General features: G+C 36.7%; 4 protein-coding genes across 4 annotated transcripts in view; all 4 read right to left on the minus strand.

Moving 5' to 3' along the window:
* Nucleotides 1-32,132: 32,132 nt before the first annotated feature.
* Nucleotides 32,133-40,879, minus strand: emx3 (empty spiracles homeobox 3). Its single transcript, XM_063000613.1, has 3 exons — nucleotides 40,534-40,879; nucleotides 33,627-33,811; nucleotides 32,133-32,300 (listed from the first exon to the last, which is right to left on the minus strand). The coding sequence occupies exons 1-3, from the start codon at nucleotides 40,877-40,879 to the stop codon at nucleotides 32,133-32,135; spliced, it is 699 nt and encodes a 232-aa protein (XP_062856683.1).
* An 8,410-nt stretch (nucleotides 40,880-49,289) lies between these two features.
* On the minus strand, nucleotides 49,290-55,077 carry LOC134318710 (brain-specific homeobox protein homolog). The gene is made up of 3 exons (XM_062999643.1): nucleotides 54,991-55,077; nucleotides 49,742-50,074; nucleotides 49,290-49,613 (listed from the first exon to the last, which is right to left on the minus strand). Exons 1-3 carry the CDS (start codon nucleotides 55,075-55,077, stop codon nucleotides 49,290-49,292), a joined length of 744 nt encoding a protein of 247 aa, XP_062855713.1.
* Nucleotides 55,078-57,367: 2,290 nt separating this feature from the next.
* Nucleotides 57,368-66,215, minus strand: b4galt7 (xylosylprotein beta 1,4-galactosyltransferase, polypeptide 7 (galactosyltransferase I)). The gene is made up of 6 exons (XM_062999967.1): nucleotides 65,843-66,215; nucleotides 63,800-64,129; nucleotides 62,418-62,643; nucleotides 62,251-62,334; nucleotides 59,277-59,381; nucleotides 57,368-58,257 (listed from the first exon to the last, which is right to left on the minus strand). Exons 1-6 carry the CDS (start codon nucleotides 65,893-65,895, stop codon nucleotides 58,102-58,104), a joined length of 954 nt encoding a protein of 317 aa, XP_062856037.1. The 5' UTR covers nucleotides 65,896-66,215; the 3' UTR covers nucleotides 57,368-58,101.
* A 3,643-nt stretch (nucleotides 66,216-69,858) lies between these two features.
* Nucleotides 69,859-72,089, minus strand: part of tmed9 (transmembrane p24 trafficking protein 9) — a 7,427-nt gene continuing 5,196 nt past the window's right edge. Inside the window, exon 5 of the mRNA XM_063000614.1 lies at nucleotides 69,859-71,498. Coding sequence (XP_062856684.1) covers nucleotides 71,349-71,498 — 150 coding nt within the window. The 3' untranslated portion in view covers nucleotides 69,859-71,348. The remainder of the gene's footprint in view (nucleotides 71,499-72,089) is intronic.

Below are 72,089 nucleotides of genomic sequence, written 5' to 3' on the forward strand. Positions count from 1 at the left end.
CATCATCTGAGAAAGCACAAAACATTTTATTAGTTCCTAATATTTAGCAATCATTGTAGGTTTCTTCATGCATGAGACTTTCAACAACATCAGAACGATTTATAATCTTCTTATCTCTCAGTAGTTCACGAGAAGACCTCTGCAACTTCCGTTCTGGCAGATTATCCCATGTTCCCAATAAAATACCTGGTATAGTATAGTAAAGCTCTGCCATATTACCCCATCACTGCGCTTCTTTTGCTGGCGTACTGTAGCTGCCCTCAGCTACCCCCCCCCCCCCCCCCCCCACTACAAGGTACCTATTAGAGACCGCTATGTATCATTAAGAACCTCTAAAATGTTATGAGCCTTCCCAGACGAGTGAATGTTGCCATAGCTACAGAGTATTGGGGAACTCTGTATTAATTAATGCATATGGTTTTGTAATGACATGTCTAACAAATCACTATATCGTTTAGTTTTTGTGTCACTTGGTTACATTTTGTTATGTAGGAGTGTAAATATGAATTTTCATGTCTCAGGTGTACATTTGAAAATATCTCCTATGACAGTGGTTCTCAACTAAAGTGGCACAGCTCACTAGGGGGCCTCAGTGAGCCCAGAGAGGAGTAGTGTTGCATTTTTATTGAGAAGAATAAAAAATAATACAAGATGGGACAGGAAAATCAATAGACTATTAACATACATAAGATCTCTTCTGTTGTCATTTAAATCTGTTTTAGATAACTTATAGCCCATGTTGGGTCTTTGGGAATGGACAAATATTTGATTCATCCACCTCAGAAGTGCAAAGGTCAACAGATGCGCACTACAATTAATTTTGATTTAGTTGTTGATGCTGATCACACAGACGTAGAAGGTGTGTGGAAATGGTGTAGATTCTCCCACCACTAGTTACACAAGCTGTGCAGTAGTAAACCCACTACATAAATCAAAATTAGAATGTACCAAGATTTAAACCTTTTTTGATTCATTGAATATCATTGAGCAAGAAGACAATACCTTTTGTCAACCTTGCGGAATGCAAAGAAAAAATATCGTAACACGTGTCAGTAGGGTCTGATATTTTCTTTTTTTTTTTAAACATGGGGGTCTAAGAGAAAAAAATTTTTAAAGAACCACTGTCCTATGATATTGACTTATAGTGCATTTGTGCAACAGCATTAAAACTGTTTATAGAGACACAATGTAAATAAAAATCCTCTATTTTATTTTTGGAGTCCTACCTACAGTCCTATCTTTAGCCGTATTAAGGTGGAAAATGTCGATTTAAGGTGAGTTCTTACACCTTTATGAGGTGGCAGAGATTTGTCATGTTTGTCTAATAACTCAACACTTTGTGACCTTCAGCTAAGCCGTTCAAGTCTAAGTGTTCCTCATTTCCTCTGTGTAGTTGTGGGGGTGCAAGTTCTGGGCCATGGCCTTCCGCCTCGGGCACTGCAGGTGTGTGTGTGTGAGAGACAGACAGTGCTGGGGCAGCACCAGCATAAAGGAAAAAAAAATAAACAAAATGCTAGGCAAGAATGTGACATTAGAGCACCGTGAAAGACGAGGCTGTTTGCCCTGCTTTGAGAACCAAGGGCCTTTTAAGCACTTGTCGTGCTGATTCAGGTGGTTTAGCTGAAGTGAGAGATGAAGGAGTAGTGTTTGGAGTGTTGGGAAGCTATGTGAGAATCACAGAGAATCCCCTAAAGCCCGGTTTTGGGTGTATGTCTGGGCCTCACTCAGTAAAGTGCCCAGGTTTGTCAAGCCCCTGCAACACCTTTTCATCCAGAATCTGAATTGACAGCTATATCCGATAGAAGGGACAGGGGGAGTGAGGACCAGGTGTGCGGCTCTGGTGCAGGTATTTCGTGCCTGATCCCAACTGAAACCACTCAGCAGTTTTATGATAACATGTTCAGATATTTGTCGGTGTGTTTTGCACTTGAATGTAATTAAGTTTGTGTGTGTGCATGTGTTTATAATCCCTGAACACACAGTGCACATCACTAAGTGTTTGTCATACGAGGCTCATTTACATTCTGCGACTTCGCCTGAAACCACAGCTAGATGTTGATGGGGCTGTCATCGACTTAGCATAATTTTTGCCACGATTCCGTACAGCCTAATTAGAGACTCAAATGTGCCATCGACAAATGCAGAACACATTGCAATATTTGACTACATGAACAATAAATTACCATAAACAATACACTAATAAAACACATTACATGATGACATAGTCCCAACCTAATTATGTACAGTCAAAACTTAACTATCACATTCTGTGTGAATGCAGAGGTATGAATTATTTTCCATAATTGGGAATCTTTTTTTTTGCCAGGAAATTTAAAATAAGGACCATTAAATGTGTTTGGCGACATCTCAGTGTGTGCATCTTATTAAGATGGAGAAGGTAGAGCAACCTAATCCATGGCCATTTCTTTAAGCCTGCCTATGTATGTGACATTCATTAGGCTTTACATTTAAAAATTATTATTTGTTTATATATTTCCTGACAATGTACTTATTGGTATTTTAATTGACAATAATATTGAGGGAGTTTTCCTTTGCCAAAATTGCCATAGGATTCGTATTAGAGATTTCTGACCTGGAATTTTGTAAGCTGCTCTATGGTGGAAAAAAAGCCCTAAACAAATAAATCTGACTTGACTTGATCTATTAGTAAACTCCCTGATATCAACCCATTGTATTTAAGGTAATACTTCAAACGTATTAAGCCTTAAAAAGTAAACTGTTTTGTAATTAGTGTATAAGAAGTATGAAGAGCCTGAATGAAAGCTGTATGCCTTGACATCCCTTGAAGGAGTGGGACAATAAGTAGGAAGGAAAAAGACTTGTCTTTGCATGCCATCTGTCCTCCTCTCTGACGCTTGGTCTAATTACTGCTTCTCCCTTGGCTAATGCTCCCTCATTAGGCACTGGGAGCATGTGCAATCTACACAAGCGCTGAGAAATTTGCACTAAAAACGCTAGCTGGAGCCATAATGGGATCAGAAAATCTGTCTGGTGCGAAAGGCAATTCACACTCACAGCTAAACGCTCATTTTGCTTTTCTTTTCTGTCTGAAATTTGTGCATCATCCACCACAACAACACTGTACTGGTGTCAGGACTTTTTCTCCAAGATGGAAGTCAGAAAACATCCACCAGGGCAATATTGCGGTAGCATTAGGCATGATAAAATAAAAATAAAAGCATGAGCAAAAAATAAACAGTCACCTGAATGGGGGCACTATGAAAAGCAAGTCTGATGGCAAAAACATGTTAGTTAAAATTTTCTTTGTAGCCCATAGCAATATAGGTTTGTACATTTGTAGCATACACCAAGAGAACAGTACTAACCTTAACACTACAGTGAGGGGCAGCGGCTCTGTCATGATGGTGGAAAAGGAGGCATTTGCTGGAATGGTTTGGATCTACTTTTAACAGTAAGGAGATCTGATGAAATATTATGTTACATTTTATCCTGGCGGATGTGGTCTCTTCTAGGATGAAAATTCTCCAATTTAATGCATAAGGGCTCATGAAACTGTTTGATGATTATAGAAATTATGAAAACACATGCTGTAGCCCATAAAGTCTTAAAATTTTAACCCAACAAGTTTGAGCCGCTGTGTTGGATTAGATAGCACATATTACCACAATATTATTAAAAACACAATTAAGGTTGTTGGTATTTGTTGGAAGAATAGTAATTCAGTTCTACAGTGTATTTACAGTATGCTAAGGTTCATTAGTCAAGACAATAAAAGTCCTCTACCTTTACCACTGATTAAGAAGATGTCACAGTGTTGGACACCGCCTACTTGGATTAATTATTAACAGCAAAGGATCCAGCAGTCAGGTTGTGGTGGATGATGAAAAGATCTTCAGATAAAAAATTGTCTCTACAAACAACTTTGGTCCTCTCTGTGGTCTCTTATGGATGTGAAAGCTGGACAATAAAAATGTGGGACAGGAAGAATATCAATGCCTTCGAACTTTGTTGCTGGCAAAGACCTTTGAGAGCACACTGGCTGGTAAAGAGGACAAAAAGATGGTTTCTGGACAAAATCAAACATAACCTCTCATTTAAAGCCTAGATTATCAAACTGAGGTTCTGTTATGACACATGAAAAGAACCAATTTATTGTAAAAGGCAATAATGCTTAAAAGAATTGGAGGTAAAAGAGGAAGAGGATGGCCAGCAACCAAAGATACATCCCAAACATGGAAGGATACAATTAGAGGAACAATGAATGTGCCACTAAGACACCCTTAAGACATAAACAGAAGACAGGTTGTTTTGGAGAAACACTATCCATATGCTCACTAGAAGTTGGAATTGACTTGACCTCAGTTAATAATATGGCAAATAATGATGGGCCAACACCTTATGCCTAGTTTACTTTACACGATTTTTGGTCACCACTAGATGAGCCAACTCGGAGACAAACCGGCATTCGCTCTGGGCTTGAAAATTGCTCGCTATGTGTAAACTGGGAAACGACTTGATTTCAAGTGGCTTGCTGATTGCTCGCCGATCCTGTAGCGTGTAAAGTGTTGCGATAAGGTTGTGATTGGCAGTGGGTGCAGTGTCAAGCTACAGCCAATGAGAACACAAGATACGGGGTGAGGGTAAACCAGGGGGAGGAGTTGTAAATGTGAGCATAATATAGTTTTTAGCAGAATATGGCACACACACAAGTTTTACAGTATTTGTGACCTTATCGCTAATGCCAAACCATAATACCAACGTTGCATTGCAAAAAATATTTATTTACCTCCAACACTTTCTGCAGAACAGAGAATTCCTGCTGGCCACAGAGCCCAATCCAAATCAGGCACCAAATAGACTAGCCTCTGTCCTACTGTTTCCTATATATATATTGCTCCCACTGGATCTGTAAAAGTGGCACTAAAAGTTCATATTGGAGGGTGTTATAGTATTCCATAACATTCTTTTATTCAATAATTACAGTGCAGTATGATTGACTTCAATTGTGCAGCAAACATGAGTGAAGCAATTTAAGGATGCCTGCATTGAGAGGACTGTATAGTGTGCATGGGGTGTATATGTGCTCCATCTGCTGGTATAGATTCTGTGCATTGCAGAGCCAATACATTATATAACAGCCATATTTGAGGACTGGGGCTTTGAACAATAGACAACTGTGAAGAAATATTCAGTATAAGCTTACTAACTCGCCTAAAAATTCTCTCTGTACATTTTGATTTGCTTTGTTTATTTATATTGTTTTAGGTGGTTTGAGCTCCAGTCAGCGGCCCACAAAAAGATGAAGTGGCAAGCTTTGAAATGGCCTTCAAGCTTAGTGCAGATCCTGGATCATCTCTCTCCCACACGAAGCTCGAGTCCCAGCCCTGGTCCATCTGCACCAGCAGGCACCTCAACCGGGAGTGCTGCAAGCCCCAGCATCCTTCTGTTCAGGTCAGTCTCTCTCCCACACTGACATCAGCTCTGCCTGTCACTCAAAGAATCTGGGTCATCAATCTCAACGTAGTTGACTGGCAAAAGACGTCTTGTACAGGATTCATGTTCTATAAATGGCTTTCCAGACAGACCCAATTTCAGATTTATAACACTGACTGCCTACCAGCAATGCCTAGTTCCCCAACACCGCACTTACAAAATCTCTTTGTTTTTAAGATGGTTCAGTTTGTTTTTGTGGAGGTTCTGATGTGCTGAGGTGCTGGCTATCTTTATTGTGTGCAGACGGTGATGGAAAGTAGTGAGCCAATCCAGCCATCTTGTGCTGCAGATTCAGGGCTGAGCAAGTGCCTGCCATCTGTAGCGGTGGCCAGCGATGAACCTTTAGCCAGCCCACACTGCGTCAGCAGCAGCCCTGGTACTCAGCTTTACTGCTTCAAACCGTTCTGGCACTCATAGCATTCTTTTAGCTCGTGCTAAATGTCCCCATCATGCGCTGCGGACAGAGTGTTGTGGGCGGTAGTGGAGGAAGTGGGGTCAGCTGTTGAGGCCAGCTAAATCAGGAGCTTTTAGGGACAAATGATTGATAATTAGCGCAGTAGTTAAACTGGGAAAGGGGTCATTAGCTTGTAAATTATGGCTTTAGCTTAGAGAAACAAGTTGTATATGTTAAATATGGTGAAACCTTTTAGAAAGATTTTGATGAGCCTTTTAACAAGTTTTCTTAGTGATAAAACTTTTATTTGTACAGCAAGAAAACACTGCAGGTTGAGTTTAATACCACATTGCTTTACTTGAACCTTTGTTAAGGTTACCATATGGAACTTAAACTTAATTAATGCACAAATTAAAATAAAACCTACAGAAGACAAGTAAAGCTTGTGGTACAATCTGTTTATTTTTGCATAGATAGACAGATATACAGATAGACAGACAGACAGGCAGATAGATAGATAGATTTTTTTTATTTATGCCTTTAATGGTGTAAGTAATACACTGATCAGCCATAACATTAAAACCACCTTGTTGTTTCTACACACATTGCCCTTTTATCAGCTCCACTTACCATATAGGAGCACTTGGTATTTCTACAATTACTGACTGTAGTCAATCTGTTTCTCTTCATGCTTTGTTAGCCCCCTTTCATGCTGTTCTTCAATGGTCAGGACTCTCCCTGGACCACTACAGAGTAGGTATTACTTGGGTAGTGGGTCATTCTCAGCACTGCAGTGACAATGACATAGTGGTGGTGTGTTAGTGTGTGTTGTGCTGGTATGAGTGGATAAGACACAGCAGCGCTGATGGAGTTTTTAAACACCTCACTGTCACTGCTGGACTGAGAATGGTCCACCAACCAAAAATATATCCAGCCAACATCACCTCGTGGGCAGCGTCCTGTGACAACTGATGAAGGTCTAGAAGATGACTAACTCAAACAGCAGTAATAGATGAGTGATTGTCTCTGACTTCACATCTACAAGGTGGACCAAATAGGTAAGAGTGTCTAATAGAGTGGACAGTGAGTGGACACAGTATTTAAAAACTCCAGCAGCGCTGCTGTGTCTGATCCACTTATACCAGCACAACACAAACTATCACACCACCACCATGTCAGTGTCACTGCAGTGCTGAGAATTATCCACCACCTAAATAATACCTGCTTTGTGGGGGTCCTGTGAGGGTCCTGATAATTGAAGAACAGGGTGAAAGCAGGTCTAAAAAAGCATGCAAAGAAACAGATGGACTACAGTCAGTAATTGTAGAACTACAAAGTGCTTCTATATGGTAAGTGGAGCTGATAAAATGGACAGTGAGTGTAGAAACCAGGAGGTGGTTTTAATGTTACGGCTGATCAGTGTATATTGTGACTGAATACAATCCAAGCTATTGAGACTTAGGGGCTCTTCGTCGCAAGTTGGCATTGTTAGGGCTTGAACCAGCAACCTTCTGATTATTACACTTTCATTTACATTTTCAGCATTTAGCAGACGCTTTTATCCAAAGCGACTTACAGTACTGTGACAGTATATTGTTGAAGCAATTGAGGGTTAAGGGCCTTGCTCAAGGGTTCAACAGTGGCAGCCTGGCAATGGTGAGGCTTGAACCAGTGACCTTGTGATTACTAGTCCAGTACCTTTTTGCAATTCCGAACTGCTTATAGATACTCAGGGATGATGAGAAAATGTGACAAGTATGCAAAGTGATGTGTCATACTGAGTGCTTGAGTTGATGGCGACTGAACTTCTTCAAGACTGTGAAAGAATGAATCCGGTCACCTTCAACTCAAACACTCAAGACTACCATGACCTAGATGACTGAGAACCTACACAGACAAGGTGATATGTCCTGTAAAATTGGCACTGACTTGGTGAGGTATATTCTTAAATTACGGGCAAAAGAATGCATACATGGTCTACATACATGGTCAGAAATAATATCACTGAGCATCAGATTTAACGGCTTGACTTACTTCAGATCCTGCTGTAAAAGAAATCCAGTCTGAATCTATATGAAAGGCCTCAATCATCCAGATCATATATGGCGTATATCAGACGTTTTTAGCCAAAGCAACCTAAATTTGTGACTGAAGACAATGCAAGAAGCTGAGAGACTTGCTCAGGGGTCCAGCAGTGACAACTTGGAGGTGGTGGGGCTTGAACAAACAATTTTATATATATATTTTTTTTTATTCTTTTGCCATTCTTGCTGCAGTAAAAATACAAATTTCCCCCTGTGTGATAGTAAAAGGCTGTCTGATCTTTTCTTCTGATCACTAGTCCAGTATGATAACCACGTTAACCACAAGTTACCAGTGCCCAACTGATAATAATAGAAGATAATGTAATAGTTAATGTAATCTTAAAGTCATAGTAAAACTAATAAATGTCTTACATCAGAGGTAGAACTCTTAAGTGGGCAGTGGTAGCTGGAATAGTAATCAAAGTGTTGCCAATTCAAGCCCTGCTATTGCCAAGTTGCCATTGTTGGACCCCTGTGCAAGGCTCTTAACCCAGAATTACTCAAATAGTATTCAGTCATAATTGTAAGTCCCCTTGGATAAAAGTTGCAAATGCTAAATGCTACAAATGTATGCATTCTCCAGGATTTTCACTCTTTCCATCTATCTTACAGTCAGTCCCAGTAGGCCTTGCACACATTGAACCACATGCATAATTAAACTACCATAAGAATGTCTGTGTCTATCTAAGTTTGCAGACTAACAGCCATTAAACACAGATATAACAGAAGTAAATTGACTTCACAGTGGCACTGTATGTTGTATAGATGCTTCATAGCTACATGCTCATGGGAACCTGGGTTTAAGTTACACACCTGGTAACTGTTTGTAAGGTGTTTGGCATGTTCTTTGTTCTTCTAATTTCATGTCTAATTTACTTTGACTTTTGTCACAGCAGGTAGTGTGTGTCCTGAATAGTTCCATGTTCATGCGAACATGGGATTGAATCACACCTTCAGTCTCTGTGTATTTCCTTGTGGTACTCTGGTTTTCTAACTAATCCCAAAAAACATGCAGAATGTGAATTGGCTACTCTAAAATGCCACTATGCAATAGATAAGTAAGTGGATTAGCAATTAATTAGCACCTTGTACACATATGCAAGGTGCGTACAGAAGAAACTGTTACTGGAAATGAATAAATAAGTAATCAGAAGATGTGTAAAAGCTGTGCCTTTATTTTTTGTTTGGTCCTTGAAATCAGTGTGGCCATCAGAGTGGCTGATTTAGCTTCTCGGGGTATTCAGGGTTCTCCAAATACCTTCACTTCCTCCATCCACCTTACACCTAGTCAACCAACGTACCTCTAGGGGTTTTCATCCCTCTGCTTCCTTTGTAAACACAAATTGTGAAAAGTATTCAGTTAAATTTACTTGTCTTTCTAAGTTTGTGTTTTGGGGATTGAGTCAACTCAAAAGGGAAAGTAAAGTGACACAAACACACAAACACTCTCGCACACATACACACAAAAGAAAGGCAACATCCTCTCCACACCTGAGGTGACAAAGCTCTCACCTCCCGAACACAAGCAGGTGTGAAAGCAAAAGCAATAGGTCTTTTATTCCAAAAAGAATCTTCCAGGTCTGTATCACATGAAGCCCTGTCAATACCGAAGCCCTCCAGGCGCCAAAGATTAATAAACATCAGTTTACAGATCATGAGGTCCTTGTGTTTCTCTTCTTCTGTCCAAAAAGTTCCTGTGGAAATAACAACCATTCACTTGTATAGGAATTCAGCACAGGTATGCATCTGTGATGTGTGAACACTTGTCATTACACCAGGGAAATCAATTTAACCCCATTTTACCTTTGGGAGAGCAGAAACATCAGATTCCTGATTAGACAATCTCCTCTCACTTACTCACTCATTCACTCGCTCTCTCACCACTTTCATGCCTGATTTTATGCAGTGCTTTATCATAAGGGAAAAGCAGGAAAGAGTGATGTTTACATGTTCACACCTCTGACGAGAGCAGGAGAATTGAATATGTGCTGAGAGTGGGATAACTGATATGGACGGCTGCCATGACATGAACATCAGGTCTGTCCACCTTTCCATTAATTATAGGAATAAAGATATGATAAGCTGCATTTACACCCATAGTACCACTACTACACACATGGGAAAGAGACTAATGCTATCTGTTTATCATTTACTAAATCTGATTAACAGTTTGTAGTTATGCCAAGTAAGTCTGTATATAGTGTACTACAATAATACACCATTAAGTCAACACAAACCCTTAAAATGCATTAAAACAAGAATCTGTGATTTGTTAATTCGTTTGAACCTTTATTCAATTAACAACAGTACATTCATTCATTTATTTACTGTCTGTTATACCAATGCTTTGTCCTATTCAGGATTGGGATGGGTCCAGTTCACTAGCCGAAAGGTAGGAGAGGAGGTAGAAGGCAGTCCATCACAGGGCAAACAAACTACCACACATTCACACCCACGCTCATACCAATTTTTTTATCTCCAATTAACCTGTCTTTGCACTATGGGAGGAAACCGGAGCACCCGGAAACCCACGAAAACATGGAGAACATGCAACTTCCACACATGCTTTTTGTAACAGACACAATGTCTGTTTTAAAATGTGAAATATGAATATAAATATATATGAATGTTACGCAATGTTCATTTTTGCTTGCAATCATCATACTCTCACCTGTTTCCAATTAATCTGCTTATTGTAGAATGTTTCAAAATGGTGTAACTTGAATATTCTATAACCTTTTCACTCTTATTTGATCCCTGTCCCAACTTTTTTGACTTAAGATAAGATAAGATAATCCTTTATTAGTCCCACAGTGGGGAAATTCACACCTTTATTTTAGGCATCATATTAAAAAAATTTTTATATTTACAAAATATAATCAGGTTGGTCAGCCAAAAGCCATTTGTTTATAATTTTGTCAGTTAAATGAAAGTTCAAGAAAATCAATAGATTAGTGATCAGAACCCAGGGTTTCTGGATGGAATCTAGACCCATCTGATCAAAATCAGGAGGATATTGAAAATAAATTGAAATTAATATGTTTTTAGTTCTCGACAGAGCTCTTCATTTTTTATATTTATCTCCTTTAAACCACACATACTTAAAGTTACAGCTTTATCATGATCAGGATAGCAGTGGGTCCAAAGCCTACCAGGAAACACTGGGCTTAAAGCAGAAATACATCCTGATTCTATTGCATTTTATTTACTCATTCATTCACATTTGAAACAGGATCAATTTAAAATAGCTAGTCCACCCTTTTGATTTTGGAAGATCAGATGGTACCTGGAATAAAATCCATTCCAAGAAGAGGAAGCAGGGTTTAAACACGGTTCTACTGAATTCTAAAGCTGCACAACACCCATTATACTTGCTGTGCCACCATGCAGCCCTATTTCAAAACTCCATCTCAAAAATATCAATAAAATAAACATAGCATTCAATCTTTTTGAGTACAAAACCTGAGTAACAAGAAGAAAATCAGGTAGACACAATGAAAATGTACATGATTCCACAGTGCAGTAATCAGAGGCAACGATCAAACCCAGGACCCTGTGGTTTTGTACTTTTCAATGGAATGGAGGACTAACGTTCAGGCTATTTTTCCAGTATTAGTATTTTAACTCAGGTTCTGTCTGTGAAGATCCCATATATCACCAATTTAACAACTTTAACTGAATTTAAAAGTTGGCACTGGTTTGTTTGATTAAAAACAGACATTCCCCTTGTTTAAATATTATTTTTAAAAGATTGAAATAGATTAAATTTGAATATTTAAACCAGTAAAGTAAATATTAAAAGTCTGACCTATAAAACTTAATATTTTTAGTAACCTGTATGTAAATCCATCAAACACTGTTAATGTAGTGTTTTCTACCTAAATACATCATCAAGTGAATCTGCAGGTGTATAGCTGACTGACTTAATGCGTGGCATGGTGGCACAGCTTGCAGACTTGCTGCAAAATTGACACATGGGTCTTGGGAACTTGGGTTCAGTCTTTTCCTCAAGTTAATACCTGTGAGGAGTTTTGTGTGTTCTCTCTGTGACTGTCTTCCAGTTTCCTTCCACCTTACAAAAGAATATAAAAGGTAATAATAAAAACTTGGGTACTCTGACTGCCAGTGTGTCAGTGAAGTCAAAGTCAGTGTGTTGCCCTGCAATGGCTTGATGCTATCCATGATAAACTGACTAGTAAAATGTGTTTAAAACAATGTGAAATTATTATTCGTGATTTAAGTTCTAGTTAAGTTCTAGTTGAGACTTGGTTCCAATCATGACAAGGTCTAACTCTAATTTTGACTTGTTTTTTACCTAACCCTGGTTTTTAATGGTATTAGACTCATCTCAAACTCAAAAATGGTTTATTGGCAACATCCTTACCATTTGAAAACAAAATGTTATTTTATCTGATTTTCCATTCTAGCTTTTTTTTTTTTTTGCATGACCAATCCACAAACTCCCGGTTCTTTAACATAAATTGTAATTAGTCTGTGTCTTCTCGAGGCTGAGAATATGACCACTAAAATTCAGTGCTTCTACTGGGAATGTTGCCAAATACAATTCCCAACAGATTTCCATTCCTGAGTGTCTATAATGATTACAATGTTGAATGATAATCATTCAAATTACAAAACAAAATATAACCTATAAACCTTTTAAACAATATTGTATTTGCTTTCATTATCACTAAATGAATGTAAAATATTATTTTAAAATGGGAGGGGGGTATTTACTAGCTTTGCAGCTTTGACTAATATACTCCTGTTTGTAGAATCTGGTTTATTTGGTAAATTGGCTGCACAGACACCCTTCCTCTCACTGCACAGCTCTGTGGCACTCCCATTTAAAACGTGAGAAATTATAATTATCAGAATTATGCTTTTAATGATGCGTTAATTAGACTCCTACAGTGAGATTAGCAAGTGCTTATGAATTATTAACTGTGAAGTCTTTCCAGAATTTTAACAGGCAGGACAACTAAATTTGCTTTTCTTGGTGATTAGTGCACTTCAAAATAACACAACAGACGCTGGTGCATATGCTTATGATTACAACTTTAAATGCATTTATTTAACTCTATTACATGCTGGCAGTTTTGTGCCAAGGTTCTTTGAAAAGCAACCCGTTTGGGCAAAGAGCCTCACAGACTTATTTTTTCTCATTAGCAGCAACATCTAATGAGTCATTCGTTATTAACCCTATAAATCCTTTGAACTAAAGTGACCTGTTCATTTTCTTTCCTTCTTCAAACGCCATCAGAAAGATGCTGGGCATTTGATTACTTTTTGCTAGTGAAATACTCCTGTGTCATGCTTCAGTTTGCAGTGTAAAAACAATCGTGTAGGTAACACCATCCAAATGTGTGCGTTATATAAACAAGTCTATGCAAAGCCTGTCCCAAGCTAAAGTGCCATGGGCCAAACTTAACAGAGCATGGTAAAAAGATTTGGGTAATCCCTGACTGCAATAACTCAGTCAGCTGTTTTGAATTGGGAGAGGAGCTTCTGGCTTGGCCACTGCGACATGGCTGTTCTTATTAGACCCTGCTGTTCCGCTCAGCCTGCTGCTGTATAAACTTTTGGATGGAAATTGGCCTACTAATTTGCAGGATGTGGGACCCACCTTCTACTTAACATGCATGAGTGCAGATGAGCCCCAAGGGATTTTGCACAAGAAACAATTTAGGGTTAGAATGAAGCCTGGACTTTGCCCGCAGTCCATTTTAAACAAATACCCCCTAAATAGTCCATGTCCAAAAGGTCAATTTAGACACCACAATGTGATTAGTAGTTTTTATTACACTTATTACCAGTGTCATAATGTAAGTGATTTACAAAGTACGTCATACAGTAGTTGATGGCATTAGTTGGGGAGGTCATTGTTCTAGAGGCTTCTTTGCCGGGGCATAGTGATGTCCACATTATTGTTTGTTGTCAGATTGTTTTATGTTAACAGCTTTGTTCAATACTTTGTTGTTGCCTAAAAGTTTAGGTGAGAGCGTGTGCTCTTTGGTTATTGTTCGTGTTTGTCAAGTTTTCTTATTGCTGTAAGTTTATACTTACACAGTAAACTATATATTCTTATGTATGCCTGCGAATGAAATCGAGATTTAAAATGTTTTAACATTGACAGTACTATAATATAAGTTATCTATTAATTTCTCCAGCTGCCGATTTGTGAAATAAATATTGTATTAATCTAAGTAATTTGAAACAGAGGTGAGCAAAACGTAACAAAAGGCTGAAACATTCAAACCACAGTGAAAACAATACAACAGCCAACAGGAAGGACGACAACTGAACGACAGAAAGAACAATACAGCTCCACAACCACAAAGCAAATACAAAAACTGTAGTCGACAGATTGTAATAAAAACAAACCGTGGTACAAGGCAGTCAACATATTTTGGGAACAATAAAACCACACAATTCCACAGTTCTCAGGAGTTGCTTTACTGTTTACTGAATGCTAAAATATTGGTCTTTGTGTCATGTCTGAACGCACTCAATTTAATAGGAGACAAATATTTTACCTACACAAATTAAACCACTTTATCAGGTACAACTACTATATTGGTGTACTTTGTATACTGTGATTGACTATAGCCCATATTTTGCAATGCAAAATTTCTCAGCCACCTTCTGCCTTGTCAATCAGTGAAAAGACAAAACCTTAGGACCACCACTAACCAGATGTTATTTGGGTGATATACCATTCTCAGCAAAACAGTGACACTAGGAAAAGTCCAAGAATAAGATTCTTTGTTAAAATTTTAAGTTTTTAAGGCAATACCTGAAGGTTGTATTACAGTGGGAGAGAGTGCCAGCCTTAATCAAACACAGACAATTGCTTGTAACCTGTAAATACCCAGTCAAATCTTTTTACAATTGAGTTTGTTTAGGTCTGACCTAAATAAATAATACACTTTAATCAAAAAATTGTAAACATTAAAAACCTTAACCAGTTCAAATTTTTTTTATTAAAGCCATTCCTTTGTGCCCTGGGTATTGCTTTAATGTAGACAGTTGTAACCCCTTTGTGATTTTACCTACCACAGAATCAATAATTATGTTTTTAAAATGGTTTGTTTGGCTTATTGTTTTCAATTTATAATACTTTTACCATTTAAATACAGCTAAAAATCAAAACTTGGATGGGACATGTTTGTTTAATGCAGCTGTTCTTTACTGTGACAATGATTTTGTGGTCTTTCTATTTATTGTGACTTCTGGGTCAAAAATATACATACAACAACATAACTTTGCTTCCAAATTCCTTTTTAGTGATTATGATTGACCACAGCTGGTGGCCTAATTTGATCTATATAAATAGGGCTAGTTTGATTGCACATATTACAAAGTACAAGGAAAAGGTATTATTGCCAAGGTTGTTATAATTCAGCTAGAAAATTTTTTCAGGTAGGTCAAATTATCCGGGTAATTAAATATGAGAACAAACATTTTCATTAATTAGAAGTTGCAGGAATCATTTGTAAGTGATACTGTGCATAGTCAAGTAAGCATAACATTGCTCTGCTCCTGCTTTTTTGTCCATGTAATTAATAACAAACTTCAGTCAATCTTTTTAGGTGCTGATTTTGGAACAGGGATGAGGATAGCATTGTTAATTATTTAGTGTGTTTTTGGTTTTGTTTGGCTTTGTCATGTATTGCTGTAAGTTTATATTTATACAGTATTCTTATGTTTGACCTGCGAATGAAATCAAGCTTGTTAACCATTTATCACTTTATTTATTGCAGACATCAGTATAGTGCATTGGGAAAAAAAAGTATTTGCCCCTCACAAATTTCTTCTATTTTGCCTATCTTTAAGCTCATCAAACTACTTTTAATATTAGACCTAATAAAACAAACGTGAACACAATGTTTTTTTATAAAATAATGATTTTAGCCCTACCTGGCCCCTTGTGAAAACATAATTGCCTCTTTAGCTACTATATAAGCCAGTTAACCAAATTCAGTTGACAGTTGGGCTCAATTTCACTAGCCACACCCAGGCATGATTACTGCCAGACCTACTACATCACAACATCACCTATATAGAACCTGTCACAATTTTAAGCATTTTAAAGAGATTAGAATCGACCAGTCTGAAAAGGGTAACAAAGCCATTGTTAAGGCACTGGGTCTCCAGCGAACCTATATAACCCTTAACCACAAATGGAGAAAACTTAAAACAGTGTTAAACCTTTCCAGGAGTGGCTGGAAAACATATTTCACCAAGAACGAATCAACAACTCATCTATTAGATCACAAAAGAACCCTCTAAAGAACTGCAGGCCGGCATGTCTCAGTTAAGGTCAATGTACACAATTTCACAATAAGAAAGACACTGAGTAAAGCTTGCTGGAGCCAATCCCAGCTTTTCAATGGGCACAAGGCACACAGTAACAGCCTGGACGGGGCGCCAGTCCATTGCAGGGCAGACACATATATACACACACATACACACACCCATTCACCTATAGGGCAATTCAGTGTCTCCAGTTAACCTGACTGCATATCTTTGGACTGTGGGAGGACCGCCCCGCCTAGTTGAAAGATCTAAAACATTTACATTTTTTTAGATTAATAGAAACAAATAGAAGAAATCAGGTGGGGGCAAATACTTTTTTCACAGTAGTGTATATAATGAGTATAATTTTGCAGTCATTTATGTAAGCATAGAAAACTAACAAGCTATAGTCAATTCTATAATTATATAATCAGTATCAAGAAATTAGGAGCCCATGCCACAATGGTATTGAAATTATAGAAATGTTTACACCACCAAATTAATAATCTAAATTACTGAATGTACAAACTCTATTTCCAGAAAAGTTGGGACATTTTGTAAACCGCAAAGGGATTTTTAATGTTTTTATTGACCAGCTTTATTGTAATTTGTAAATATGAAAAAATTTTGAATTTGATGCCTGCAACACACTCAAAAATTAGGGCCGAGGCATAATAAGCACTGTGTTTCATCACCTTTCCTATTAATTACACTTTTTAATTGTTTTGGAACTTCGAGTACTGTACTGTTGCAGTTTTGCAAGTACATTTTTGCGAATACAAGACTTTAGCTCAACAGTCTGTGGCCGCTGTTTTCAGACTCTCTTTTTTTATGAGAATTTTCAATATAGAGCACATGTACTCAGTGTATAAGCCACCCTTATGACAACAGCATATGTTTTTCTAAAATACCAATATATACCTCTGTGTCAGTTGTACTATGACACATATGCAAGTCACCCATGCAGTGCACACTGATGTGCCCGGTACCATACCAGATGTTGGCTTTTGCTGATAACAGTCCTGATGCTTTTTTAGTAGCTGGCTCCAAAAACATGACATCCATTTATTCAAAAACAAATTGAAACATGGATTTACATTTCCACTGTCTTTTGGGTCATCCTAAATTAGCTTGGGTTCAAAGAACCCAGCATTTCTGCATAGAACTGATGTAGAGAATCATGCACAGGTGTATTTAATGCATACTACAGAATAGTTGAAAATTACAAAGTTGCAGCACTATAGAGAATGTATACATTTAATTAGCTTTTTTGCTATTGTGTTAATATGCCCTGATGTATGTTCTCCGTAGTATGCTTTAAATGCTGTTAAAGAGCCGGAGGGGGGAAAACAACACAACACAGCTCACTACAGAGAGCCCTTCCTCAAGGAGATGAAGAACACTCTTCTGCTCTTTGTGTTTTTGCACAGGTTATGCAAATCAGCCCTCGTTGACTCCCAGACTTGTTAAAACATTAATTAACAGAGTGCTACCTTGCTCAATATTTGGCTACAGAGCCACTGTTTGCAGATGCAAAAATTTACAGGATTCCAATTTTAACGAGACAGCAGAGCACAGGTGTGCTAATGAAGAACCTGGCTCATTTAAATAAGACAATGCTGTTTAGGGAAAATTAATTAACAACACTAGAATAAACTACAACACTTCAGCACAGGAAGACTTAAAATTGTGCCACATTGTTTTTCTTGTCTTTGAGCCTGTTACTTAGGATTGTTAATCATCTTTTAATGATTGCACTATTAAAATATTAGAGTGATTTTGCTACACCTGGGATTAATAACTGCAGCAATAATAATACCATATTTAAGCAGCAAGTTTCTGCCTTAAGTGTTGCTTTTTTATTTTGTATCTGAGTATACTTTAATCTTTGGCTTCCTGCATTTTAGCTCTGGATTACTGTATTTAACCTTTTTTTCATCAGACAATTAACACCAACAGCACCATTTTAAAGACCATAGGTTAAAATTTTACACTTTTGTGTAGTAACAATCAAGGGGCACAGACAAGAAAGGGGAAAACCTACATGGTCTCTCTTGTAATGCACTGGAATGTGCTCTTAACCCCAGGCCTGATATTATACTGCTCACGTGTGCTTCTTTAAGCAGCAATTACTGAGTGCTGTGAAGTAAGTGTTAGATACTAAAAAGTGTCTCACACGATAAGTCACCGTTCTGCCCTATGAATATCCACTTGAGGGCAAACCACTTTCTTAACTTCAAAAACGTTTATAAGAAGCATCCTAGTTTATATTCTTTCAGTCTAGTATGGACCACACATTTACTACTTCTTTTACCTTGCAATCCAGAGGCATGTACTTAGTCCATATTTGTCATTCTAGAAGTTGTCTGCCTGAAGCCAAAAGGCACGTTAACATCCTGTGTGGTGTGTATTTGACAGACTGATGACAGAGACACGCCTGCTTTAGTGCTGAAACAGTCTACTAGTCACTTGTCTTCAGACACACCTCTCTTTTCTCTTGAAAGATGGTATAAACTTAAAGCATTTTCCAACAAATATCTAACTTAAGTTAGTTTATGGCTGATCTAGGTTATTACAGAACAGTCCAACCATAAGCATACTGACCTAGCCTTTAACACTTCAATGGCCATGACTTGATTGGCCATAAGTTAAATAAACATGGAAAAATAGTTTGCTGTGTAGCATGTGGAAGTCATAATTTATAACCTATGAAATAAGGAAAGTACTGAAATGAAAGATCATTTTCTTACATAGCCCCACCACCTCTGTGCATGATTCAGACACAATCTCAAGTCCAGATTTAAAACATTTTGATTAATCTTTCCAAACCAGGAGTGTCTGGCTCCGATCCTGGGGATCTGGGCAGTCTGGTGCGCTCTTGTTCCGTCACAGTTGCTGGCCCAGTTATGATATGTTGGCTAATCTGGATGTGCCAGGTTTTAACCCCATGACCTGGATTATGACATTTATTGGAGGTTCCAGGTAATAGAGATTTGTGGTGAACAGGGATGTTGGGCTGTTGTCGTTTACCTCTCTAGTGCGATCACTCAGGTTGGTTAAAAGTAGGGAGGTTGGGAGCTGATGTCATGTGAATGTGCTCATGGCTGTGGTACCTAGGTCTTTCTTTTAGTTATGCTATAACAATTATGATTGTGCCATAATAATAATAATAATGTACTATTAATGATTTTGTTCATATCACATTTTAACTACACATTTTTACCCCAGGTTCATTGGAATTGAATGTTTTTACCCACTTAAGGCTGAAGCCGGCAAGTTTGAGGCTGCCATGCCAACCATGCCACTCCTGCTAGATATGATGGGAATCTGCCATGTGTGCAATAACAATGTCCAGAACTCACTATATATTGGGAATCTTCCATGTCTGCACACACTATTAGACTTTACCACAAACTGGTCTGAATGATGCTTTTTTACTTTTTTTTTGTTAGAAATAATTGTATTTTATATTATTGGTTTGTTAATCTAACTTATTATTTAAAATGATCGTCTAGGCCACCCAAGGAGGATGGGTCCCTGTTAAGTCTGGTTCCTCTCAAGGTTTCTTGCTTGTAATTTAATGGGAGTTTTTTCTTGCCACTGTTGCCCTCGGCTTGCTTAACAGGGAGATAAGACTAAGTCTATGGTAAGTTTGTAGTGCTCTCCGATGGACTGCTGCCATGTCTGGGGTGTATTCCAATTCTTTTTCCAGGTGGTACAGGAGCCAGTGTGACTCTGACCAAGATGAAGCGAATTTATAAATCTGTGGTCACACTGCCAAAGCACATGATTAGGCTACAAATAAATGTTTTTTAAATGATGACAACTACTTTCAATCTTACTAGTAGTATCAAAACTAATCACGTATAATCACAAAGCAAACATAATTAGTAAGTAGTATGCTACTTATTTCAACCACAAAAAGTGGCTTTATTTTTTGCCACAGTAATAAATAAATAAATGTTTTGTATTGAATGAACAAAGTGTAACCTTTTTTAATGTCTATCACAATGCATGTGCAAAATATTGTTTATCATTATCATCAAAGGTTAATTAATAAAAAAGCAGACATAGGTTGACCCCTGGGTCAAAAGTTGGTCAAACCACCTTGCAAGTTTTCTGTGATATCTCTTTATCTATTAACTTTGAAAACCTGGATCCATATATATGGTATTTGACAATTTACTTTTGCAAAATTGTCCAAAATCAAACTGGATTTTTTACAGTGGAGACTGTTGGTGACACAGATAATCAGATTGGCCACTCTTACACATTACGGTTTATGATTTTTATCTACAATGTAGTTAAAAATCTATTGCCTTTAACCCTGACCAGTTTTTCACAACATGATCCTGCTATCAGCAAGCCTCACTGTGGGGATGGTGTTTTCAGGGTGATGAGCAAAGTTGGATCTCCGCAAAACACAGCACTTTACAGCAAGGTCACACAGTTTACTCACATCTTGGGCTTATCAGGCCAATAACATTTTCAGCATTTAGCAGATGCTTTTATCTAAAGCAACTTACAACTGTGAAAGCATACTGTCTAAGCAATTGAGGGTTAAGGGCCTTGCTCAAGGGCCCAACAGTGACAACCTGACAGTGGTGGGGCTTGAATCAGTAACCTTTTGATTACTAGTCCAGTACCTTAACTGCTAGGCTACAACTGCTCATCTTGGCTAGGTCTCAAACAAACATGTTTCACTAGTTTTTACTGCTTCTAGCACTAGCTAGCACTATGCTTGACAATGTTATACTGCAGTAATTTTTTAGCACTTAAGTTTGGAGTAATTTTACTATAATTAGTTACAGTTATAATCAGTCTAGATTCTTGGATACAGTCTTGTGGAAAAAAAATCCTATCAGCTGCCTTCCTTATACAAATGAAATGATCAAAACTGATTTAAAACTGATTCAGTTTTAGTACTTTGTAAAGTCATTACTGTATGGCACAAAAAGGATGGTGGATATACACTCACTTAAAGTACAACTATCTGGTACCTACATGTGTTGATTATTTCATAAGCTACACCTACCATATAGATGAACGTTGTGGGTATACAATTACAAATACTTCTACTGACCAGATGATGGCTGAGGACTTTCTTAGCACTACAATGAGACTAACTCTAACATTAAAGCCAAACAGTCATCTTAAAGTTTCTACATAAATGCTTTGCCCTGAGCTGAGAAGTTCTTCAAATGGCAGTCTAGAATAGGTTACAAAGCCATTTCAAAAGTTCTAGGACTAAGACAATCCACACTGAGAGCCATTTTCCCAAATAACAGACAACTTGTGAAAATGATGAATCTACCCATAAGCTGCCAGCCTGTGAAAATCTCTTTCAATGACTAATTAAAATACCTCTAGCCTCAGACATTCTCAAGCAACTAAATAAATTGTTATTAGAATGTTTTGACTGAAAAAATCCTATTTAACTAATGTTTAGGGAATGCAATTCAAGTGTACAGATAAGAAGCGCAAAAGAGTGGGTACAAACAACAATTGGTACAACTAACAATAATAAATTGTGATAATTATGCATGCTTAACTGTAGCCTGAAGTTACAGTCTTAACAAATTGTAAGTTACATTCTTACAAAATAGATTTTGAAACGTTTTGAACATTACAGAAAATATTCATATTTAATCCCGGAGTCATTCCTACTTCCTAAACATTTAGTATGAGAATCGTTATGGCCTTGTCTTAGTCCCGGCCTGCGGCCCTTTAAATAGTAAAGAAGTAGAACACAAACAGCGGATGTGTGATCACGTTGAAGAAAGCCTGCTGTCGAGTGTTGATTCACACTGTCTGGCAATTGCCCATGGGGACGCGCTTGAGTTTTATAGCTGAGCCTGGAGAAGAGGCGTTGGCAGGCAAAGAAAGCCTTCTCATCAGTGTTTATTAATCATCAGCTTGATGATACTGTAATAGCTGTGGTATTTTTACAGTTGCTAAGCGTGCACAAAGTGGCTTTGGCTAGATTTACTGACTTACAAGTCTTCTTGGAAGCCACTGCACATGTTTCAGATTCAAACAGAATGGCAGGATGATACTGTATGTGTTATCTGTTATATGCAGTTTAAATTTCTAAAGGCCAATTTTTTGTATGTTGGTTTGGAGGAGCACTTGACCTTTGTAATACACACATACACACACACATAATTAGACTGTGAGTTTCCACCAAAAAACAATGAGCAGCAATATTTACTGTCTATGAAACAAATCAACATGATTGAAAAAGACACTTAAACCAGTTTTCTAATCATGAAGAAGCAGTGAACTTAAAAACGATACACAATCATCTCAAATATATTTAACATACCTGAAATCTAAGTCTATAAGTCTAAGTTCAGGAACAAAAAAGATATCATGGGCCATTACAGCAGACTATTCTGACCCCATGCCCTGTGCCCTTCGTGACACAACCCTCATTATTTTATCTGGGCTTGGGACCAGCATTGAAAGCACAGACGCAAGTGCACCTCCCAATGGCTACACTTTGGCCGTTCCCCCTCACACATAGACAATTGAGTTTGTGTAGATGCCCAACCAACAAGAATCAGTGCTGTGCAGTAGCAGTGCTGACCTAATTTATTTTACTACTGCATAGCCCGAGCATTTTCTGTCAATTATAAAGATATAACGAAAATGTAAACTTAAGCTGTACTGTCCAGGTGAGACTGCCGTCTTTATGCTGCAAGACCAATTGTCAGAAGTTATTGGGACCAGGGTGCAAGTAAAGGCAAAGTTTATTATTCAACCTTGTCACAGGTGTTACACAAAAATTGTCTTTATTGAAATGTTACAAAAGAAAGGCTGTTCTTGCTCTGTAGTTAACAAAGACTTGTAGTTTTATAAAACATGGTGGTGATGTGGTGGTGATAGCAGAACGTCATGGCTTTGCTTTTCTGCAGCAAGGACTAGCAATCTGTACTGAATTTATTAGTGGTGCAATGCAGAAAATAAAAGCAAAACAATTAAAAAGCTGGACAAGAGGTGCTTGGGCAGCACAGAAGTAAATTACACATGCCCACTACCCCTGGGATCCAGAGCTTGAATCTCCAGTGGTGCTATTGGCATCTGCATACAGGCTGTTGTATGGTCGAGGCCCTGCGGTGGATTGCCGTATTGTCTGGGTTGTGTTACTGCATTGTGCCAAGAGATTGGGGGGGAAACTAGAAACACTGTTACACTGACATGGATAAAGAAATGGTCAAACATAAAAATAAATGATTGAGTGAAACAAGCCAGACAATTTCAATTAAATTTAAGTCATTTGGCAATGTAATGCCCACTAAAACAATGCTGATATAAAAACTATATGTATATCATAAGGCAACACTCAGAGACATAATAATGACCTGTGGAACCTTAATAATGTGTTCTACATTACCAATCGCCTACTATATTAGCACAGAAATGTATGCTGTAATAGCTAGCAAAGATGGCTCAAAAAGCATTAAACACTGTAGATGGATAGCTTTAAATGTATTTGTAGGTCTTTCTTTTTGGCCTAATGACTGATTTAGGTTTGTGGTTGTATATTTCTTCAAGCTACTGTATGAAGGCCTTAGAGCTGTAATGTGTGCAACAAGTGTAAACAGGCAGTTGTGTGTTTTGATACAAATGACCTCATTTTGTGCAGGATCTTTTAAACTGTTTTTCACATAGAACCAGTTTCGGGTCTTGGCTTTTGGTTCAGACTGTCTAAATAATTGCAGTCTAATCAAAAAAGTAGTTTAGTAATTATGAGTATTCTTGTTTATTTGCCGAGATCTGATGCAATACCTTTTGTTGAACAAGACACTGCTTTGAAAATGTGCCAAGAAATTAAATAATGTGCTTTTTTTATTAGATCTCGCAGACATTCCCTTTAATTGCTAAGTCTGATAGTGCATTAATTAGACCCTTTCTGCTGATTCACAAAAAGCAATCAATTACACATCTAGACGGGACTGGCAGCACCCTGTAATTGCGTGGCTGCTTTCCTTTTTTCAAGTATCCCACAGCCAATCTGAACAGACCAAACAGGTGGCAGCAGAGGAAACAAGCTCTTCCAGGCCATAAAACCGGCTAACTAGCTCCTGAGACTTGCCAGCCTATAATTATCATATCATTTGGGTTGTAAATCACACTGCTTCTTGTCATGGTATCAGACTTACTGCAGTTTTATACAGCCACCACAGAATTGCGGATGATTGATAATTGATTTATTAAGGGTTTTTTTGTATATCTTAACATGAATTATTTTGAGTTATTTCATTATTGATTCTTTCGGTTAACACTAATAATATGGTGGTGAATTATATGTAATTTCAGAAAATTACTGCATGGCATAAGATTTTAAAGTAACCAATAAATCCCGTTTTCTCAGGAGATTGTCCAATGGGCAAAAAGAATGTCTTGTCAGTAACTGTTGCACAAACTTGTGATATACAACTGGAAAGGACTTTCCCTTCCTCAAGTCCAGACACTCCTGATTCCTGCACACCTACGCTTTAAGAAATGCTTTATGTCTCCTGTCAGCAGCCTTCCTATTAGCAGCAATGTGATCAGCATTTATGATGATAATTGTCTGTCAAAACCAAATTGGTCTAACCTTTCTTTCAGCTACACTGCATGTAAAAATTATGGACGTAAAAATGGATTTTTAAAGTTTAAGCTGTTTTACTGTTGTTGTTTTTTTTAATTAAATACATTTCCAACAATCCGTACAACAATTTTTTTTTTAATCTGTTGAAGATTTTTTAATCCTTGGAATTACCTAAATTTCTGTAAGAATTTACACCTAAATTATTTGCAAACCTTCTTTTTGAAAAAAAAATTCGGACACTTATTATTGTAACACTGTACCACCAGCACTTCACTTCAGCTAAGTCTTTATAACACATCTGACTTGCATGAAAAAGTAACGTCAATATATCATTTTGTGCTGTCATTGTGGAAATAACATTTTGCTAAAAAGTGTCAGTAATTGTATAAAGCAGAAACTAATTTTTGGTGAAAATGGGCTGACTTGTGAGTGCTAATCTACAATCCCTAATGTTAATTAACATAGCTAAGTTATTTGAAAGTTAGTTAGCCACACATTCACGCAGTCACAACAGTCACGGGTGTATTCAACTAACTTTAATGTCTTTATAACGTCATTATATTTCTAAGGTAACCCACGCAAAGTCTCATTAAAGTGTCAATCATTGTAGTGATTTATATTTAGTAGCCTGTGTAGCTGGACTTTCTTATAATGAATAGCAGCACTAATGTTTGATTAAAGTGCAAGTAGTTTTATTTTTCACTACAGTCAGCTTTCGTTACACTGAGTCATTATGAGCAAGAGGGAGGGTTGCAGTAACATTCGCCAGTTTTTTGTGCAGCCTCAAAAAAAAAGAAAAGTAAGTTGAGAGCAGTAGGAAAATGAGTACTAGTTAGATAAAAGAAGAATACAGCAGTACAAGAGTCCATGTTTCCTGATATAATAATTGCCAGTAAGATCACATACGGTCAATGTTGCATTCCTGAATATCATGGTAAGAAATAGCTTTTGTTTACTGATAATATTTTTGTTCAAAATGTTCACTCTGGTATGTTCAAAGGGGGAAAGAGAGAGGGCAAGGATGCCGACAGGGCAGTGAAAGCAGGTGACATAAAGGTGAGAGTGAAAATGGAGTTAATATTGAAGAGAAGATTAGAATATAGGACCAGAGGAGAGCAGGAGAGGGGGCTGGAGAAGAGAAGATAGGTCAAGAGGAGAGGAGAACAGAGATACTCCCGCTGCCCATCCAAGTGTACTTTCCTAAACCTTGATCACAACTGGTGCACTTGTCTTTATATAACAATGCATAGATTTCTGTTTATATGATTATGGTTATCTTGTTATTGGTGTTGTTCATCCAAAATATTAAAAATTATTTCTTTGTATGTTTGTCGGTAAAATTAAAGCGAGGAACAAAAAACAACTTTCTCGGAAATGGGGTTTGAGGGGTTTGCATTTTTTCATAAATTCAAAAAACCTGTATCTGTAAATATACATTCATATCTAAACTGTAAATGCTTCACATCCTCAAGTTATCCCAAGTTATCAAGCTGGCCAGCTAACTGTTAATAAAACATAAGGTGGCATTTGTCCTAGGCAGATAACTACAAGTGGAATTTTAATATCAGAATCTTCATTTGTAATCATATTTACAATACAGTTTGGATAGTATAGAAATCCGTCTAAACACATTTACATTAATGATAATAAGCAGCATCTAATCCAGCACGATAAAAGTGGTCTTACATCCAAACCTTTGTTTCTGCCCCAACCACAAACAACTATACTTGATATTATGTTTAGTTGATTAGTGTTCTACCAGCGGTGCCAGAATTCTGGCACTGAATGTACAATGTATGCAATTCAGGACACTACGTTTTTGTTTCTCGCTATCCTAATTTACTTCAAATAATTTCAAGAAAATATTTTACAACCATTACAAAGCACATTTACCCAATAAATATGCTTTAAATAAAGTATATGCATTTTAAAATAGTTAGCTAGAGTTAGCTAGCTGTAAATAATAAAAATACCTATGCTAGTTATTTACCCTTTTGCATGAGGCTTAGATTTTTTAATGTGGCACACAGAATTCAACCACTTTTTGTTAGTTAATACACTCCCAGTGCATATATCCACTTTAACCTGTTATACATTTTGTCTTTTTTAACTTAATACTAAGTAAAAAAAATATATTCATAAGCTTAAATAAATAAAAAGATAAATGAAACTTCCTGCTCAAATTCCATTATGAATTGGTTTCATTATAAATCACATTGTTATTGGTTTGAAAATCTAAAAGTAAGAGGATATTAAAGCAGCCAGAACAACAGTTACACAGAGAACTATGAGGAAAAACTCATGAAAATCATTTCCATTTCCACACCATACTCAAACCAGAAGCATAAATAGGCTAACTTATTAAAGTTGCACATATGTACTTGGACAAATCAAACTATAACACAGAAACACACAAAACAGAAATAAAACTGCCAATAATTCAGTTTATTATTGTGTAGAGAGGGTTGTGCATACGATCCCAAGAACACAAAACTCACAAAAATAACATTTGTTGGGATGTCAAGAATTGCTGTATATTAGTGCCAATTAACCATTGCAAACTAACCATTGTTTTTTGTATTGGTATTGGTAGTTCTGAGTTTAATTGTTAATACCACCTCATCAATCTGGAAAAAGTAACACTCATCCGTACACTGTATGATGCAATTTGTCTCTGTGAATAAGACCCAAGTCCCAAGTTTGTTTGTTTGTTTTATTAGGATATTAACGTCATGTTTTACACCCTTCGGTTACATCCACGACAGAAACGGTAGTTACTCGTTACACAAAATTCATCAGTTCACAGGGTTATATCGAACGCAGTCATGGACAATTTTGTATCTCCACTTCACCTCACTTGCATGTCTTTGGACTGTGGGAGGAAACCGGAGCACCCGGAGTAAACCCACGCAGACACTGGGAGAACATGCAAACTCCACACAGAAAGGACCTGTTTACATAAGCTTAAGCACTGTTTACTTAAATACAACACTTAAATAGTTTTGGAACTGACTATTATCATTAAAATATATATAGTATTTTTTTTGCAATTTTTTCAGGCTCATTATATAAATGTTTTACTGTATGACCACTCTTTTTCCAAATCTGAATTTTGGTTGTAGTGGTCATGAGGTGACAGCCAACTGATTTTTTTTAAACACATGGCCAGAATATCTTGTTGTCAGCCATTTACACATTTAAAAAGGAAGTATGTAGTGGTTTTATACTAAAGACGAAAGTGTAGTGAAAGGCTATTGTCTGAAACAAGAAAGAATGATGTCTATAACAAGAAACAAGCCAGCCTGAAACTGTGTTTTTACAGTGCTGTTTTGTCAGGCTTATACTCATGTTTTGAAGACATTCTCTCAACAATTCATTCTCATTGTGCCCTTCAAAACTGTCTGTCTTATTTTTAATAAGTAGAACATCAAATATTGACCATCATAGCTTCAAAAGATACTTTGTATTATATCAGTGAAGATGACTTGACTGAAGCTTTACAGATAACATTCTGAAATGCTTCCAGGCAAGTAATGGGCTTGTGTAGGAATATAAATATGCATGGTGCATGGCATAAAAATAAAAACCTTGAATGAGTGATTCTTCGCTATCAGTACCAAGTAGCACAACAGACTGACAATAGCTGTTATTGTTTGCTAATGAAATGGAGAACACAAATCAGCAGAGCAGCAATGGATCAAATTAGCATGGTTTAGCGGAAATACTTGACTTAATAGAGCTGGCGAAAGAACACAGACTCGTCTCTACACCTCCAAGATTTCCTACCATCTGTTCCTTTGTTTACACCTCGCCGTTTCTACGGTAACGACAGGAGGCAGGTAGGAGTGGGAAATAGTTCACTACATGGCGGCGCTCCATTACTGAACACTTTTTTAAAATGAACTTAGAGAGCAAAACACTTATTCTGAGACCAGCATTGAAAAAAAAGCCCATGTTTAGTGGGTGTTGTTAAAAATGTGATAGTCGTAGTCATATGTTTTTGTAGGGACTGTGAAAATACACTAATAGCGTCATATCGAATTAAACAATAGTCTCTTTTGGCTCTTGTCATTTATTTAATACTATTGATTTTATCAGCAGTTTGCCTGAAATGATGTGATCTGTTGTACTTTAAGGTCTCCGCACTACTCATGTATGCACCTGAACGGAAGTGCTATATTGTCACCAGTTATACAGACTATGAATAATTGTTCTTAGATTTCCTTTCACAGTTTATACGCATATACGATGATAATGAGGCTGTCTATTGTGAAAAGGTGATGAGAAGTATGCCGATCTCACATGTCTCTGATGCTCCGGGCCTGAAGAATTAGCAGGTGTAAATCACAATGCATAGGGGTGACATGGATTAATCTTTCAGCTGGTAGAATCAGAGGCCCAGAGCCTTTAATTCGTAAGAGCTGGATCTCATCAACCTTGCAGACACACCCAGACATGGAAAAGATGGACGGGAGGTGAGAATCACACAACAGATGAAAATAATTAAACCCTACTTGGAGGACAGATTTAATGAGGACAGCTTTAGTGACTAGTCATGGGAAATACTGCCGTTTAAATATGGCTATAATTTAAAAAAATTAAAGAAATACCTGAAAAAAATTGAACATTTATTAAAAGAAATAATTATCTGTTCGATTGTTTTATATACTTGGGGCTAATGTCATGGCACGTGTGAATATTATATAACCTTATTGTAAATTATGTTATGTGGGGTTATAAAAGCTTTGAAAAATATTTTTTTCAAAAAACGTTACTTGGTATTTATGTTCGACCACCTATTTTTTACTTAAACTCCAAAACTCCAAACAGGATTTTAAAAAGACTTTTTTCACACCACTCTTCTTTTTTTATTTATATATTGTTTACGGACTTTTTTTATAAATGCAAATAATAAACCTTTCTGCATTTAACACATTACTTTGCATTTAGATTTAAAATGGTTTAAAAGACAACTAAGTACTGTGTTATGTCTACTGTTATCGGTAGACACTTTTACTTTAAGCTGAGCATTTAAGGATTTAGGGGTTTTGCTCAATAGCCTGACAGTGGCAGCTTGGTGGAAATGAAATTCCTCAAGCCTTTTGATCAATTGTCTAGAGCCTAAACCACTAAGACACCACTATTAAGTAGTTTAACGCATATTTTAAGCATTATTAAACAATTAAACTGTAAACTTGTCATTTGACATCATGTAATAATAGTTAATGTTAGTTAAATATAGCTAACTTTTTTGGGTAATGACATTGATGATCCTGTAAAAAAAATCATTCACACTATAAATAATTATTTATACATAGTTCACACCTAGTAACAACCTGTGCCAGCCTCTTGCAGGGTATAAAACATTAACAACAGTCTAACAGGAGGTACAATTCAGACATGGGAAAACATGCAAGGCTTTACACTTATATTAACTGGTAGGGATACATCCTAGAACTTATGGGGTAGTGGCAGTGTTAGCTCAGTAGCTGACGTACTTGACTGTTGGGAAAAGGTCAGTGGTTCAAACCTCACAACTGCTAAGTTGCTGTTGTTGGACCCTTAAAAACTTGTGTTTGGTTACATTTGATTACATTTGGAGTGCCGACTAAATGCCTAAAATATAAAAGCTCTGCTTTGTGACATCCACACTACCTCCTATACCATTATGCAGCTCTGACAAATATCAATAACTTAATATTTTAGTAAAATTTTACTACATTCAACTTCCCTTTTAAAACTTATTTTCATAAACTCTTGTGTTTGAGTGTCTGGTCCACTGACTATGATATCTATCACATTTAAATCCCATAGTCAAATACAAACATATGATTACATTTTTATGGCATATTAGTTTCTGGGTGGCATTAGGTGTAGCTGAAAAAGTGGGTGCAGCACACAAAATAGTTCCAGAACCAGCTTTCTTACTTCCCTCTATCTACATGGGTTTTCTTCAGGTGCTTGGTTTTCTTCCGTGGATATGTGATGTCCTGCAATGGATAACTGACATGTACATGGTTTATTCCTACCTCAGGCTTGCTGTTTCCAGGTGGTGCCAGACTCACTATGACCCTGACCACCAGTGAGAAGTATTAATTAAAAACAAATGAATCATGGTAGGCTGGTCTGGAATTCTAAACTTGTCTGCAAAAAAATTAAAACAAACATAAAGCTATGTGATGAAACTAATCACTAGTGTTGATGGCAAGAAAATGCACTGAATTGCATTGGAAATGTTTCGATCAAAGCCTTTTATTGTCTAATAATCTCAGAAAACATAAGACAAGTAAAAAACTAACATTTCAAGACAACAGATAAAAACAAACCAGTGAGGCTACAGTGCAATGTCTTGTCCTCATCAAACCAAAAAAAACAGTTATGAAGTGCTACAAAGTGTTTTTGGACCTTAAAGGAAACACAACAAATGCTTTGATATTCAGTGTTGCGTAAATGTAATTGTTCTAAATTTGTTACTTTTCAGCCTTCCGTTGAGATAATAATAGAAAATAATAAAAATAAAAACATCCCAAAACATATTTACATAGTTAGACATTTAACAACAAATTAGGTTTTTCTCCTAAACCCTGATGTCCAACACAGACGTCAGCGTCACTTGGCACTCAAATGCATAGAAAAGTTTGCTCATTCTGAACAAATTCAACCAATATCAAGATTCAACTGTTCATAATGTGCATAACAAAAGTTACAAATCGGTTCGATCTGCGTCAATGCCATGTGTTCATTGAAACCTGATGCTCATTGTTGTAGAAAAACAATGAAACAATGAAAGACACAGAAATCCACAAAACATCTTAGAGTTTATGGCATCCATGGGTCATAGTTCAAATTCGTAAATGAATTTAACTATGTGATCAACAGTGTAACAATTCAGCAGTACAAAAACAATCTAGAATGTTTGTTTGAACTATAGTCAATGAAATACATTAGAATGAATATGTTCAGGAGAACGGTAGCTGAAAAAGTAGATGCTCCTCATGCGTATGAAGTCCTGAACTTTAGAGGTCTGTTTGTATTGCATACAAGAGGTCTTGGAATCAAATCTTTTGGAGCAGTTTGAGCCGAGACATCCTTGCTGGGAACGCTCACACATTAGTTTTCAGCTGACAGCACGAATTCCATTCCTCAGTTTCAACAGCCAAGTTGCTTCACGGGTAGGTCTGGAACTGAAAATGTTATTAGCTTGGTTTTGTTTGTTTTTTTCCTCTTTTATTCTCCGCTAATTATGACTAAACTGCAGAGAGTTATTAGGCGTGGTGTGGTGATGTCAGTCTTCAGAGATGATGTCTATGTCGTCTGGGCTGCCCTGCTGAGTGGCTACTCTCCAGCGACTGATGTGCTGATTGCCCTTTCTTTTTTGCTGCAGGTCGGGCGATTCTTCTTCAAGTTTCTGCCGCTTGTGTTTGGTCCTCCGGTTCTGAAACCATACTTTTACCTGTAAAAGAGAGAAATGTTGAAATTATGTTTTACTACATATGTAATCATGAGTATATAAACAGTAATCTAATTTGAATGAAGTGTAAAAACTACAATTATTTTTTAAATTTCAAATTACGATATTAAATCTAATTTTGAACTTCAGGACTATTTTGCATACATTAATGCAGAATCAAGTAGAATTTAATGGACGATGTGTAATTTCACTGCTTTACCAGCATATGGTGTTAGACGTGGTACATGGTACTTTATCATATACAGTAGGCAGTAGGCTGCAGGTTTTCATGCCAATACTATGCTGATACTAAATAGACCTGTGTAGACCTAGATTAATTAGTTAAACAACTTGAATCATGTATATCACCTGGGAAATATTAAAGGTGAATTTAACCACATTAGCCCATAAACTAAATCTGGATATTTCAGCAAGACAAAGAACCCAGACATGAAGCCTAATAACCAGGCCTAGCTAAAGTCCTAGCATAAATCCAATGAAAATCTATGGAAAATTTTGAAATAATGAGTTCACATATAGTATGTAATTAAAGGCAATTAGCATCATAACTGTAATTGCCAACCGCAATGCTTTTAAACAAAGTAATAATTGTATTATTTTTATTAGTAATAAACTAATTTGTTGCTCATATCTATAAGTACAATAATCAAAAGACTTTGTACATATGAAAAAGATATATAATGTATTTTTAAATTGTATATTATATTCTGTGTGTGTTTTGTAAATATTTAATCTAATTAGTTTGTCTAAAATATAATTCCATTGGTTTTTTCCAAATTAGTCTTTTATGAAATCATGCTGAAGCCTCTGTATTCAAAAATAACTATGATATCTGTTAAATCTATTATCCATGCTGTGCATAAAAATGCTAACAGCTTTTAATTAAACATCAAAAACAAATGACTGTTCTAAGGAAATATTTATTTGATTATTTAATTTGTATCACATGGTAAAGTATGAATGACTCAACTGAAAACACCATGCTGCTACCTACCAACGACAGCACTTGGGTCAGCAATCGTGTGTCTAGCACCGATTGTGAAACAGACTATAAATGCATGTTGAATACATGTTTTGGCATTCCTTGGGCCCATCCCAGAGTATTGAGGAACTGATTACTATCCTGTGATGAAACAGTGTTGAGTTAAGGAAAGTGTGTAGATGAGAAAGTATGCATTCACATCCTGCTTGTTCAACACTGTGGAATGTGATCGTGCATATGTGTGTGGGCATGTGTGTATGTATGTATGTATGCTGTATGTTTGTTTGTTAGTGTTTTTTGCAGCTAAGTCTATCTTGGTCTCTCACCTGGGTCTCAGTGAGGCAGAGGCCATTGGCCAGCTGCTTGCGCTCAGCTCCCACTACATAGTGATTCTTTTCAAAGGCGCGCTCCAGTCGTAGCAGCTGAGACGGAGAGAAGGCTGTACGGATGCGCTTGGGCTTGCGCGAGAACGGTCCATGTAGCAGCAGGTTTTCTGGGCTACTTTCCTCACCTGTGCACATGAAACACAGAGGATTAGAAAAGTCTCGCTTAAGAAAAAACCTTATAAAGCCAAATAAATGGAACCGATAGCATACATATCATGCACACTATAGTCACAGTCATATAGAAAGGTAGAATAACCTGTAATGAGGATGAAAAAACATTGTGTAATGTAAGGATGACTAATATAGCCAAAAAAATTACATTTCACAGTAGCATTAAAGTATAGTGTGTAGTTATATATTAAATCTTTATAGAAAATTGGTGAACATTCTTTTAAAACCCTAAACAAAACCATATTCACACAAAATCTCACTCATCCCTGACTTTTTCAGTGTTTGGTTGGAAGGCTGTTCTATACAGTCAGTTTTAGACTAGCATCACTGTTTTGTGACAATTTACAGTAAATACATTAGATTTTACCTGTGGACAAGAAAATACTATTTGGAATTAAACTGATGAAAGCAACTTTTACCACAAAAGAAATGATGCTCTGCATCAAACAAGTCTTTTCCAGTCTTCTAAGTTCTAGAATATCCCATACAGATAGTTATACAGTTCAGTAGCTCTTGACAGTAGGTTTGTGTTTATAATTTTATTTATAGATTCTACATAGTTTAGCTGTAGATATTTTTGGAGGGATGGGTGTGGACAATAAAGTCTTGCTCTGGGTGCAACTGAACAAATCTGAACCCTAGGTTAAAACCAAATCTCTTCAGACTGAAACTTTCCCTTTGTCAGATGATGTATGTCATCATATTGACCAAACCTAATAGTTATAAATTTGTTATTATAGTGTAATATATGTATTATAATAACATTTAAATCTTAAAAACGGGTGCATATCCAATGTGAGTGTCCAATTTCCAGGTGCTTAACATATTTAACCAGGTTAACCTCTACGCTTCATGCTTAGTTCATTCTGCTAGACAGAAAGAAATGGTATTCAGATTTATTTTTCCATTTTTCATCACGCACCATCTCCCTGATTTTCATACAAATACACCGGTGTTAACGTTCCAATGTCAAAACCTAAGTAAATATCTTAGGATGAAAAGATGCAAAAACAATTGAGATGAATCTTGATAGGCAGTTAAGCAAATGTAAACCCCACATTTTGTCTGATTTCATTCAACATAAGTCTATAGTAAAATGTATTCATTATCAGTTCCATTGGGTGTGTGACCTTCCGTCCACCGCAGGCTACATCTGGCAGGCCGGATCCATATGCCGTTCATTAAAAAACACACAGAAGAGGCAAAGCATTTTTCATAAACAAATGGATCTGTAATCCCGAGATGGGATGCGTCATCCTTGAAAAGAATATTTAGCGAAAGCGCGACCGCAGTCACGCACAAACAAAGTTTGTCCCTTTGGAGCGGTTGAAGGTTTGGACAGCACAGGACACTGAGGTATGACACCATGATCTATTGTTAACAAAAAAAAACCAAAATCTATCAGACTGCAGGTGTTCAGCAACCGATGCCCATCATTAACATACGCACTTTTTGAATAGATGGATGTTTTACCTTTAACCATATTGCTGCCACTTAGCTACACATACATACACATTAGGGTGCATTCAAAGCTTGTTATAGCTTTGTTTACCTGACATTTACATCCATACACTCATACTAAGATTCATTTAACCCCATTTATTGTTCATGGATGTCTTTACAATAAAAATGACCCATAAACCAAAAATTTTATTTATAGAAATTGTTTAACCTTCAACAATCAACGTAAGTATTACGATGTACCAATAACACTAAATGGAATTTAATTCCTAATCACTGATGGAATTTTCAGAGGTTAAAAAGTAGTTTATCAAGAGACTTTTTAGACTAGGATTTCACTTAATCCAAAATCCAACCCTTAAAAAATGCTACATTTAAATGGATTTATCATTCAGACAAGCATTAAGCCTTAAAAAGAAACAATCTGACCTTAAACAGCTTTGAAACTGGTACCTCTGTAATGTACCATTGTTAAACTAATGATACATTCCAAAACATTGTGCAAGAGATATTAATAAGATAGCTGCTGTGAATAGCTGCTTTGAGCTATACTCCCATTAACAAGTTTGTACACAAAGGGCTTTATGTAAGCACAATGCAAAATGCTTTCAATGACAGTGCCTTGCAGAGCTCCCCAGGTATGCACTTGCCTGTGCTCTCTAAAAGGTGCATATTTTCTTTCACAGAACTGTCATTGACAGGGATTTTCAGCTGGAGTGCTGAAAAACCCTTTGAACATCCGAGCCCAAAACAACAGAAGCACCTGAGACCAAAAACACTAGTAGCCAATGCAGGGCAGAAAGGAAGAATGTAAACAGGCCAATAAGAAACGGATAGTGCTGAAAAGTCAGTCGAGAACCTTTGTTAAGGTGTAGCACACACCACAACAGACAAAAACTGTGTATGTTATAAAGTCAAAAGAATTATAAAAATTCATAATACAACTACACGCTGTAAGGTGATACAGGGATTTGCTTAAAATTGGCAGTGCTTATGCTATATAGATATTTCGACTGGCATCATCATCATGTAGGCATCACCCTGTGCTCTCCTTTGAGAGAGCTGGTGGAACATACTGGCGAGTAGTGATGGAAATTCAGGCCTCCTGAAGAGCCGATGGCTCCTCTGAGGGTCTGGGCTCAAACAATCCCTGGCCTATCCATAGTAAGGATGCCCCCACTATGAGGAAAAGGGAACCAGATGGCACCTAGATCAGCTTTACTAGCATTCCCTTGGCACAAACAAGCTTGGTCTTGTTAGCATTGCTCTCATTAAATGCAGGAAAAAGGGTGGCATGCAGTGGGAAATAAAGACACTCTGGACCAGTTGGACTTGCACCACACAGTGACAGCCACCAATTCGAGGGCCCTTGTTAATCTAAATGAAATGTAAATAGCAATGACAATCTGGAATTTTCTTGATTGCATAAAATAAATTTTTTAAGAATTACAAAAAGCTAGCACCAACTTTGATATATGTTAATGTATAAACTGCAATATTATCTTGATACATGCTCAGTAATCATGGTACACAATTCCACAAAATTGAATCAGTTCATCTGGACACAAAGCTTGATGTCTTCACACATATCTCCACACCAAGCTTTGTGTCCAGATGAACTGATTCAACTTTGTGGGCAACTGAATATTGTAATATATGTTTTATAGCTGAGCATGAATTAATTGTTGTGGAGTAACAAATAATAGATTTAAGGCACGCTAACCTCCCTTAGATCTAAAAGCAATGTGATACTCCAAAAAGTTTTAAAACCAGAATACCTACAAATTAACAACTGTCTGTCTCGCTGATCTGTAACAACACAACAGTTTGCTAGACAAACCCATAACACAAAACCTAGCATATGTATAACAGCAGGCCAGACAAAAATCCTGTTTACATTGTCCTGCACAAAAGATCTAAGGCCACTGACACCTAGATATTGCTTCTTCAGGAAGTGACTGAGTTAAAAATCCAACAGACACATTAGCACTGACAAAAAAGTGACACTCATGATGGGTAATCCTTTCCCATTTAATCCCCTTGGCTGTATTTAGTCTTGTCCAAACAGTGGTTTTCTAGGTTATTGGACACCGTCACTGAGTGGATCAGTGGTGTCCATAAACAAAGAGACTCTATCTGAGCCCCCCGGATCTGACTAACAGTGACAACAACCTCTGACTTCCACCAATTACCTAAGTCTTATGCCCCCAGGGCCTGTGGCTGAGCCGAGTGCGTCACCCAGCACACCTGATGTTTCTACGCTTCCTCACTGTGCCTTGCGCTAAGTCAACAAGGACAGCCATGTCAGAGGCAGTGAGCCTGCTGCTTTAACAAATTGACTGGTAAGCAGGACCACCCACAATCAGTTATGCTCACTAAATGTTGCAAGTATTAAAACAGAATAATAAAATAAATTCAGTTTAAAAAATGATTAATCTCCAGGTTTAATCGGATTATCTAACATAAATATTATAATTTAGAGTTTTGTTAGAGGTTTTAGCAATTGGTTATTCCTGCAAAAACACCCAATGTCTTACTTTTAATAAATGTCTTTTTAGTTTTGTCCTACTTGATCATAATTGGTCATTACCTAATTAAATAGATATAGTGTACTAAATATACTTCAGAAAAATATTGCATTTTAATTATGGTGCTCTTCCTTTTAACTGATAATCATTTTATTATGGAATACTTTCAAGTATTCAGTTTCCACTGAGAAACGTAATACACCCTATATCAACAATCACTGCAAACCATATTATAAGGATCATCATTATAGGAACATCGCTTCTTCTTCTATTTTTGTATCTTTTTTTTTTTTCATATAAAAAGCTGTACAGCCATAAATATTAAATCAAATATTAATACAAATCATGCTAAATCTATTTATAATTACTTTGTGTATGAGGAAACTTAAACTTAAACTTAAAAGAAGTTATTTCCATTCATTGTCATGTGGCATAATTGCTATTTGTTAAAATCAGTTATTGTTATAAAATAGCCAAGCAATAAACTAAATATAGGCAGGATTTTAATGATTTATTTTTATTATTATTATTATTATTATTATTATTATTATTATTAAACACATTATTATTTTACCATTAATGTATATTAATAATACCAATGTATTATATGGCTATCCATAGTAGCAAACAAGTACCAAAGTACCAAACAAATCCTTTTCATTCCATTACTAAGTCTTATTATACTTATTCTTATTAGTTCAAACTCATTTTATTTGATACATAATAAGATATTTTTATGCTAAATATAACAATTCTGAAGGGTCTTTCTTTTTATCAGAAAGCATAAGACAATTGTAGATACCCTGCATGGTTTACATGATTTAAAGGTACACTTTTTCACATAAACACTATATATTGGATCCATCAACATATTTTTTCTTTTGGTTTAGGGCTAATGTATTTATCATTTAAAGTTCTTATCTTGTTTTCTATGGTAAGGTTATAATAGTTGTGGTAATATGTATTCTTTTTTCATTTTTTTTTATAAACTGGGCCAAATAAATTACTATGGGACACTTGGACACTTTGTTTAGCCCTGCAACCTTTTTAGTGTAGATCAGGGGATCCTTAATTTTAAGTTAGCAAGCCTAACTTGTACTTAAATTGTTTGATGTAACCCCTTAATCATTTACATTTTACATTTAACATTTAATCATTCATCTGGAAATCTATAACACATGTGAATGGTGTTTTTCTGCATTCATAAACACATTACAATATCACATTAGACAGCCTAATGATGTAAAGCTAAATTCTTGCACAGAACTTTTTTTAGATGTTGATTTAAAGATTTCTGTTCAGGTATTTATGTATTCTTCGTTTGTACTATTTTGCCCTCTTACAATTTCGTCAAAAAAGTGCAAATGTGGTCTTAAATTGTGCTAAATTCGGCATGTAAATGGTGTTGAATGTGGTGTGTTGTAAGCAAACAACACAAACTCTTATTACATGTAAATGAAGTTGATTCAGATACTGATATATTCAGGTCTCAGTTATCTGTACGACTACCATTTTATCTTGTGTAAATTCAAATTCAAATTAATTCCTGCAGAACACACTATTAAGCACTTACCGACTGTCCATTCTGCAATTCCTTTACATGCACACACACACACACACACACACACACTCAGACACACACACCTCATATGCAGAAATCTTTTATCGCTAGTGCGTGATAACTGGCACATGGTCAAAACCACGCAATTTTTTTTATCATTTATTAATATTATTATTATTGTTGTTGTTGTTGGTATTATAATTATTATTATTGTTGTTGTTGTTGGTATTATTATTATTGTTGTTGTTGGTATTATTATTATTACTCTTATTATTATTATTATTGTTGCTCTTGTTGTTGTTCTGGTTGTTGTTGCTGTTAATAATATTAATAATGATAACATATACTAATATGCTTGGATACTTGGATCCAAATACATAAAACATACGAATTTACGGATTTTTCACTTTTTATCCAGTAATTAACTGTGCAAACTTTCTTTTTTAGGCCCAACTACGTTAAAAAAACTGAGTTTTATATTAAACATATAATTGGGTAATCAATAGCCTATATAAATTGACAAGAGTTAACTAAGAAGGGGTTTAAATGTATGAAGTTTAGATCAAGTTTATCTTTTTTCTAAATAAATAAATAAAACAAAGTGAAAGTCGGTTGAGTAGCCCACAAAATAAGCTACATTTTCAGATAATAAAACATTGATAAATTATTTGATTTTTTTTTTAAATAATAACACATAATAATTTGACTATGCGTAACATGTAACATGGCTTTGTTGCCTGGTATTTAAATGTTAAACACTAAGTACAAACCGAAAAAGAAGTGTTTACTGATATTGAATTTAAATAATTCAGCATTATTATTTTGCATCCGTTTTCAAAATAGTTATTTATTAAAGTTTACTTTTTATAGACATATGCCAGATATTATATAATAAATTTAAGTGGCAGGTTACTCACAATTAAGACATTTTTAATAGTACCTAATGTTGTTGCCTTACCCTGCGACATTCCAAAAAACCTGTGCCAAATTAGACCAAACAGCTTCGAGTTATTTTTAAAAGCAGTACAGCACAACCATGTTTTAACATTTTACCAATGAACTATAGACACTGTCACTGTCTTTTTAGTCAGAAATTTCAGTTACTCGTTATTTATGTAATACTGACCTTGAAAGCGGTGACCAAGGTAGCGGTTTCTCAAAACCCACGGGTAGAAATGGTGCAGACTGTCCCTCTGGTGAGGGCTGAAGAAGGGCTGTGTGGGTATGGGGAGATGGCGCAAGGCGAGAGCCGGGTTGGCAGAGTGTGAGCCCGGATCCGGGAACATTATGTCTGCGTTAACATTGCCGTACAGAGTCCGAGCCGAGTTCTGAAAGCAGCTGCCGAAAGGAGCCGGGTGCAATGACTCTGGGTATCTCAGAGCTGTGGGCCGAATCGGTTCGTCTGTGCTGGACGAGTTTGAGTCTTTTCCGACCAGAGATTCAATGGTGAAACACTTCTTGTGCTGGAACATCGTGAGGCTGAGCAAGTGGTACCAAGCTTAGTGTTCAAAATATCCCAACACCAACGGGGAAAAAATAATATCTAGTACCAGAATGAGACAAAATCCAAATTTAAAACTGGATGCTGGAAGGAATCAGAGTCTGCATGCAATCCATAACTTCATGCGCGCGACATCCCCTCGCGCCTCTCACGCTGTCCGAATGCGGGATGCAGGTGCACTGTTCTTCCCAGTCTGAATCCGGATAGCTGTCTAATCACGATCTGATCATCTGTTCAGCTAAATCACTTCAACACTCAGAGTTACACTGCACATTAGGTCAGTTGTACAGTCGTCTTGCGCTTTGCTTCAGCACTAAGCGCGCCTACACTATTTTGATCAATGATCAGACAGCTTTTGACTGCAGCCTGTCACTCACACACTCACTCACTCACACACTCACTCACTCACACACTCACCAACCTCAATACCTGCTCCCCGCCGCTGAGGTGTGGTGCGCATGCGCAGATGCGCCCAAGCCAACGCGCGTTCCAGCCATTTTGTTAATGGTTTAGTGTCATGTATCAGTAATAAACAAAAAACCTTCAGATTTCAACTGAAAAAAATATTAAATACAAGAACGCAGGATAGCAGAATCGTTTCAGTTAGAGGGATGATTGAAAATTCAAACCTTTCTAAAAAGTGAAAAAAAAATCTTTAAAAAAAATTCCTTTGTTTTATTGGTATTTATTGTATTCTTTTTTAAATGTTGTTCAAAATAGAGCAAGTTATGTAAACCCTAATGTGTTAAGATTGCACTTATGTATTTAATAAGTACTTTTTGTAGTTTGGTTTCCACATATACAGAGCTAAATATAGATGTTGATTTTTGGAGCATTTAAAACACCACTTCAAAAATCACAAATCTCACAAATGTTGATTTTTGTGCATGTGTTTTTAATCACATGCAAACTCTTGTGTGTTTAAAAATGTGAAAACATAACGTTAAGTGTCTAAAAATACGTGAAAACTGAGTAAAATGTAAAGTGCTTATAACCCTCATGTATAATGTGTAATTTATATATAACGTGAAGTGTCTACAAGTACAAATTTGTAAAACATAACTTGAATAATAAGCGTTAAAATGTGTTAAACAACATAAAAATCCATACACAAGTACAGCATTTAACAAAAAGCAACTTTATCAGAATCAGAATCAGAATACTTTATTGATCCCAGAGGGAAATTGCAGTTCTTACAGTAGCACCCATTTATGTAGAAGAATAAACACTCTACTAGTTTAAAACAAAGAAAAAAGGAGAAGAAAAATGTGCAAATAGAGAGTTAAAAAGTTATTTCACAGCTTATTATTTTAAGCAATAATAATTAATAGATAATTAGATATAATTAATATAAATAATAGTTAGAAGAAGAAGAATAACATTAAATAGTGATTTATAACAAAAACATTGCATTAGAAATTATATTTGTATACTTTTGTATATGTTTTAATAATACATTACGTTGTTACACAAATTATCATATCACTTAATTAAACAAAATAACCTACACAGGCCAAATTAAACACTGCAGTAATAAAGTTAATAACTTTAAACTTAATTACTGTGTTCCAATACGTATACTAAAAGCAATAAAAGACACAAATAAACAAATAACAAGCGTTAGGATTTATTCCTTATTATTCTTCTTTATTAAAATGTCCAACCTGTGTTTTGTGACGGGCAAGGTATAGCTTGCTAGCACACGTTAACTAGGCTAAGCATTATTATTTATCATAATAATTCCAAGTTTAAAAAGCTCTTTAAGTATTGACTAATAGAAAGGCTTATTGTTAAGTACATAATTTACCTTAATTACTTTCTTTTAATCAAAATTAATCTTGTTATTTTATTTAATTCATAGCGACAAATTGCTGTCTTGACTTGCGGGTGACTGTGAGGTGCTAAACAAGCAGAAGAAAACTGTGTTAGCCAACTGTTGTTGTTTTTTTAATTTTGCAGAAATTTAACATGAAAATGTTTGCCTTCTTATACATTTTCTAGATTTTGTTAAAAACCAGAAGGGTGCAATCTGGCAAAGTGAGATCATGTGGGGGTTTTTTTCTTTTTTTTTCTTTCTTTTTTTTTAGGGGTGGGGGGGGATATGTGTTAACCCAAAATGTGTTATAAAGCGATAAACATACACTTCCTGGATAATTGAAATTAACGAAATATATGGGAATAAGCATTAAAACAGTTTTTAATGCTGTCAATAAAGAAAAAATTATATATTTCAGAAAAACTAAAAATACTAAAAAAAGTTGCATTTTTTTTTTTTTTTTTTTTGGAGATTCATTTTATTTGAAAGGGAGAATTATTATTATTATTTATTATTATTATCATTATTATTATTATTTTATTATTATTTATTATTATTATTAATATTATTATTATTGTTACTGTTATTATTATTATTATTATTAATATTATTATTATCATTATTATTGTTATTATTATTATTATTATTATTATTATTATTGTTAGTATTATTATTATTATCATTATTATTATCATTATCAGCATCAGCATCATCTCAGGCTGATTTCGGCCATCTGCGATAAATCAGCCCTCGGAAATAGAATGGACAGGGAACTACAAGAACCTGCCTGCTCGGCTGCTCATGAATGGAACCCCTGCACTACCAACTGGTGCCTTTCGCGTATGAAGTGGTGGCGCCGCCACTGAGGCAATCAGCTCTCCCACTGTTGCTTCATCAAGAGCCCAAAATGCCGCAGGATCAGGGAGCAGTTTCAAAAAACCATAACAATGCTGACATCCTACATCAGCGGAAAACTGGACCTGACTGAGTGTCCCAGCATCACAGCTTCTGAGAAAATCAAGTGTGCAAACAAAGGAGCTGTCAAGAATAAAAGATATAGGGAAACTTTCATCCAGAGTACACCAATGCTCATGAGGCACAGGTGATTGTCAATCAGGAAAAATTGATCGATCGCGATCAACTGAGCCTCCATGCCCCATTTGCCAACAAAAATATAGCCTGTGCAGAGGGACACAAGGCACAGGTGATTGTCAACTTAGAGAGATCTGTGTAGATGCCCAGCCATTGTAAAATACACTCAGGAATCATACCTGAGAGTTTTCCTACACCTTGGATTATACAAATTATAGGAACACATTTAACCATTTTAATATGATATTTTAAATAAATATTAGTTCATTAAAAGACTTGCCAACACACTTAGTATATAGGCCTAGAAATTTAACATATAACATCTGTTTTCTCAACAAATAGACCTACATCAAGATACCCGCTGATATTTTGCTGTTGATTTTGTAAAGTGATTATGAGCAGCTCCTCAGTACTGCTGCCTTTATTTAAATTCAACCTGTTGATTAGTCTCTCACAATATTGATGATGCTATTAGATAGCAGAGCACCAACCACATAATATGTGGACCATGTAAAAATGTTTATATTTTGCATTCTTCTTGAACTTAATACAATATATTTTATTACAAATATCAAACCCCAAAGCTTTTCAACATCTAATTGAAGACCAGGTCACCTGGACAGTCACCTGACATAAAGGCCATTGTAACCTATTTGTTGGGGCACATAAAGACAGAAAACCACGTCTTTACCACAAGATGCTCTTCGGAGTACTGGGAAATCATGCTGGAACTACATTGCCCATCAGATTTTTTAACAAACTTGTGGAATCCATGCCAGCTCAAGTGGGCTCTTATTACAGCAAAGGGGACATACCAAATACTTATAAAATCATGCATTCCTTCTCTTTAAACTTTTTGTTCAAATTGTTATTGTGATTAAATGATTTGTAATCAAAATTGCAAAATAGGTTCCAGCTCCAGTAGAAGATTTTAGACTTTTGCACCACATTATGGATTTATATTGCTTATTAAATAAACCCTGTGGTTTAGCCAGGCTGAATCTGACAGTATATTGCTAATCATTCAACAGTGCGAGCAGGTCTATGCACAGTGTAGTTAACCTGCAGTAAATGGAGGGAAGTTCAGCATACGGAGTTTGTGAACAGGTCTTAATGAAGCGGTTCCAGATCAAAACGAGCGGCTCATTGATCTCCTGGCTCAGCGTGTCTCGAGTGCCTCTCCTTGTCTCATTTGTTAGTTACAATCGTGTAAAGTTGTTGAAGGAGGATGGAGGCTAATGGGCTAGATCAGAGTCCCGGAATCCCTGGACAGATGTCACCCCTTTCAGCCCAAACAATGCCGTCTTAGGCGGCGCACAAAAGCCCCCCTGCTCGGGAAAGCCGTGTGAAGCACGCAGGCCACAGACCCTTCCGTTAGCTCCGAAAAAAAGCCTCCTCTTCTCCTCGCCCGCTCAATCTCGCAGCATATAATTAATAGCTTTCTTTGGCCAATTTTGGCCCCCTTTGCCTCCGACTCAAATGGTCATTAACATCTATTAATTTTGCCTCTGGCAATTGATTACAGATTGCGCGCCGCTCAAAGCTGGAACAGTTGGAGTTTTTGTAAGCTGTCCGGGTGTTAAGGAGAAAATGTGATTATTGTTCCCCTGTCTGATACTAACTGAAGTTAAGCCTCTTTTCAAAATGCTGAAGCCAGTGTTGGCTCTTTTTAGCGGTGAGAGGAAATGAGGAACCATTTATTCTCATACTTTGTTTTGAAAAGCGCATTAAAACTCGAAAAAAAATTAAAGCACTGAGACTGGAGACTGAAGCCATTGCTCAATCGGTTCACAAATAAAAAACAACTAATGCTGTTGACCCGAATCGAGTAATTAATTTACCCTACAGAAGATAATGATATGTTCTTTAATTCTTTCATTTTCATTAACCTCTTTGTCCTGATCTGGGTCGCGGTGGACAGTGCGTCACCTGCGGCGCAAGGCAAAAACGCGCACTGAACACGAAGAGCGACAGTCGATTTTCCTCGTTTCATTTAAGAACATTGCAGTCATATCGAATTGTTTTTATCCATCACATGGATTGTGTTTTACTAAACGCATTATACTGATCGAGGTCGAGATGGGTTCAACCCCCCAACTGTAAATACCGGGGCGCAAGGCAAAGCAGCAATATATACATATATACATATTAGCCCTCATTCTAAAGAAACAAACGCTCTAGTTCTTGCTTTAGCATTACCAATCTGATTAAATCTGATTTTTTTCTTTTTTATCACACTCATTCATTTTCATTTCCAACTTCATTCTGGTTAGGGTCACGGTGGATCCGGCGTCATCCAGAAACTCTTGGACGCAAGGATAAATACAATATTTAACCCAGTTTTACAGACATGTAACTTTTTTTATCTGGCTCAAACAGTCGGAAGCTTCAAATTTAGGATCTTTACATGCAATTTATTACTAATTTATTACTGATAGATAGATAGATAGATAGATAGATAGATAGATAGATAGATAGATAGATAGATAGATAGATAGATAGATAGATAGATAGATAGATAGATAGATAGATAGATAGATAGATAGATAGATAGATAGATAGATAGATAGATAGATAGTACACACTAAATTAAGTATTTTGTAGCAATTATTCATTTTCATTAACTGCCTTATTCTGATCAAGGTTGCGGTGGGTACGATGCGGTGGGGACAGACAGGAACGAGTGGCAATCCACGTTTTTGTCCGGCCCAAACGAATCAACGTCCCAGACCTTGGAAGTAACTTTGACTGTTACATAAATGTGCATTGACTTGCCACTTGCAGCCATTAGAATAATCTGTTACCAAATGTTCTTACAGACGTGATCATGAAGCTATTATGATTTGCTTATTTGATTTACAAGCATTAAGCTTTAGACCTATTTAGAGTTTCTGGTAGAAATTAAATAATACAGGCAGTATTGGCTTTATTACTGATCTTTAATACTGTTCTGTTGATCAGAAGGTTGAGGGTTCAAACCTGGTGCATTTGCAGGACCCTTGAGCAAAGCATTTAACCCATTCTCAACAGTTGCTTGGATCTTATCTTCTCTCAAATATAAGTCGCCGAATTTATTAATGTAAATTTGTATTCATGTCTAATTAAACAATAATATTAAAATGTGACATTATTTGTTTTATTTTACTGGAAAATGCCATTACATACTATGTAAATTTTATAGTCATTGGTTAGACTTTTAATTTATATATAAACCATCGTTGTTGTTTTTTATAAAAAGGTTCGATGTATATAGTTTAAGCGCTTTTTTCCTAAAAGTGAGTAGCTAACTTCTATACAATTGCATTTAATCTGATTGGGTATATAATTTATTTTCTTTATAATGTCTTAAAAAGATTTATTATAGAATTATTACATATTGTGCTTATTATAATATTGGTTATTATATAATTGTTAATTATTTTGTTAAAATTTCTATTTACATTTTTTATTTGTTTACATTACGTCTGCTTTTCTTGCTTGCTTTTCTTGGGCCCCCTCTCAAAATCTCAGCTAGGGCCCAACAGACCCAGAAAGTGGTTCTGCACTTGTTCACTGCTTCATCTTAAATAACCGTTTTGTCCTGAATTGTGTAATATTGGATGAAACTAGAGCACTCTGAATTAAGGCACACGGACATGTGGGGAACATGCTAAAATCCACAGACATCAAACGGAGACAAAGGTTTGAACCAGGTTCTTAGGACTTTAAAGCTGTGATGTGGATAAACCTAATATACGTATAACCTAAGCTACCACTTATGTTGTGTTGCATCTGTTGTTAGCCTACCAACACAGCACTAATATAACGTTTTTTTATTATTCGGCGATGCTAAAACAACATTAAATTAAAAAAAAAAAAACTTTTTTACATGAAAGGCTGGGCAAGAAATATTTAAATTAAACTTTTTAATTGGTTCCTAGACGTTATAAATAATAATAATAATTAATTTAGTAAGTTAATCTACTCCAAATGTGCGAATTAATTTTAAAATCGTAACATGGTAAAGACAGAATAACTCATCACTTGCCATTTCATCAAGCATTGAGACTGATCCGACAGGAATCTGATTAAAATCAGGTGCAATAAAAGCTCAATTTCCTCTGTATCCACAGTGCCCTCTAGTGTTCAACACCGTAACACTTAACGCACTGTAGAACCCGACTCTACAATTCCACAGTTAGAGACAGAGCGGGGAGGTTTTGGTCGTCAGCTGTCTATCCAAAAACACAATTCACATCTGTGGTGGTAAATTGATCTTTTATGGTTTCGTGTTAAGAACCCCTTCATGGTACCATTATATTAAGAGTATAGAAGGTCCCCATACTTTCAGTGTGATTGATATTTATTTTTTATACAGTTTATATATATATATATATATATATATATATATATATATATATATATATATATATATATATGTATGTGTGTGTGTGTGTGTGTGTGTGTGTGTGTGTGTGTGTGTGTGTGTGTGTGTGTGTGTGTGTGTATATGTATGGATTTGTATTTGTGTATAGTAATCACATCTGTATAGCATTATGTTGCAGTTTCTGCACTACTTGTCACCTTTACACACTTGTTCACTTTAAATTGCTCTTTTTAAATTATATTGTTATTTTTTCTAATTTTTCTACACTTTACATTTAAAAACATTTCTATATTTTTTGTATAATATATATTTTGACTATTTTGAAGTTTTTGTAAATACTGTGGCTGAGCAGTCACAAAAGCATTTCACTGCCATTTGTACTGTGTATGACTGTATGTGACTAATAAACCTTGATTTGATCTGATTTGATTAGATTATGCTAGATTTGTTTACTTGTAATTGTTTAGGTGTAATTATAAAATAATAAGCCTGGTAAAAACACTAAATAAAGTGCTAAAATATATATATTTCTCCTAATTTTAACTTAAAATATGCAAACCCATTTCAATTAACTCAAGGGGGCTTGATTCAAAAATAGACTTAATTTCCATAAAAATACATAGTATCCGATTTTCCTTAATAATTATAGAAAATTTAGAAAAATCAAGCTATTTACGGATATTTTAACACATAAAGTAAAGGTTTCTCTTTCCTAGTGTAAAAATAATAATAATAATAAGATATTTCAGATTTTTATAAAATGCTTTATTGGGGCTCAAGAACAAAAACACTAAAAAAAAAACTCAAAACAAGCACTATCAGTGGGACATCAAATGAAAAATTCCTCAATAAAAAACAATAAAAATTATAATACAGGGTTAAACATTGCATTACATTTTCATTAAATGCATCAAAATAGTATCTTATTAAAAACCTACTTGTCGGCAAGAAAATCCATAGTGCACAGTGGTACTTTTTCAATTTTAAGGCAAAGAAAAACTGAATTAAAGTTAAGCCACACAGTGGTAATGTATTATTTCATTTCTTGTTTAACAAGAACTGGTGAAACTGGTCCATGTCTAAGCGGTAACGGAGTGGATTTGCAGATCACGGTTCTGATCCGTCACTGTCACTGTCCACAGAAATAAACTCATCTTCTGTAAGCGAGGATTCATGCTGGATTTTCGGCCTGTTCTGGAGCTGAACTTCTCTGCTCTTCCTCCACCTAGTCCTCCTGTTTTGGAACCAGACTTTGACCTGAGTTTCTGTGAGCTGAAGAGCTGAAGCCAGTAAGACTTTATCCGGACCGGTCATGTAGCGCTGCTTGGTGAAAACCTCCTCCAGTTTCTGCAGCTGCTCTGAACTAAAGACGGTGCGGATCCGGCGGCATGTCCTCCCTCCAAACTCTGCGGTATATGGTAAAGCATTCTGCTGCCCAAACAGGCCTAAATCGGAGAAAATAAAGTCAGGTCATGTCGACATAACCTTCAATAAACTTCTGTGTGTTTAACAGCAATGTAGCAAGTAGAAGCATATATGCGCATATAACACAGGAATACTTTCTTACCGTTGTGCATGAGCTGCAGTTGAAGGCTGCTGCTGGTATAAACCTGGCGATGGTGAATGTGCGGTACATGCGCAGCTCCGTACGCAGCTCCGGGCCGGTACGACATCATCGGCAATAAATAATCGTGCGTGTAAACTTTCGGTCGTGCAAACTCGCTCTGATCGTGCAGCTCTGGTTTTCGTGGAGCCGAACTGAGAATCCAGTCGATGCTGAAGTTCTTTGGCTGTTCCTTTGCTGGGAGATGTCCAGTTCCTCTGTAGCAGCTCGTGTCCATGTCGCTGGTTGACAGACTGAGCGCAGAATGAAGAGCGGAAGAATAAGTGCGCTATTTAAACCCGCCGCTCAGCTCAGCTCAGATCAGCAGCTCCGATCAGCCGTGAGCAGCTTTAAAGGGAATGATTTGTCATGAGATCAGATTCAACAACTGACAACAGAACACTTGTAACCGCAGGAAAATCCTTGTGCTAATGTAAAAAGGAATGTTTCACTGCTTTTTTTCAGTCTGCTCCAACTCCACCGCCTTTGTAAACAAAAGGAAGTAGACCAATTAACAGAAACACCTCAAGAAACGTGACTGAATCATGAAAAAATGCACAGACAGACAGACAGACAGACAGACAGACAGACAGACAGACAGACAGACAGATAGATAGATAGATAGATAGATAGATAGATAGATAGATAGATAGATAGATAGATAGATAGATAGATAGCATTCCTGAGATCTAGAACCTCAGAAAGACTTCTTGCAAACATTTAGTTACAATTAAGAGAACATGAAATTCAAACAAGAGAGATAAAAAATTAAGAACATGAAAAACTAAAAGAAAATATAGTAAAATATACCCAACAATTTAGGGACTATGAAATTAAAACAAGAGAGATACACGTTATTATAAGGGATTAATTATACATATTAACGGGGAAATTACAATACTAAATACAAAGATAGATAGATAGATAGATAGATAGATAGATAGATAGATAGATAGATAGATAGATAGATAGATAGATAGATAGACAGACAGACAGAGAGACAGACAGACAGACAGACAGACAGACAGACAGACAGACAGATAGCATTCCTGAGATCTAGAACCTCAGAAAGACTTCTTGCAAACATTTAGTTACAATTAAGAGAACATGAAATTCAAACAAGAGAGATACACGTTATTATAAGGGATTAATTATACATATTAATGGGGAAATTACAATACTAAATACAAAGATAGATAGATAGATAGATAGATAGATAGATAGATAGATAGATAGATAGATAGATAGATAGACAGACAGACAGACAGACAGACAGACAGACAGACACAGACAGACAGACAGACAGACAGACAGACAGACAGACAGACAGACAGACAGAAAGACAGACAGACAGACAGATAGATAGATAGCATTCCTGAGATCTAGAACCTCAGAAAGACTTCTTGCAAACATTTAGTCACAATTAAGAGAACATGAAATTCAAACAAGAGAGATACACGTTATTATAAGGGATTAATTATACATATTAATGGGGAAATTACAATACTAAATAGATAGATAGATAGATAGATAGATAGATAGATAGATAGATAGATAGATAGATAGACAGACAGACAGACAGACAGACAGACAGACAGACAGACAGACAGACAGACAGACAGACAGATAGCATTCCTGAGATCTAGAACCTCAGAAAGACTTCTTGCAAACATTTAGTCACAATTAAGAGAACATGAAATTCAAACAAGAGAGATACACGTTATTATAAGGGATTAATTATACATATAATGGGGAAATTACAATACTAAATACAAAGATAGATAGATAGATAGATAGATAGATAGATAGATAGATAGATAGATAGATAGATAGATAGATAGATAGATAGATAGATAGATAGATAGATAGATAGATAGATAGATAGTTAGATAGATAGATAGATAGATAGATAGATAGATAGATAGATAGATAGATAGATAGATAGATAGACAGACAGACAGACAGACAGACAGACAGACAGACAGACAGACAGACAGATATGGATGGATGGAAACACTATAGTTAGATCAAATGTTTTAAAGCAACGTAAGGCAACTAACAGAGATCCAACGTTTGTTAAAACTGTGAATGATTCAAAATGGATAAACTACATTGCCCATTAGGCTATTAATTTCATACCTTTTTAACTGGTCATGGTAGGTCCATGCAACGGTGCAAGACGGAACTACACACGAGGCAAAAAGCCAATCCATCATGAGCAACACAAATTTATATATTCCCTCGGTCGTTTTCACCTCTAGCCAGCCCAACTCTTTCTTCATTTAGGAGATCTGAGGTAAACAGTGTTATTGACATACATCATGTACTCAGTTATTAGGGGCAGATTACTGGAGAGAGTCCACCTGCAATTAACATTATTTTGGCCCTTGTTTTATAATAGGGGCAGCTGTAGCCTAGTGGTTAAGGTACTGGACTAGTAATCAAAAGGTTGCTGGGTCTATCCCCACCACTGCCAGGTTGCCACTGTTGGACCCTTGAGCAAAGCCCTTAACCCTCAATTGCTCAAACTGTATACTGTCACAACTGTAAGTCGCTTTGGATAAAGCATCTGCTAAATGACACAAATGTAAATGGTAAATAAGCACAATAACAATACATTTAATTTTCTTTACCATTATATTCTACTGTTTATGACATAAGGTATATTCATTTTTTTCAGTTGTGGACATTGCTCTTCCAGAGTGAATGTGAGGTTTTATATACTCCGCAGACTTATAAAGCAACCAACTGGTTTAACCTCTTAAATGTGCACTACAGTATTTGTTTTTATAAATATGTTTTATTTTACTTCTCACATTTGAAAAAAAAAAAAGAATTGTTATCAAGGAGGTTCTTACCTTATAAAAAATTTTTAGCTCAAGGTCATGGTATTACATAGTTTTTGCAATAACACTTAGGTGTAGTTTGTAAGGGCTCGAAGGAAACCCAAGCACATGAAGCACTGGATATAATACAAAACATTTATCTTTTTTGAGCACTGACACTAATGGCCTACTTTAGAATAATGATAATTTAGGTAGAAATAGATCAGAAAATTTAAAGTGGTCAGCTACTGTATTAGAGGCAACTGCACATCTTACCATTAATGTAACTTTCTAATTACCCAGTTATGTGGGAGCATTGCAATGCATACAATTATACCAACACAGGTTAAGAGGGACTTTGACCTTGTGGCTTGATGTTAGTGCCAGATGGACTGGTTGAGTATGACTGACACTGATCACACCAGTCTCAAGAATTTTCACAGAATAGCATAAAGAAATAGAGTAACAAGACACTTTTAGAACCTTTTCAGAATGCACAATACAATACACTGGCTGCTAAAACCAGAAATATAAGGCTAGAGTGAGCACAGGATCACTGAATCTGGACATTAAAGATTAAGGCCATTAAGAGATGCACAGGGTCAGTAGCAATACTCAGATTGGCTGTAGCTTTTAAACAAAGCTTAAGTGGTATTGAGGGCCCAATATGTCTCGAGAAATCATCTGTACTATTACACCAAAAGCAGCAGCCTGAACTTTTGACACAATGCAGGTCTATTGATTAATGCTGTTCATATCAGATTTTGACCCCAGATTTTATTTATTAGAGCAGTTACAGGAAAGTAGTAGCCTCAGATTTCTGTTTTCTGACAGGAGTGGTAGTCCATCTGCTGCAAGATTTGACATGATGTGAGTTTTGTGATGGTTATCTGCTCACCAGTTGTAAAAAATGGTTACTGGAATGACTGTAGCCTCCTGTTAGCTCTAATCAATTTGGACATTTTTCTCTAGCATTGCTCATTAACAAGACACTTAAATGTTTTTGGCACTTGTTGCCAACTCTGTCATGCATAAAATCCCAGATTATCAATCATAATATGACATACTTAAAACAGCCCATTTAGCACCAACAACCTTGTCACTGTGTAAGTCACTCAAATCACTTTTTTCCACATTCCAAAGTTTAATGTAAACATTAACAACATGTTTTGACCTGGGTCTGAATGTTTTTTGTGCTACTGCCACATGGCTGACTAAATATCAAGTGAATGAGCAGGTGTACTTAATAAAGTGGCAGGTAAGTGTGCAGTGCGGTGAAAAAGTATTTGTCACCTGATTTCTACTATTTATGCCAGTCACATTTAAATGTTTCAACAAATTTTAACACAAGTAAACACAAAATGCAACTTTTAAATTATCCTTAAATTTAGTAATGATAAAAATGTATACAAAACTTATTTCACCCATTAAAAGAGTAAACACCCCCCTAAACCTAATAACTAGTTGCGGCATCCTTGGCAATAACAACTGCAATCAAATGTGTTACCTTGACATGAGTCTTTTATATCATATTTATATTTTGGGTCACTCGTCTTTGTAAAATTGTTTCATTCTGCTACGGCAAATACAAGTGTATGTAAACTTTGGACTTGTAAGTGTATATATCAATTCTTAGGTCAAATTTCATAGCCACAACATTATTAACAATGATATTTGTCAGAAACTGTCTATATTTGCTACAAGGTGATGGAAGCATGACGGTTATAGGCAGCCACAATGAGGTAAAAGTATACACAGCCCTTATAATAACATACATTTCCAGAGTAGTCTCCCAGATTCAATCTAAAGCAGGTCGAGACTTGTCCCTGAATGATCCCATCCGCCAAACTTATTCATCTTCCCCTGAGCACTTTTTGCGATGTGTCAGCACTTCCACGTCTGCTGCTATTCCTTAAGTCATGACGTGCGACAATGCCCCACATAGGGTGTGTTTGCATGTAGTCGTGATGTCAGCAGCTTTATAGAGAAAGAACAGATTCTTTCATTTGTCCAAGGCTGGACTATTAAACACCTCCACAAACTGAGAGGATAATCCCAGCATCAAGCTTTGATATCACTGAGTACATGATGAAGTACAAAGATCTTCCCAACACTTGCAGAAGTCTTGCACTTCTAGGTTGAGTTACTTTCACATTTTGTCCAGTTCATTCCAAACCAGCTCAGTAGGTATTAGGTCTGGAGACTGTGCTGGCCATTCCATGGTTTATAGCTTATCATCTTGTTCCAGTTATCAAAGATAGTTCTAATAGTAACCTGAGGGTAAATGAACCCTGACGTCTAGACATAAAACAGATTTTAGCGCTGTAAAAATGGTAGACTTTTAAAATCAGGATTTTAATTACTCAGCTGTGCATGTTACCCACTCTGGTTCCAGCAAAATAGTCTCAGGCCAGCACACACACTCTCCTCCATAACTGACAGCTGGTGTCAGACACCAAGAAACCATCCTTTCGCTGCTTGATGATTTAACATTTTGATTCATCAGTCCATAAGGCCTTTTCCCAGTCTTTAGTGTTTTACTGGCTCTGCTTCATGGCCCATGCAAGCCTCTTTGTCCCAATTGTTCCTGCCACTTGCCAATCCTGCAGCTTTAAGGCTTCTCTTCACAGTTGAACCTCTGATGCTGTTGTGGTTTTGGGTCTACCAGACCTATTCCTGTCAGTTTCCACCAGTTTCCAAGTGTACTCAATAACCTTGTACTCAATAACCTTGGCTTATTTCATAAGAAAGACCTGCACTTTTAGGGGTTATAATAGTCAATATCCTTTTTTCCTCGGCATTACAGCAGCAGTATATTATGTAGTGCAATACTGTCAAAGTACTGTTCTGAATTAGAGGGTGTAGTAACCATCTTTTCCAACAGGGTTTTTAAATAGACACAATATTTCTACGTAATCAACAAAATGTAAACATCTACAGGAACCCTTAAAGCTTGATTTACTTCAGTTGCAGCAAAACAGCTGTAAGGTGTTAACTTGTTCCCTGATAAATCCATTTTGTATGACTCTGAAATTCAGTTTTTTTAAACCCCAGCAACTTTGTACATTTTGATCACTTGACTGAACTGCTTTAATATATTGAATTTAGAACAATGGATAGAACATAGAGAGATGGGGAAATACTCAGCTGCTCCCGTATTTTTAGGGGTCACACAGTGCAACATTCTGGTCCACAAACCTGATTTAGCACAGTTTTTATGCCGATACCGATGCCATACCGCAACCCTAACAACCCAAAATAAGAAAAGTACACAGACAACTGCATCTCTCATTGGTTAGATTGTTTGACCATTCCATCTCCAAGACATAGATAATCATGTCTGTGTAGACGTCCAACCAGCTGAGATCTGGGATTCAAATTAGTTAGTGGGCTAGAGTATTTTACCTCTGTGCCACCTGAGCATGTGAGAAAAGAAGAAAAGAAATAATAAGTGGCCTATTATTACTTTCTGACATTTCTTTGAATGAAAGTATCTGCAAAACTAATAAAGCTAAGCACAAGAAATGCAACCTGAATAAAGTAGAAAGAGATTTACAAAAACATCTGTAAAGTTTAAAAGGTCAGCTTGGCATACAGGCGACCTACTGGCTAGATTTAAGATTAATTATGGGTAGAACAGAGTGGGATTTTAGTTTAAATCATTATTTTTGGCAATTGATTATATAGTAATAAAAGAGGCCAGAACATCTACAATACAAGCATAATGTGATTTTTAGGAGGTAAAGTGTGTTTATGCTTAATAAGCCTAGCTTGCTTTTATGACTTCTTAAATATCTTTAATTTCATAGTTATCTTTGAAATAGGAGATTTTTAAGTGTAGGGTCATGTCAGAAGTAATATAATTCCCCATTCCATTCTGATTTTGTCACATAAACTGGATGTCTTTCAGTGTTTCACAGCATTTACATGCACATAATCAGACAACTGCAAGAATTTCGAGTATGGCAATAATCTGATTACCAATACCATGCACTTGGTAATCTGATCAAGGGAAACCTGAGCTCACATAATTTAAACAGTAATTAAATTTGAGTTCCACTGCTGCTGGTTGCCACTCCTAAATTGGGTAACATTTTATAATGAAACTATTTTACTTATCTAGTAGAGCGATACAATTGATCAATTTCATTATTATACATTATAAATACACAACACTGGTACTCAAGACTGTAGCTGTAATTCCAAAATTTACTTTCATTTTCATCACCTGTTTTATTTAGTCACAGTGAGTATGGTTCAATGGGAACCACTGGGTGCAAGAGAGTCAATCATTAATACTAAATAAAAATACTAAAAAATTTAAAGCTGCAAATCTACCGGACAGTCCAATTAATATTGCATTTTTTGCATTTAGTGGACGCTTTTTATCCAAAGCGACTTACAGTACTGTGACAGTATATTGTCTAAGCAATTAAGGGTTAAGAGCCTTGCTCTAGGACCCAACAGTGGCAACCTGGCAGTGATGGGGCTTGAACCAGTGACCTTTTCAGCACTAGTCCAGTACCTTAACCATTAGGCTACGACTGCCCATTTTAACTATCTTGTGGGGAACATTAAGTCATAAAGTATAAAACCAACTCAATAGAGTGTGCAAATTCAGGCTATGCAACACAGTTTACCTTAATACATCCATATATTATTTCATCCTGGATTTCTTGATATGGGTGAAAGAGTTGACATGGTTATTGCTAATTTAATGCAGAAAATATTCATTTCCAAATAACAATAATACAGACTTAAATTAGACAATTTATTTTGTCATCTTTATAAACAACTTAATCTTTATCAGGGTAACAGTGTGTCCAGTGTCTACCCAGGAATCTTTAAATGCTGTGCAGGACTCTAGTTCTTTGCTTGAATTTCCACTCATTTACAAAGTAAATCACATACTGACTTTCGCAGCACCAACACTACCTACTAAGCCAGCATGCTGCACCATTTAACCAGAGAGTAAAAAAAATGTACAGACATGAAATAGAAGTAGTATAAAAACACCCAGACTGGTCTAAAATATTTTATATAAATAACGTGTGCAAATGTACTCACTGTACCTTAAACCATCTTGTGTCCTCAAGTGACACATTTATTCTAAATACAGCATACATAATTCTGTCAAGAACAAGGTTAATAAAATTTGACTAACAGGACCATGAGAAAGGGCCCGAAAAGGTCAATGCTACAGCTGGAGACTCTTCTTTTGAAAAATATTTCTACAGAAAGCTTATTACTAGTAACATCACTGATGAAGCCTTGTTGCAGTACCTGAAATGTGTTCAGCTCTTTCTGAGAAAAACTGAGAGCTGAGAGAGTCAGCTTCATTAAGGTCTTACGAAGCAATATTGTCCAGTAGAAATATAATCAAAGTCTTGTTCCTAATACTAATTGATGAAAATAACCGGTGATTACTGAAGTTAAACTGTCAGCAACAAGGAGATGGCATCGTCATGGCATCTGGCATAAGAACACCATGTTAGCTGAATTGGCACCATGGAGTCTGGTTCAAATCACACTCCAGTAAAGTGTTGACAACAGTACAGGGGGCACCACTGATGGTCAGCTCCTGCCGCGATTCTACTATGTAGCGTAGGTTGGTCAGACCACCCACTGGGTCAACTTTAAACTGTTCCTGTGAATACAATGACAAATAAATAATAAATGAATGAATGAATGAATTAATTAATTATTACAATTATAGATTCATAAAATATCGAGTCAAGTGAGTAAAAACATTGTAATGAATCAAAAACTTAAATTATCAAGAAATTATGTAATAAATGTTACAAATTAATTAACATTTAAATTTTAATAATAATTAAAAATAATAATATTTAGTAATAGTAAATATTTTGTTCTCTACTAGGAACAGTAATAACATAAGTAAATGTGCAAATGTGATACTATATAAAACCCTGTTTACAAAATATAAAGTGCATAAAAGTTTAATCCCCTCGGCATTGCCTACTCAGATGCATGATGAATGAATGACTCCTTTCGGATGCTCCAGTTAGGGGTCACCACAATGAATCATTCATCCACATATTTGTTTCAGCAGCCTTTATGCCCTTCCTGATGCAACCTTTCTATTTATCCGTGCTTGGAACCAGCACTAAGGGTGCACTGTAGTGTGTGCCCCAAGTGGCTAGGTTCACATTACAGCATGCGCCTTCTGTATTTGTGAGCCTAGCCTGGAATTCAAACCTCCAAACTCAGGCACTGCTGTTGCCAGCAGCATGGCTCATGTCATTACACCACATGAGCTCACACTTTTGTTACTCATATGAGGTCTGATTACTGTCCAGGTCATATAAAAAAAAATAACATCCACTCATTTTGCTGTAATATTATACACACTAATTATTCATCCAGGCTTTAAAACATGTAAAAATTTGAGGCTGACAACTTTTCAAATATCAGTGTGTTCTAATTTATAAGATAAGCTTAGTTATGCACTTTAAAAACAAATGCAAAATGGCAAAATGTTTTGACCACATTTCCAGGTAATTAATAAAGGAATAAAGGTTTTCTTGCACTGCCAAAGTACTACTTGAATCCATGAAAATAATTTGCAATAAGTGAGTAAATGAGTGAACTTGCGTGCATGTGTGTTTGTTATATAATTAGATGTGGCGAATAGGTGGATTTTACCTGCTTTTGTGCAGCTATTCTCTTCTGATCTCTCTTCCTCCAGGCAGGATCGTGAATGTGCCTGAACGTTTTATAGCCAGTGTTTATTCCCTTTGGCCTAAAAAGCTGACAGAAGATTATATACATTTAACATTAAAACAACATTAGCAGTAACAATGTTATATATAATTATTTGTTATTTAAGGCAACACCTGACCGTGCTGTCTCACAGTTTGTATTTGGGTCATTGTCTTAACCCAAACAGTCTAGCCACTGGGAGGTGCACTCATTCTCATACTTTCAGTGCTAATCCCAAACCCAGAATTGTGCCAAATCAGGTATTCAGACCAGAATTATTTGGAACCACTAAATACAAAAGAAAAAAAAAGGAAAGTGGGAAAGGTATTGCATAATGAAGCCGTGCCCATGTGACCTCTGGAGAGCAGTAACAAGGCCATTAGTCTATTCAAACATACTAAAACTTTTTTACACTGGTTCAGTTTACCAAGTCAGGTGAAGCGACCCAGTGGTGTTGAATAGGTTTAAAATCTTGAAATGTTATGAAATCATTTTTACACTGAAGTGTACTTGTTTTGGCATGTTTTACTGGTTGTAAATATTTTTAAATATAGTACACTGTATAATATGCCAACTACCATTTTCTGGGGGATTTCTGGGACGCTCCCCTGGTCAAATTCTATGTTTTATGTAAAGCTTGGACAAAGTCATATTTACCACTGTTACATCAACTCACCTATTAATTACACTTTTAATCATTTGGAAACTGAGGATACTAAATGTTACAGTTTTAATACAAGACTTTTAATACAAGACTTGTCTGATTCCCTTCATGATGAGCCACACATTTTCAATAGGAGAGAGATCTTGCAAGCACGAGGGCCAATGAAGCATGCAGAAATAGGTCTGGCATTGTCATGTTGAAATTTGAAAAATAATCACAGATGTCACCTTGACGGCAGCATGTGTCTCTCTAAAATCCTAATACATGCCTCTGTGTCAATGGTACCTTCACAAGTATGCAAAACACCCATGCTGTGAGCACTGGTGCACCTCCATACAATGACAGATGTTGGCTTCTGCACCTTTTGCTGATAGCATTCTGGATGGTTCTTTTTGTCTTTGGCACAGAAAACTCAGCCTCTTTTTCCTGAAAACAGGCTGAAACGTGGACTCGGTCCATCTGAGATGAGCTTGGGCCCAGAGAACTTGACATTTCTTTGCATAATATAGTTTCATACTCTATTCATTCAAGTAATAACCTTTACATAACATTGCATTTATTGGATCTTACAAAATGTCACTTCACTGACAATGAAGTTTGCATTACATTACATTTATTCATGTTTACATTATCCTCTAATATGCTGACTTTTTAACCTAAACCATGGAATTTGACCAAGGGCGTCCAGAACTGCAGAAGACTGTGTTTGGTAGAGAGCGGTTAAACAGTGTAAAATTACGCCATCTAGTGGCTAGTTGCGAAATCATGTTTAAAGCGTCGTAAATACAAAAGTAAACAAACTTGGTGGATAAAAGTCTACACACCCCTGTTACAATGTCAGGTGTTTATTATATAAAAAACAGACCAAGATGAATAATTTTAGAACTTCTTCCACCTTTAATGTAACCTATAATCTGTACAACTCAAATGAAAACAAACTGAAATCTTTTAAGGGGAAACTTTGTTTGACAGCATTCAGTCTTTTGGGTAGGAGTGTATCAGCATGGCACAGTGTATCAGATCTCTTGCACACAGTCCTCTTTAGGTCACCCCACAGATTTCCAATAGGATTAAGGTCTGGGCTCTAACTAGTACCAGTACAACGCTGACATGTACGTGTGATTGCATTGCAGTGCTGAGAATGGTCCACCAATCAAATAATATATAGACAGTTGGGTCCTATGAGGGTCCCTTTCAATTGCTAAAGGTAGTAGAATGATGTGACGAAATGTACAGGGCAACAGATGGGCTACAGTCAGTAACTGCATACCCACAAATTCCATCTGTATGGTAGGTGTAGCTTATAACTGAATCTACAAAAGTGCTCAGTGAGCATGGCTATAGAAACTACTGACGTAGAAATTAAGATTTGTGATTTCAATGTTTATGTTCTTGTGGTTTGTGTGTGTAGTTTCAATGAATTTTTTACAAAATACAACTGATAGTGGTTTAGTATTTTTTTATCATTATGATTGTCTATTTTACAAGTATTACTAAGATGCTGCTTTTATGCAACTAGCCTTAGATCAGTGGCAAGGTAGCAAAGTAGATAAAGCAAAGAAGCAAGGTAAAATACTGCCATGTTAACCAAGCAAATGTAAATAATTCAGGTTTTTAATAATTAGTACATTAGTACTATTCTGAATAATGTATGCCAGTTGCTATTCTCAACAGGTATTTCTTGATTCTAAATGTGTTTCCATATCAGATTTATTAGAGCCCTACTCACTCTATTATCAGTAAATGTGAAATGATTAGATCTGTGATGTGCAATGTCACTATACAGTGCTTATATTAAATATAGTAAGCAAAACTGACCATTAAGATCATGATCAATTCAGAAAGGACTGAATTAACATCAAACACATTCAAGGACAACTTTGTATCTTCGATTCAACTTGCTTGCATGTTTTTGGACTGTGGGAGGAAATCCATGCAGACACTGGGAGAACATGCAAACTACACAGAAAGGACCCGGATCGCTCCACCTGGGAATCGAACCCAGTATCTTTTTGCTATGAGGCGACAGTGCTACCCAACGAGCCACTGAGCCACCCTTTTTTTGTGCACTGTAATTACACAGTGTTGTTTATATGCGGCTCTGGCCAAATCATCACCAGTAAGCAAGCACACTTTATTTGACAAATGTGTTTTGGCCTTAGTTTATCTGTCCTCATTTACTTTTCTTAAGTACTTAAAACAATAAATAAAAGACCAATATAAACGCTTTCAGTTACTCAAAATCTTATGTACCTGCAGATCAGCTGCTCTCAGTCTTCTGAAGAACTCATCGTCTTCTCTTCCCCATCCCCAGAACCGGTTGGACATGCCATTGCACTATGATAGGAATAAGAAATTAAATTGGATACTCGTCTGTAGGATATGAAAATCAACCAACCAAACTAATCTTGGTGTCTTACAGAATCATAGTGTTTCTTGGTGAGCAAAAGAATTCCCCCAACATATGTCTTGTAATGGTATAATGGATGAAGATCTGGTGAGGCTACATGGAAGGGTCCCTCTGCCGGGAATCCATAGTCCAGAGCTTCATTTTGAGGCAGCAGGTCCACGTCATGCATTGCAATGTAGTCTGTATCATTCCCACTCTCCATGTAGCCAACGTTAATAAGAGAGGCTCTGTTGAACCTGGAAAATATAGAGAGTACCGCTCTTCAATCAAAGGGTGCATTCATTGTTATTAAAAAGCAATGAACAGTGATAGCCTAGTGGGTAGAGCTTTGGGCTATGAATCGAAAGGTTGAGTGTTCGAATCCTAGCTCTACCATGCAGCCATGGTTGGGTCCTTGAGCAAGGTCTTTAACCCTCTCGGCTCCAGGGGCGCCGTACAATGGCTGACCCTGCGCTCTGACCCCAGCTGGGATATGCGAAGAAAGAATATTGTTGTACTGTACACCTGTATATATAAATATGACAAATAAAGCATTTCTATTATATTATTTGAAGACACAACAATTTATCTACATAAAATCTTTTGACAAAGAATATTTTCTCATTGGTGGCGGTCAGCGGCAAACTGGGTTAAAATTCAATCTGAGTGAACTTTTTATGTTTATCTCACTACATTACTGCCATGTTCACCATGTTAGATTAGATTTAAATTACTAAAGCACATATGATGATGTTTTATGCATTTTCTCCCCTTTTTTCGAGCGTCCAATTGCCCGATTGCATCACGCTTCCTCTCCACAAATGCCGATCCCCACTCTAATTGAGGAGAACAAAGATAACCCATGCCCCCTCCGACAGGTGGGCAGCATGCCATATGCATCTTGTCAACTACACTTTGACGAGTGCAGTGCAGCTCAGCGTTGTGTACGGAAAGACACACCCTGAGAGCACTCTTTTCTCATCTCATCTCTGTGCAGGTGACATCAATCAGCCAGCAGTAATTGCACCAGTCATGAGAGAGAGAGACCCCATCCGGCTTAGTCCCGCCCATATCTGAACAACAGGCCAATCGTAGTTCATGTGGCCGCTCAGCCGTAGCCGGCAGGCAGAGCTGAGATTCGATACGATGTATTCGAGATCCCAGCGTGTGTTTTTACCGCTGCGCCACCTGAGCGGCCACATATGACATGAGTTTTATATTTTGATAGGACACTAAGTCAGTTGACAGTTAAACGTCATCAGCACAGGAAAGGCGCTGTATAAATAAAGTAATGACTAATGATAAACTGTTTTAAAAAATTTACAAAATTTGCATCTGCAATGACAGACAGTAAAATGATCAAGTTCATGAAAAAGACATTTAAGACTATAATAGATAAAAAAGCAAACTTACCGAAAGTGATCCACCTGGTTAATGACAACAATCTTGTGCCGTATTTTCTTTTTGTTGAGGAACGCATGCATGTACGGAACAAAAACAAGAAGCTCTTCGAAGCGCTCCCGGAAAGGGATGATGAGAGCCATTTTGTGAGGGCCCCAGGAGGGCTCATCAGCGGCTGAGGTATGTCTGTCTGCAGGACACGGCTGATAAGGAGGACGATCGACCACTAATGCCTGGTTCAGATCAGCCGAACAGCTCAGCTGCAGCCAGAGAAAAGAGCTGAAGATGAGCATCATGCAGAGAACGAAGAGTTTTAACACTGTACACCTCCTCCATGAAAATCTACAAAAATTCAAAAAAAGAAGAAATTATGAGTTGTGAAACTTCTCCAGTTGTCCACGTGAGAGAAAACAAGCCGCGACTTGTTAGTAATTGATTACACTCAATCTGGGCTCCACGGTTTAGCCCTATAAAAATCTGAACCATGTGTGCGCTCGGACCAACTACAAACAAAAGTTCCATGCAACTTTTAATCACAAACACATTCTGTAGGAATCAACCGCAAGGCACCCAGGTGGTCTTCTAGTTCGACACACGACACACTATAAATCATTAGCCAGTTGGTGTACTTGCAGTGAGAACGGTCAATCAACCAAAATACATTTGGTCAGTAGTGATCCCTACAAAGTGCATCTGTATGGTACATGTAGCTAATAAAATGCCAGAGAAAATCCACACAGACACAGACAATTTGCAACAAAAATCTCTTCACATCATGCCATGCAATCACGCATGGACACTACAAATTAGATACTACTCACAGCACATCTTCATGAGGATGAACCTTTTGCTTTTCATTTCTTAAATGTTTAGAATGAAAAAAAATTAAAAAGCTCATTCTTATCTGCCTATATGAGCAGTGTCATGTCTCAGCATTTCAGATTATTTTTCAACAAGGGTAGATGATTTGGCAAAAATACCAAAGCACATAAGACATTTTACTATACCAATAAATTATAAATTCTAAAAAATTACTGAAAAGCAGTCTATAAACAGCTACACAGTAGTCCATCTGTTTTTCTACATACATTTTTAGCCTGCTTTCACCATGTTCTTCAATGGTCAGGACCACCACAAGGACAACCACAGAGCAGGTATTATTTAGGTGGTGGATCATTCTCAGCACTGCAGTGACACTGACATGGTGGTGGTGTGTTAGTGTGTGTTGTGCTGGTAGGAGTGGATAAGACACAGCAGCGCTGATGGAGTTTTTAAACACCTCACTGTCACCGCTGGACTGAGAATAGTCCACCAACCAAAAACATCCAGCCAACAGCCCCCCGTGGGCAGCGTCCTGTGACCACTGATGAAGGTCTAGAAGATGACCAACTCAAACAGCAGCAATAGATGAGCGATCGTCTCTGACCTTACATCTGCAAGGTGGACCAACTAGGTAGGAGTGTCTAACAGAGTGGACAGTGAGTGGACACGGTATTTAAAAACTCCAGCAGTGCTGCTGTGTCTGATCCACTCATACCAGCACAACACACACTAACACACCACCACCATGTCACTGTCACTGCAGTGCTGAGAATGATCCACCACCTAAATAATACCTGCTCTGTGGTGGTCCTGACCATTGAAGAACAGCATGAAAGGGGGGCTAACAAAGCATGCAGAGAAACAGATGGACCTACAGTCAGTAATTGTAGAACTACAAAGTGCTTCTATATGGTAAGTGGAGCTGATAAAATGGACAGTGAGCGTAGAAACAAGGACGTGGTTTTAATGTTATGGCTGATCGGTGTATACGTACTTCTGCTAGCATCCGAACAAAATCCAGATTAAATACTTAAAGGATGTACTATGGATCACTGGTACTACAGCAGTTACTGGACTATCAAGCAAAGCAAAAGGCTAGGTTCAAGTTCCATTACCGCCATGTTGCCACTGTTGGGCTCCCTAAGAAGGGCCCTTAATCTGCTTGCGTTGAATTTAATGAAAACGCGTCTGTTAAATAGTGATAATCTTTAACAAATGTAGCAAAATCCTTACCTTCTGTCCTCTTTAAAATACAGTACGGGTTTTCTTCGTGAGGAGTACATCATCTTTGTTCTTCACTGAGTAGTTGCTTTTATTAATGTCAGTTTTAAACTAAGTACACCAATACACACTCCACTGTTCTTTAAAAGAACACTGCCTGTCTACATATTAATGAACACTGCTTTAACACTGGAAACCCAGCACTCAGCTCGTCAGCTAACTTATACAAAGTAGTGTTTCTTCATGATTCTTCACTCTTGCTGTTACAGACTCGACACAACACTGACTTCTCCTGTAACTACTTCTGCATTATCAGTGAGTTTCATCAGTACCGAGTCGATGCATTTTAATGCACTTTTAACGCTAACTGTATATAAAGACACTACAGACACCCGTAAGCGAGAACATTAGGATAAAACACCGCTGTTTATGCGGTATTACTTCATTACTGTACTATTATAAGTTAGTTGTTACAGTGCGACAAAAAAAATCACACGCTGGCTATTTTCATTCAGTCCGTCCGCTAAAGAATCAGACTGAAAACAACGCCAACCCAAAAAAAGGTTCCTAGGGCTACTCCAAACAATTTTAAAAATGTTGTTATTATAAGCGGTATAAAGAGATGTAGTAGAATTATGTTTTCTACTGCATTCAAGAACAATTTTTTTTTCTTTAATTGTATTAAAATTTCAAAAATATGCTTAGCCATCTTTAGTCTTTTCTTCTCTTTTCCGAAATGAAATTGCTACTTCTATCCAGATGAATGTTTACATACACTCTTGTCACTTTAAGAAATAGTAAACATTAATTTTGTATGTGTGTTTTAATTATGAAAAGTGTGTGGACATCCTCTTTTCCCTTTTCCTGAGGCAGCGCTCGCTGCATCCCAAATCGCACACTATCTTACTAAGTAGTATGTACTATGTAGTATATAAATTCAGTTTGAAACACCGCCTTAATTGTCAGTGAGTTAGCGCATGCGCTGGAAGAAGTGTAATGTAAAAGTAAGTAGGTATGTATGTTATAAAACAAGCTACTTATAAAAATATAACATTATTAGGCTATATAAAACAGATTACATATGGGTTACCTTTTCATAAGTAGGTTTAAGTGTTCTAATACTTTTATCATGATTAGAAATTACTTTGTATAACACTCAAAATAGTTGCCCAGTAATTAGGTAAAATACCATACCGAAGTTCATTTTTGGACATTCTCATTATTACCTAATACCTATTTAATTATCTTTTAACTGAGTAGTAAAAGTAGCTTCCCAATTGTGTGCAGGGAGTTTAGGAAAAAACTGCATCCTAAATTGCACACTAACCTACTAAATTGTTTGTTTGTTTATTAGGATTTATTAGAACGTCATTTTACACTTTGGTTACATTCATGACAGGAACGATAGTTACTCATTACACAAGATGCTCAGTTCACAATTATATCGAACACAGTCATAGACAATGTACAGTGTCTCCAATTCACCTCACTTGCATGTCTTTGGACCGTGGGAGGAAACCGGAGCACCCGGAGGAAACCCACGCAGACACGGGGAGAACATGCAAACTCCACACAGAAAGGACCCGGGCCGCCCCACCTGGGGATCGAACCCAGAACCTTCCTGCTGTGAGGCGACAGTGACCTTCTAAATAGTATGCACTAATTAGTGCACTAGTAATGGTTTCGGTTTACACTGTGCATGAGGTAAAAGTCTCTCTCCTGATTTCTTTAATTTGACACCAATCAGCCATTACATCAAAACCACCTGCTCATTGTGTGTTTGCCCCCCTTGTGCCATCAAAATAGCCCTGACCAGCCAGGGCATGGACTCCACAAGACAAGGCTGTAGCTATAAACTGAATATTGGGGGGGCCAAATCTGTGGGCAAGGGGTGGGGTTCCTGTCATAGTAAAATGCTCCATGCCATATCAACTGATGGGAACATATTACAATGGATTATAACATTATTTATCATTTTTACATCAGTATATTGGGGGGCATTTGAGCATATATAAATAATAAATTGTGATTACGGCCTTGCCACAAGACCTTTCAGGGTATCTGGCCCCAATATGTCTGGAGCAGATCTCTTAAAATCCTGCCATTTGTGATGTGGGGCTTCCCAGGATCTTCCCTGGACTTGTTTGTCCAGCAGATACCACAGATGCTTAATTGTATTGAGATCTGGCAAATTTGGAGGTCAGGTCAACACCTTGAACTCTTTTGTCATGTTCTTTAAACCATTCCTGAACCTTGTGTGACAAGGTATATTACCCTGTTGATAGAGCCCTTAGGGAATACTGCTGAAATGTACTCTGTACAATTCACATTAAGGTCAGGACCCAAGGTTTCCCAGCAGATCACTGCCCAAATCATCACACTGTTTCAGCAGCTTCTTCACATAGCGCATCTGGAGCCATCTCTTCCACAGATCTTCTTCCACTGTTCCGTAGTCCACTTCTAATGTTCACATTAATGCCCATTATAGGCCTTTTCGGCAGTGGACAGGGGTCAGCACTGGCACTCTGGTCTGCAGCCCTAATAATCAAATACTCAGCAAACTGTAATGAACTGTGTTGACACCTCTTATATCCAGCATTAACCTTCTCAGTAATTTGTGCTGCAGTAGCTTTGCTGTGGGTTCTGACTGAATGGCTACATTTCACACCCTATGTGCATCAATGAGCTTTGAGTGCCCATGACCCTGTCGTTGTTCACTGTCTTTTCTTGGACCACATTTGGTAGGTACTAACCAGAGCTAGTTAGGAACACTTCACAAGACCTGTTTTTTTAGATGCTCTGATCGGTGGTTTTGTTTATTCGTGTGCTGGATGTCGTATTTATTTTGGGTTTTTAAACTAAATCAAGACAAGGTAATTTTTTGTCCTTGATTCCTTTCAATTCTTTACATTTATTTGAAAAAAAATCTTGAATACAATATTCAAATCCCATTTGTTTGCTGGTAACCTTTTGGGAGTGGCCTTGCTGATGCAAAATTATATTTAACACCTGTCAAATACTGTGATCTTTTGCATTTTGAATGAAATGATATCATTAAAAGTTGGTCTTTTACATGTTAGCAAGCTTTCAATGAATTAAACCCATACAATATGTGTATGTAATGCTCAAGCATGTCTTGCACAAACCTGGTGTAATAGACCATTTTTCACATTGTCATTTTGACATAAAATAGTAGGACAAATACAGGTGTTAGTAATGACATTAATTAGAGTTCCATTTAATTTTGAGCCAGGTTCCAGCTATTGCTCAAGCGTAAGAGGTCGTCACACTAAATACTTGCTTCTTGTGTTTGTAGACATCGTGATTCAGATTAAAAAAAGAGAGAAAATTATTATATATGGTCATTATACTATTGATAAAACAACAAATCTAAGACTTTTGCACAATAGTACATGTTGTGACTTGCTGTTTTAACATGACATTGGCTTATTTTGTATTTTTCTATAAGCTGTTGAAGTACTCCTGAAGGAATTTAAGTAAGCAGCCCACTTTTGTGCTAAAGTGTCTCTGTTCATTGCAGCGTTATTTGTTTATATATTTCAGCCTACTTTAGCTATAAAGAATTCAACAGGGATAACAGGGTTGAACCCAACTATCATATTTTTCAAACATGGATGGTTGGTGTTAAAATAGCATTTTGTTTAATAAATTCAATACTTATTTTCAAATACATTTTGTGTTTATTCAGGTTGACTTTTTTGTCATTCCTAAGCAACTTCAGGTCTCAAATCCATAAGCACAAACAAATGTGAGAAGAAGGTACGTGAAACAGTGATCTCTTGGCTGAGGCTGAGAAAAAAACCTAAACTCACCTTTTTTGACAGAAGGAAAAACATAATCGAGGATTCACAGAAAACAGATCTGCCATGAATTGGAAACTGCAACACAAGTGCTGCGCTCCACAGTGAAGAAAGCTTTGTTTAGCCATGGGCTTTAATTACCATTTATTAAAAAGTGGTATATTTCTGTATGCTGATTGACCTTACAATTTAGCCAGAGCCACATCATAATTATAACCATGTACAATTTATTATATTTAGGTTAGTGGCCTCAACAGTGGACAAAAATGCAGCAATGTACAGTCATAGACCTAAAGTATAAAATGTGATTTCACTCCCATGTCTCACAATGTGTCGCTGGCAAAGATTGGTATTTAATATTGTTGTAAAATATGTTACTGGTCAACTGGAGAGAGACAAGAGATTTATTTGAGTGCAATCATGAACATCACAACAGTGTCCTCCCTCCTCATTTAAAAGGCTTAAACCCCCAGCCTGTATAATCAACTTTAATTACAACATTTATGTTCAATGTTAAATGGTAGGTTTTTATCCAAAAAAGTGTTTGAAAATGAATGTAATCAAAAAATACCTGAGCATCCTAGAACAGGGAAAACTGAAAGGAATATTGAAGAGTCAAAAATAGATATTAAGGATTAAAGTGTGGTCTGTTTAAAATGTGACCCATTGTCTACCATTAACCAAACATTAGTCCATGCAGTTGAACATACCACAATTATATTACAAGTGTGTGTACGTTTGTATACACACAAAAAACCCCAAAGTATTAAATATTAAACTCAAAAACCCCCTCAAACACCCCCCCCACCCCCCAAAAGAAATTCTAATGTATTCTCTGTACTGCTGCATGATGAGACTACTACAGCTGTAAACTATCTTGTAAAACACATTTGGCTGGACAGTTAGGCTGGAACAGGTTGTATGCCAATTGAACAAATGAATATTAAATAAAAGAATGGACACACATTCACCCAGAAGAACCTTAACTTTAAATAGATCACTAATGTTAAAAAAAGAAGCACTGTACACATAAAATGAATCGTAAGCTGTTTTGTGTCTAGGATGACTACAGTGTTGGACGACTTCACACAAAATCTGCGTACAAAAAGCCTAAAATATAAAAAGGGGAGCGAGAAATTCAAATTCAAAAGGCTACAGCTTCATAATCTCCATTTTACTTGCTGTGGATTGTACTGAAATAAGTGGTTGTAATACACTCTCGCTGGCATGTTGCACAGGAACAAATTGTGAACAAAGTCTCAAAGGAAATCTGGGAGAAGATTTCAGCAAACTGAACTCAAGTCTTGCGGAGCCAGACTTTATCTCTAAAGATAGATCTGGAGAAACTTGTGAGGGCTTTTGACTTAATGATGGATGGAAATAAAGTCTTACTGAAGGAACAATGTCAGTTTAAAGCATTAAACCAGTTGCTGTAGCATCCTGTAGAAGAGGTAAATGTGAGTAATGGTGCTGTGTCAAAGTACATGTGCTTGCATTACAGCCACAATGTGTGTTAAACGCACACCGAACTGACATAGCTTGCTCTCTTTTTTTAGCACAATTCACAATTAAAAAAAAAAAGACTTTCTTCACACCGTTATTTCTTTCTTCACACCATTAGAGATCATGGCTGGCTCTGCAAGACTCGTCTGGGCATGTCTGTGTACTGCATAAACTAAAAACAAACAAGAAACCCTTTACACTAATTTCTTGGCCTCGAAGAAGCTCTTAAGATGTCTCATTTGCCAGAAGCCAATAGCCACCAGGATCAGCGTTTGGACGATTGACCACCACAGGACTCTTTGGTTGGTGCTTTCACTCGTCTGTCTAAAGCGCTCCTCACGATACTGAAAAAGAATGACAGTGCAGGTGTTAAAAAATGATCAGCCAATCAGGTCAATGTTCTTACGGCTGTTACATGTGGGAGATCAGTTACATGATGGCACCAACTTTCATAATTATAGGGAGAAGCATTCAACCACTTTTGTTTTCTTTTTTTAAATAAAAATTAAAAAATAATATTTTGTATTTTAATTAATTTCAATATAAAACAACAAAAGCAAACAGAAATGCAGCTTTGAAATGAACACTTTATCTACTGAAAATAAATGTTTAATGTTTAAAATCGATATAAACCATGTGATAACTGGTTGTGCCACCCTTGGCAGTAACAACTGCAATCAAACATTTGCGATAACTTGCAATAAGTCTTTTACATCGCTGTAAAGAAATTTTAGCCTATTCTTTTTTGCAGAATTGTTTTAATTCGGCTACATTGGAGGGTTTTCGAACACGAACTGTCTGTCAAAAGTCTTGCCATAGCATCTCAGTGGAATTCCTGGCACATTATTTCAATTATGCTTTCGTCAGGTGCTCAAGTGGCACAGCAGTTCATCATGTTAGCCCACCATCGCTATATATGTGCGACCATTCTCTCT

Source organism: Trichomycterus rosablanca, chromosome 8, assembly GCF_030014385.1.
Source record: "Trichomycterus rosablanca isolate fTriRos1 chromosome 8, fTriRos1.hap1, whole genome shotgun sequence".
NCBI classification, from domain to species: Eukaryota; Metazoa; Chordata; class Actinopteri; order Siluriformes; family Trichomycteridae; genus Trichomycterus; species Trichomycterus rosablanca.

Excerpts from the sequence above, each read along its gene's own strand:
- emx3 (XM_063000613.1), bottom strand. The coding sequence starts at position 40,879 with ATGTTCCAGCACAAGAAGTGTTTCACCATTGAATCTCTGGTCGGAAAA. Across the intron at positions 33,812-40,533 it reads CCTTGGTCACCGCTTTCAAG|GTGAGGAAAGTAGCCCAGAA; the intron begins GTCAGTATTACA and ends TCATGTGCACAG. Across the intron at positions 32,301-33,626 it reads TCTGCCTCACTGAGACCCAG|GTAAAAGTATGGTTTCAGAA; the intron begins GTGAGAGACCAA and ends TCTCTTTTACAG.
- LOC134318710 (XM_062999643.1), bottom strand. The coding sequence starts at position 55,077 with ATGGTTTCTTGGTGTCTGACACCAGCTGTCAGTTATGGAGGAGAGTGT. Across the intron at positions 50,075-54,990 it reads TTTTGCTGGAACCAGAGTGG|CGCACTTATTCTTCCGCTCT; the intron begins GTAACATGCACA and ends GGGTTTAAATAG. Across the intron at positions 49,614-49,741 it reads TCATGCACAACGGTAAGAAA|CAGAATGCTTTACCATATAC; the intron begins GTATTCCTGTGT and ends CTGTTTGGGCAG.
- b4galt7 (XM_062999967.1), bottom strand. The coding sequence starts at position 65,895 with ATGATGTACTCCTCACGAAGAAAACCCGTACTGTATTTTAAAGAGGAC. Across the intron at positions 64,130-65,842 it reads TATTTTAAAGAGGACAGAAG|ATTTTCATGGAGGAGGTGTA; the intron begins GTAAGGATTTTG and ends GAATTTTTGTAG. Across the intron at positions 59,382-62,250 it reads TGAGAGCAGCTGATCTGCAG|CTTTTTAGGCCAAAGGGAAT; the intron begins GTACATAAGATT and ends ATCTTCTGTCAG.